This window comes from Telopea speciosissima, chromosome 10 (assembly GCF_018873765.1).
Source record: "Telopea speciosissima isolate NSW1024214 ecotype Mountain lineage chromosome 10, Tspe_v1, whole genome shotgun sequence".
Classification (NCBI taxonomy): domain Eukaryota; kingdom Viridiplantae; phylum Streptophyta; class Magnoliopsida; order Proteales; family Proteaceae; genus Telopea; species Telopea speciosissima.
Window position 1 is genome coordinate 10,002,059 of NC_057925.1, and position 72,089 is coordinate 10,074,147.

Below are 72,089 nucleotides of genomic sequence, written 5' to 3' on the forward strand. Positions count from 1 at the left end.
TCATACCGAGCTGTATTGGCCCCAGACTGGATCAAAAATCCAGTCGATCCAAATATTGTGTTGACTTATCCATAACGATCAAATATCGGTATCAATCACGACTGATTCTGATACGAATCAGACAATATGGCCGATCTAATACCAATACATAACACTATGGGACCATGGAATAGTACATACCATTGGTAGGAGTACTATAAGGGACAATGGGATACATGCACATACATAAGAGCGTATTTGATTGAATTTGCTTTGAAATTTGATAAGTGACTAACTAATTTGGATCATCTCCTAATCTCTATCCATCTGTCGAAATTGCCACGTTATCACACTATCCTTCAACATCCAAAAAGTAAAATGGGTAGATGTAAAGACAATTTTCATATCAGGATTAAGTTTTGTTTCTCTTGAATTTGAAAAGTAAAATAAAAATTACATCTATAAAGTATGTTTCGAATATGGCAAGAGATTTATGAATTTTATATAATCATGTGTTGAATAATGATTACAAAGTTTATATTTTTCTTTTCTTAAATTTTTCTTGCAACCAAACAGAGCAAATTAATAAGTTTACACAAGGTTGGAAAAGATTTCCTCTTGTTCCCGTTTCACACCAACCTTGTAACCAAAGAGAGCTATCATTTGGTAAATTACTCTTCCATCCTCACCCACTGTCACATCGAACCAAAAACAAGAAGAATGTCTTTTAGTTATGTCATTTTGCCCCCCACACTGTGTCTGGACATGACCTCCCTCAACATAGAACATTTTCCCTACTATAGTACCCAAGGATTTAGCTCATGGTATAGACACCGATATCAGTCATCAGTGATACCGTTATATATCGGCTGAATCAAGTTGATACTAGATTAAAACATCAATTTTTTTAAAACAAAAAATTAAGAGTATGATTTTGGTTTTCACAATGGGTAGGATGGTAAATTTATGTGCTCCTGTGTCATGACACAGGAACAGTAACACCAGTCAATCCATTTCAGTAGGTACTGATTTCAAGCTGATTCAATATTGATGCCTATACCCGTGATAATTTGAGTAAACTCCTGATCAGGGTTTTAGTAATTGGTATTAGTCTTGACTCTTGACTGATATCGATCCAATACTGATTCAGATCGGTCCGGATTGGATAGCTTTATCCTTGTTTTCTTTAAAAAAAAATGAAATTTTATATGTTTTTATACATGTGTCTGTACCTAACCACCGATACAGGATTGACTAAGATTCGATATTGATCTCCACCAATACCGATCTGATACATATTCATCAAACCATGTTCTTGAGGGAAAATTATTCTCTCCAATTCCTTAAAGTGTGGCAAAACGATAATGCTAGATGAATATGTCAACACCTGACAACTGCCACATCCAACGATCTATATCAATGAGTTTAGACGGTTGAATCATCCTGTATACTAGAATTGATGGACATAGGGAACCGAGACGCAATTACATCTAAAAGGCCCTTCCTATATGTCTCCCCACCTAACATTGTTATGATATTCTCACGCAATATCTCCACCTAACACTCCCCCTCTCAAGATGTCCGGATTATTTATTCATTTATGGTAGCACGTGATAAATTAAGGGTCAAACAGTCAACATTCACCAGAGATCTGGATCCCACTTTTTCCTGGTTTTTTGTATGTTCAACTTGTCCCCAACCAATCGGCATACCTTATCTCAGTGGTCTCACCACTCTTTGTTTATTAATAAATAAATTAATTAAACACCACTAAAGACCATAGTTGGAAAATCGGGTTTTCTCATTTGACTATTTTTAAGAAAAACCTAGTGAATTGGTCTTGTCAAACCCGATCAAGATGAATAGCGTTTATTATTTTTTTTAATGTAATAACTATGTATAAATTAGAAAACAATAAAAAAATACATAGAAAAACAAGAAAAAAAAAAAAATCAAGAAATCACATATCAATGCATTTTGAGTTTATACTACTGAACAAGAGAAGAAGGGAGTCGAGGAATTGAAGGTTTCTTACTGTTTTATAATACGAATTTACTATTTTACTCAACTTAATTTCTAAGTGAACCTACTTTATAGTTTTTTTAAAAACAACAAAACTTGCCAAGTTTGTCATGACTCAGGTAAAAATACCGAGTCTTATTTGACTCGGACGGTTAATGACCTAGTCTCGTCATTTTTTTTACCATGACCTTGTGTACACAACTCTTGACCAGGTTTTCCGAACTTATGACTTTACTCGGGCGACTCGTCCCAGTCAAAACCCAGTTTTTCAACTATGCTAAAGACATAAAACATGATTCTGAGCACACTCACTAAAATGTGGGTGGGACCCACCAGATGGAGCAAATATAAGGGAAAATTACATGATTAGCTACTTTGGGATTTTCATTTACAAAACTGTCCACCCTATGTTTGAGTTAACAAAAATAGACAAAAACAAGTTTTGTTTTACGAAACTAGACAAAACAGTGACTCTCCTTCCTTCCTCGGCAGTTCCCCTTTGAAAAAATCTCTTTTTTTTTCCTTTGTTACTTGGGGTAGCAAAGAATGATGGTGGTTGGGACAAGGGTAGGGCTGCAGGGAACGGAGGATGCCTAGGCGAGAAGGCAATGATAGGGGTAAAAATGTCTAAAAAAGTAAGTGTGGGAGGGAGAGACACTATTTTGTCCAGTTTTGTAAACCTTAACTTGTTTTTGTCTATTTTTGTTAACTCAAACATAGGGTGGACAGTTTTGCAAATGAAAACCCAAAAGTAACTAATCATGTAATTTTCCCCAAATATAACGTTTGGTAAACGTTCAGAACTTCAGATAAAAGCTACGGGCCAATCCCGATCGGTTTTGGTCGGACCATTTTGGGTTACATTAGTAAATGTGACTAAGTTGGGCTGCCGATAGTTTTCTTATCTATTCTCGTATTATTAGGACCGAAAGAGTTACTAATGATCTACACAAATTACGGAAATCTAAGGGTTAGCTGGGGAAAACTCGGTTCATAAATGGTTTTAAACGTGTCGGATTCTAAGGGGTCAATCTCGGCCAGGAGAGAATTGATTTGGTCCCTTGCTAGCCATATCAGGTTGGTTTCAGTTTTTCCTGCTCGGACTAAGTAGTGCGGGCCTGGCAGTGTAATCCCTAGATTAGATGTTGTTGCTCTCGAGATCTTCCTCTCGCGATCCAGTTCCGTCTTGCACACAATAGAATTAGAAGATTGAGCGGGTAAGCATCTAGGAATAGGTTCCGGGGGGGATTCTCTAATGCCTAATTTAGATCTCAGAGCAAAACTACAATTAACAGGGCCGGAGATGGAAAACTTGGTTCCAGAGCTTCAAGGTCTAAACCGATGGAACAGTCGAAGTCTTACCCTTATCTCTCCCCTCTCTTCTTATTTATATGACCTTGTCTCAAATGTCCTCCTCCTTCGAGTTGCATATTCCTCAGGTTAGGCAGGAGATTCGAACGGGAACAGTTAATCAAATTTGTTAGTATTGTCAATGATTGTGCTCTTAGTAGAACATGTGTAAAGTCCCTTACGGGGCCATAAATATTGATCCGACCGGGTTGTTGGTTCTTATTTTCTGAACCGTTCTCTGGTTCGGCCATGTTACGTGTGTCTTCATGCTATTGGAGATTAGATTCTATATATATCAAATATAACTTTAGTTAGCTTTCAAAAAACAAAAAGAAGGGGGATTGCTGCCTGGCTATGTGGTCATTGTGCCAGCATGAGGGCCAATGGGAGCCCGCAAAACAAGCATCCAACTAAGGGGCAGGGTGGTCATTTTATGGTGCCCTATGTTTGGGCACATAGGATGCTGTTGGGCACTTTTTTTTTCTTCAATAATTAGTTATACTTCACCATAATGTTTTTATATTATAGTATAGGATTGACATTCTCTGTAGGGAGCATGACCTTCGCATACGCGAAAGGTGTGGCAGTCATTACCCTGTACCCCTGCAGTCATTACCCAACGCTCCCACGCCTCTTTATCTAGGCGTGGGTGGTACATTCTCCTAGAGAGAACTTTTCTCCTACAATATAAGATCGATTTTCACATAAAATCGTGTCTGGACCACGATCAAAAATTCAATCATTTATGTGCAAGAATCGAGTATTGTTCAATCATTAAAATGTTGAACTTTGTTCAAAAGCATGGTCGTCGTAAAGTCTTTCTACTCAAAATCGTAAAAGGAAATCGTATAAGGTTTTCTGCAGGACTTTAGTCCCACGGTTTAGAGACTGTACATGTCTCCGCCAATAACAATATGTACATGTCTCTGCCAATAACAATATGATATGCATTGGATGCTTTCCCTTACGGGTGGGGACAGATCTGACCCCTCCATGGGATGTGGATCCCACACCCTAGAGGCGGGTTCCATACCCCCATGGAGAGTTCAGATCTGTCTCTACCCATCCCTATGTGGGTAGCAGATCTGGAAACCTTTCCCAACCCCCTCCCTCCACCGGCCCACCCCTAAGATTTCAATATAAATTTTTTTTGGGGGGTGAGGTGGGAGAAAGCTCTTAGGCTCTACACCCTCTTACAATTTTTTTTGAATCATTGCTACATGAGAGAAGGTGTAGATCACACCGATGATAGGGTGTGTTTGAAAGGTTTTGAAGATGAGGGCATGTACATGAAAACGGGGCCATAGTTGAGGGGGTGTCCCTATATTTTCCTCATTTTTTTTTATTATTTTACCCTCTCATTCAAATTTCAATACCAATGATTTTGCGTGGTTTTAGTGCATCTGATCAGATATCAATTACCTGCAAAACCAATAATATGGCACCAGAATAGATTAGCCGTATTCAGATAGATTTACCCTTGACTTTCCTTAAAAATGAATTTTTATTTTACCCCTTATCTGTACCATATCAAGGCTACGGTATAGGCATAGTATCAAGATTAGTTACTCGCAAAACCGAATTGATATACAATACTGACACCTCAAACCATGGTGTCGAATCGGCACGACTAGGGGTGTAAATGAATAACCGAAATCCATTTCCATATCCGTGTCCGTATCCGTTTAGCCCTATCCGAATCCGTCCAAAAGCTAAACGGATGCGGATACTGATAGGCTATAGCTACCCTAAAAACTATATTTACATGTAAACGGATAAAATATCCGATCCATATCCGTGTATGTATCCGTTTAGCACTATCCGAATCCATCCGATAGCTAATCGGATGCGGATGCGGACATAGCACTATCTGAGCTGAATCCGATCCATTTACAGCCCTAGGCACGACCAATCCAAAACTGATACCTAAAACCCTAGTTCTCTGAGACAACAATCACGGAGGGCTATTCTTTTTATCCATCTCCTTTACATGGAATGATTTCTCACCCCTATATATGAAACTGTATCATAAATCAATTTCCATTTTAATAATTTCAAAACACAAACCCTAACAATCCAATTAACTACTTTCTAATGAATGGTTATAGGATGAACATGCTATTTGTTTGACAAAAATGGTGCCTAACACACTCTGCATACCTATATAGAAATTCAATCTTGCTTTTTAAATTATGTTTCTCAATATTTCACAAGTCACTAAGACTTCATTTGCAGAAGTTAAGAACACAAAAAATCCTAACTCACCAATCAGTGGATAATATACAACCCTTGATGGACAAAAGCTCATCATCTATAACAATCCCCATCTGTAATCCCAGAATTTACTATTTCTATGCACCACTTGTGGACTCTGGCGGTGGTTTTACAATGCTAAGCTGCCCACCTTCTTTATTAGCAGCAGTGGCAGCTTTCACCTCATTACAGTGGTTTATGAACTTGGTAAGCTCCTGAAATCAGAGAAAATATTAATTCACAAAAATTGGACGGGAACGAAAAAGGATTATGGTGAATCCAATAATTTTCAGACTCATACAACTCTCAATGACAAGAAGAACAAGAAGAATCAGCAAATTAGTAGGATACTTCAACAGTACAAGCATGGGAATACTTCAATTATTGAGCTATCCATATCTATGAAAGACTTTCTAATCAGTCAAGCGTATCAAGAGCATAAACTTTTATCAATAAGTTTCCCTAGTGTTCTGAACAGCTTTTCCATTTCACAGGTCTGATAATATTTGTAGTCATAGTAAACTAAATATGAAGTAGTAAATTGTGGAAAGTATTGAGGCTCAATTACAAATAGAATCCAATCCTATAGATGCTTTAATCCAGTGTTAACAACTCTCTGGCATCAAGGAATATAGAGTCTTAAGGTTTCTGCCCTGCCAGTGTGTGCCCAGAAAGGTTGTCTTAATTTCTTTAATATGGAAATATAGTCCAGCTACTCACACTCTTAAACCAAGTACAAGAAAGTAGGCACTGCCAGCAAATTGTATCTTTTTTTAACAGAGTAGGTACAATTTCTAGTGTTGATGAGCAAAGCAAGGGAAATAGAGAACTTCTGATAGACCACTGCAAATTAATGTTGCTGAATCCAAACTGAAGTTGGATTTATAATTCAACTTGGTTTAATGTTGGCTTGTGGTAAGATTTTGACTATACTAGGAAATCTAATCAACATCATAATGACCATTTAGGGAGATGGAAACACAATTCCCCTCAAACGGGTTTTCTTCAAACGTTTTAGAAATCAACATCAAGTATCAAAAACTTACAGCAGGAATACCAACTTCTGGTATAGATCCAGTTTCACAAACCAAGAAATCTATAAGCTACGTATGAAAATTCAGCAAAATGCAACTGAGAGAGAGAGAGGTAATGGTAAACTATGCGCAAAAATTCAGACCACAGAAAAGAAGAGAGGCAAAGTAATCCAATATATGGCAAGTAGAGAGATAAATGAAAACTGAATTCTTCCTCCCCCTTCCCCAAAATAGGTGAAGCAAAAATGCTTATGGAGTTATGAACCCATATCATAAAAGGTAAATTCTCAACATAACTAAGCCTTATCACAACTAAATGGGAAAGGGCACATGGACCCTGTTTTGCCACTCAACTTCATTCAGAGACATACTTGTCATATTACTAAAGGCAAATTTTAAGTTAAATAACTTTCCCCTCCACTTCCTTCGCAACCAAAATAAAGCACTGGAAAATCCAGGACGCCCAAGAGGGTGCATGGACATACATTAGAGGGTAGTCCTACATGAGAGCGTATATGATTGAATTTGGAACTGAAATTTGTCATCTGGTCAATCCACGCCATTTCCTAGATATCCTACAGTTAGAATTGCAACATAACTTTTCCACATCGCAGAAAGGTGCACATGTCTAAGGATTCCATGTTTAGACTGCTATCCAAAAAGCTTTTTGCATAACTGAAAGAGTTAAATACACGTACCCCCCTGTAATGCACCCAATATTCCTCGTACCCCCCTAAGCTTCTGATAAGTCCACGTACCACCCCTGCTTTACCCCCCTAATGCCATTTAAGTCCACACCAGGTATTAAATGCTAGAAGATGACCAAACTACCCTTTCTTCTGTCTTTTCTAAAATTTGAAAAGACCTAATTGCCCTGACCTATTTGCTAAATTTGAAAAGACCAAAATGCCCTCATCTTCCCCAAATCATCATCTTCTTTTACACCACCACCACCACCCACCATTAACACCATCACCATCCCACCGTGAAGCTGTCTCTCATCCCAGCATGTGAAGTACATGCAGAAATTCACAAAGTAACCAAAGTTTACAAATAGTCAATGACCAACAAGACCGCTCATTGATGGGAGAATCATAACAAAACGCAACATTTCATCACAAATGGATGACAACAAATACAAGAGAAGGAAACACCGAATGAACTACATGATTTTTTTCTCTCGAAAAAAAAAAGAAAAGACCATTACTGCTGAGAAAACCCTAAACGAGTGTCGCCATCCTTATTTACCATCAAAATACTTTCGAATAAAAAATCGCAAATTTCCTCGGAACTCCTAAAACCACAGAATTATAGCCCATTACATCTAAGAAAACTTATTATCGAAACTAAAATCAGCAAAAAAAAGAAACCAGTACCTGATTAACACAGGAGGATAACGATCGGTTACGAAGATCGATAGATTTATCAATAGCCCTTCGCCGGTCGGTGGCTGAAAAAAAAGGAACGCCAGAACCCAGAAACAGCTGTAAAGAGAGGTCTCGCTTGCTCTCTCCACCAATGTATTCTCCCTCTTCACCCCTCTCTCCCTCTCTCTCTCTCTCTCTCTGGTTTTTCTTCTTAAAAGAGAGATGAAACAAAAACCATTTGAAGAAACTAAACGGATGGAAGGTGGAGTTGTCCTGTTGAGACGCTGACCAATGAAATAAGTAGAGGAGGGGAGGAGAGACAGTGAGGTGGGGCTTCACGGTGCGATGGTGATGGTGTTAATGGTGGGTGGTGGTGGTGGGTATGTAAAAGAAGATGATTTGGGGAAGATGAGGGCTTTTTGGTCTTTTCAAATTTTAGCAAATAGGTCAGGGCAATTAGGTCTTTTCAAATTTTAGAAAAGATAGAAGAAAGGGTAGTTTGGTCATTTTATAACATTTAATACCTGGTGTGGACTTAAATGGCATTAGGGGGATAAAGCAAGGGTGGTACGTGGAATATTGAGGGGTGGTACGTGGACTTATCAGAAGCTTAGGGGGGTACGAGGAATATTGGATGCATTATAGGGGGGGTACACGTATTTAACCCTAACTGAAATAAATAAATCAACTCTTAAATAAAATTATTTGCAATTAGACACTAAATAATTAAGGATCTAAACAACAAGTGAAGCAAGCAACAATCTCCAAAACCAAATTGATTTCCAACATGGTTAAGTGATGTAGGATGGGCTCAGGAAACTCCTATCCTACAAGTAGGAGGCACAGATAATAGAATTTTAGGATGAAGTAATAGGCATAACAATGGGGAGAAACAAGAAGAGGGATGGGGAGACCAAGCGAAAACATTGCAAAGGAGCCGTGGACACACAAAAAGAACTCCAAGGGGCTGAAAGTACATATGGGTAAAACCTAAAGATTCCTACTGCAAATAATATAGAGTCCCAAAAGGGTTTGGAGGAAGCAGATCAATAAACTTGAGACTATACATATTCTGTTCGACCGGTTTCTATTGTTATGTTCTCTTAGTCTTGTTTCAGATGACTCAAGAAAGCAAAAAGGCGTGGTCTTTCTAGAAATGGATTCAAATTCAACTAGTTGGGAGAACACTTGGATGCACCCAAACTAAACCATTAATTTAGGACTAATTTGTATTTTTTCACGAGAAGCATAAGAAGTGACAACATAATAATATCACTTCATAGTTCATGGGTTTTCTATTATTTGAAACACTCTATCAGCAAGGTGTTGACTTCTTTGTCTTCTTGAATGAAAAAAGAAAAGAAAAGGGCCCTCCATTCATCGAAAGAGAACCCTAAAAAAAAAGAGGAAAAAGCGGTTTATGACAGTTAAAAGAAGAAAGAAGTAACCATATGGGAGTTTTAGGTCCCAAAACGTATGCATGCACCCTTGCATGTCATCCAACTTTTGATGCTTTACATGTAATTTCTGAGATTTGCTATCAAAATTCTCTTTAAATGAATGACCAATTCTATTTATAGGTTCAACATACACATCTTCTCCAGACTACACAATCAGATATGATACGGTTCCAAAAGAAAATAACTGTGTACAGGTTAGCATCAGGATCTCAAGACCATATATATCACATATTTGGTGAATTTTAACTGGATAATTAAGAGTCTAAACGAATGAGACCCAAATAGCACACGCTATAGAAACAAGCCAATCAATTAACCAATTAAGGTTTGCACCAAGAGCTAACAAGTGCAATTACAACTATGATAATTCTGGACAGACAAGAAGGACTGCACTGTTACAGCCCGTCTAGTCAGATGACCTCATTAAACTGAAACTTGAAGGATGCTACTCAAGGAACCAGGAGAAAGGAACTCACTGTTAAGGATAAGAGTTACTAGACACTGTCTAGGGCCTGTGACACAGCCTTACCTATCATACCTTATTTGTACTTGTCATCATCTCTATAAATAAACAATGGCCTTTGTCATTCTAGACAAGCCAAATCGTTTGCTGAATATTCTTTTCTCAACTTGGTATCAAAGCCCAATACTTAGGGTACTTTTTCACTGCCACCGAGACTTTGGCCTGCCTTACTCAGTCAAGCATGGTCGACTGAACATGTTACGAAGCATGTCGCACCACACTAACCACCATTGACTACCGCCGCTGACCACCTGATGTAGTCCTAAGTAGGACAAGTCCCACTAGGAGCCAGGGTACTAGGATCACTTAACAAGGCTGGTGGTTTGGGACAGCTTAGGCTAAGTAGGGCAAACATTAGGGTTAGGGTTAACTAATGGTAATAGGGTTTATAGAGTTTTAATATGCAGGTTTTAAGGGTCTTAATAAGCTAGATTTAGTTAGGTTTGAATAAGTTTTAAAATTCCAGAAATTTAGGTTTAGGGTTTCGGGTTTTAGGTTTTAGAATTTAGGCTGAAACTAGGGTTTAGGATGGGATTTCAGGGCTGGACTTCAGGTCGAGTTTTACTGGCAGTGAGAGGGTGGTTCAACTGAAGTTTGATTGGGTTTTGATGGCTGGTTAGGTCTAGACAGGTTTTAGGGTTTTAGGTCTCAATGGTGATGGAGGGAATTAGGGTTTTTAATGGACAGTTGAGGCTGCAACTGAGATCGAGTGGGAGGGTTACTGTGATGGATCTGTGGTTAGATTTTGAGTGTAAACTGATGAGGGAATAGGGCTGTAATGATTATAGATGAAGCTAGGGTTATGGGATCGATTAGGGTTTTAATGGAAGGTTAGGAGGAGGAGGGGAAATAATAAAACAGTAAATTAACTTACTGAATTGCAGGTTCTTCAATGGCAGCTTGGAGAAACTTGATTGAAGAAGAAGAAGGACCTCCCGATCAACAAGATGCAAGGAGTCACCGGAGTCCACCAGCCCTCACCTTGATATTACTCACAAGGCAGCCTCGATATTACAAACAAGGCAGTTCTCTGAGAAGAACAGCAGCAGCAGCAACAGCTAACAGCAGGAACGAATTTTTTTTAAAACATAAACTGGTGGGGGAGCCTCTCCCAAGTTTCTATTAAATAATTGGCCAAGGGCCTTGTTCCTACTATTATTACAACTCTAATTCCCCATCCAAAATCGTGGAGGGGTGTAAATAAGTAACTTAAAACAATTTAAAAAGTATTAAAAGACCTAATTGAACCTAATGACTTAAAAACACTTTAAAACACTTAAAACAACTAAGATCTTTTATCAGCCAATAGGATATAAGATCCTACCAGCCAATCAGAATTAATCACTTAAACTAAACCAATTGAACCAATTGGATACAACCAATTTAAAACCGGTTCAATTAAAAACACAAAATGAAAACTAAGTATAGAAATAAACTACGCTAAGGCTCCTACTAAAACCCTAGGTTTAGGGTGGCTTCTTCAATTCGAGGAGGCTAAGATCTGCATCACCACCACTATCTGCTTGCACCATTACGCCCATCATGACACCCACGCATGACCCCCGTGCCTTCCGCCTAGGCCCCAACCACCCCCGCCTGGCCCCTGTCGAGGACATTGTAGCCCACCAGGCCCCTATCGCCTCACCAAAGCCATGCCTGTCCTTTGTAGACCTCCGACTGGCCTTGCCAACTTGTGCCGATCACCACCTAGCCCTGCCGCTCTCACCAGCCCCTGCTAGGGCTTCTACCACTTCCGCCTCACCCTCACTAGCCCTGCTTGGGCTTTGCTAGCCCCTAGTAGCCTTATTGTATCATCTCAGACTACCTCTTCTTGGTTTTTTGGGCAGCCTACGACTATTGTGATGCTCTACCAGTGAGGTATTTATCACCTCCCATTCTTTTGTTGTGCTTCATTTCTCGGCTGACAAAAAGTACTGGAACTTCCCTGTGAGGCCCCAAGGGTGGTGATTTAGGTCGTCTTGAAACACCTAACCACCCATCTCTCCACTCGGAACCAACCAAATTGAATGGCACTAATTACCTAGCCTGATCATGGGCTTGCCTTCTTACTATTCGAGGCAATCATTTTTTCAGGGTACCTTACTAGTGACACTCTAATGCCAATCGAGGCAACTGCGAAGAATACCTGGTTGGCCAATGACGCCCTTATTATGTCATTCCTGCTGAAGTCTATGGACCCATCTATCAGTCCCAACTTATGGGACGTTGTTCAACAAACATATACTCCGTCCAGCAATTATGCTCAAATATATGAGATTTGCCGTCAAATCCGTGAAACAACCTAGAAGGACCTATCTCTATCTGCATACTATCCTCCCCTTAATGCTTTGTGGCAACAATTAGACTTTTATCACCCTATCCCCATGGCTTACAGTGTTGATGTTGCTACCAAGTTTTAAAGTATCGATATCGGGTGTTGTACGGTCAGGCGATTTTAAGAGATGTATCGTATCGTATAGGAGATACGTATCGAACGGTGCAAAAACGCATGAAAAGATCAAAATACACATGGGAATACACTTTTGGACACAAAAAAATAGAAACAAGCAATATATGTTATATCATGCATATACACTAAAATGGAGAATAATATATAACCAGACAAGCTTCTCATGCATTTCAGCCATTGAATGATTTAATCAAACTATAAAGAGTAAAGATGAAAAATATCCTTTCTTTCTTTTTTTGACTATTTTTTAATTCCAGAAAATAGCAAAAATAAATACAGATTATTAAGTAAAAATTTAATGCTACATTCAAGGTGATAGATCTGATGTATATGTACTACATATATTATACACATAAGCATAGGACTTGATTTTTGGTAAAAAATCAAATAAAAAATACTTTATGGAAGTCATTTTCATTTTTGGGCGAAAAATGGTAGATTTAAGTTCAAATCTTTGCAAATATATACAATGCATGCATCTATCTAATAAGTAGTTGAACCTAAATGCATGGATTCATAGCAAAAAAACCAAAAAATGAACTAAAAAGCAAAATTTGAAGCAAAAGATCAAGTTTTTTGAAAAAACATACATTTTCCTTTAAGAACTCCTTCAATCTTCGATTTATGGTTGTTGGATGATGCAAATGTTGTTGTTCCATCACAGTTTGATTTGTTTTTCACTATGGAATGGAAGCCCTAACAAGATTTGGGTGAAAAATGGACTCAAAATCCAAGTTTTCAAGGTTTTCACCTTGGGTGGAACCTATTTTTTCAACCTTATGCACTCTCTGGTTTGTGTTTTGGCCAAAATTGATGTTTAAGTCAAGTGTATTGATAAATATCGATACACTTGAAATCCAAAAAAAGGGTAACTAAAAGCACGTATCAAGTATATCAATACGTATCAATCGTATCGTATCGTATCGACACGTATCGGTCGATACATATCAATACATTCGATACAATATAAATTTTTTTTTAAAAAAAGACGTATCGGTCAGTATCGCATCAACACTGACCGCTACTGATACATATCGGCCACTACGATATGATACGGACCAATACTTTAATCCTTGGTTGCTACATTCAAAACTGAGCGTGAGATGGAAAGGGTCTGTAACTTCCTTACAGGCTTGAATCTGGAGTACGATCAAATCTATGTTCAAATTCTTGGTAGAGATACATTCCACACACTGCTCCAGACTATAATATGATGCAACACAAGGAATGTCATCGCTTTGCTATGAGGCCTTATGTCCCCTCCCCCCCCCCCCCACTCAATCAGCTCTTGTTACTACTCCATAGATTCCTCAAGCATTGGACCATTCTTGTTCTGTCACTAAATATGGTCCTCCTGCACGAGACCTGGTAAAGTGAGATTATTGTGGGCATCCTCACCCCCACTAGAAAAACCTATTGGAAGCTTCATGGTCACCCTAAAGGAGGTCATGGTGGGAAACAAGGATCCTCTCGGCCTCAGGCTCATCTCTCAGAGACGACTGATACTTCATCCTCTGCTACACCCTCTCTGTTTTCTTCGGAACAGATAGTTGCTCTCCACTGCATGATGACAGCTTGGTACGGCACCCTCTTCCATATTATCTTCTACTACACCTGCTTCTCATCTAGCTCAATCAAGTATATTTCATGTTCCCTCTCATTCTTATCCATTTTGGATACATGATTATGGGGCTTCCGATCATATAATTAGCTCTTCGAACATGTTTCATACCTATCTCCTTTGTTCGAGTAAGGACAAGGTTTGAGTTGCCGACAAGGATTCGTATCGTATCGGTCGATATGTATCGATATCAGTCGGTGTCGATACGATACTGACCAATACATCTCTTTTTTTAAAATTACATTGTATCGAGTGTATTGATATGTATCGACCGATACGTGTCAATACGATATGATCGTACGTACTTTAGTTACCTTTTTTTGGATTTTAAGTGTATCGATATATATCAGTACGTATCAACCAATACATATCGATACACTTGACTTAAACATCACTTTTGGCCAAAACACAAACCAGAGAGTGCATAAGGCTGAAAAAACAGGTTCCACCCAAGGTGAAAACCTTGAAAACTTGGATTATAAGTCCATTTTTCACCCAAATCTTGTTAGGGCTTCCATTCCATAGTGAAAAACAAATCAAACTGTGATGGAACAATATCATTTGCATCATCCAACAACCAAAAATCGAAGATTGAAGGAGTTCTTAATGGGAAATGAATGTTTTTTCAAAAAAATATATCTTTTGCTTCAAATCTTGCTCTTCTTTTTTTTTTCTATGAATCCATACATTTAGGTTCAACTAACTATTAGATCCATGCATTGTATACATTTACAAAGATTTGAACTCAAATCCACCATTTTTCACCCAAAAACGAAAAATGGCTTCCATAAAGTATTTTTTATTTCTTCCAAAAATCAAGTCATATGTTTATGTGTATAATATATGTAGTACATATACATCAGATCTATCACCTTCAATGTAACATTAATTTTTACTTAATAATCTGTATTTTTTTTTGTTATTTTCTGGAATTAAAAAATAGTCAAAAAAATGAAGAAAGAAAAGAATATTTCATCTTTACTCTTTCATTATAGTTTGATTAAATCATGCAATGGCATAAATGCATGACAAGTTTGTCTGGTTATACATTATTCTTCATTTTAGTGTATATGCATGATATATGACATAAATTGCTTGTTTATATTGTTTTTTTGTGTCCAAAAGTGTATTTCCATGTGTATTTTGATCATTTTCATGCGTTTTCTGCACCGTTCGATACGATACAATACAATACGATGTCTCTTAAAATCGCCCGACTGATACAATACCCAATACTGATACTTTAAACCTTGGTTGCCGATGGGTTTTTCTTTGCTATTTCTGGTAAAGTTCTGTTTCTTACTCTCCTAGCATCTCCCTATCATCGGTTCTCCAGTGCTAACTTACTTTCCATTCATCATCTCACGGTTGACCTTAATTGTTGTGTTTATTTCTATTCTACTTATTGTGCTTTTCAAGATCTGGTACTGGGAGCAACGATTGGATATTATAGAGTTCGTGGTGCGCTGTATTATTTGGATCCGGATCTCACTATTATACCTCCTCCAATCTTGGCTCACACTCTTCGGGCAGACAGTGCCCTCACTTGGTTGCATTAGTGGCACCAACGTCTTGGTCATCCCTGCAATCGTGTTTTAAGTTATTTGTTTCCTTCATTAGTTAAGCATTGTACTAAGGACTGGGTTACTTGTGATATCTGTGAACTCGCAAAGCACACTTAGTCCCCTTATTCTCCCAGTGATAATAAAAGTAATGTTCATTTTTCTATTATTCACTCTTAACTTGTGGGGTCTTTCTCAAACTGTTGCTCAAGCTGGGTTACAATGGTTTATCACCTTTATTGATAATTCTACTTGTCTAACTTGGGGCTACCTTCTTTGGACAAAATCCAAAGCTTTTTTCTGTTTCCGATCCTTTCATACCATGATCTAAACTCAGTTCAATGCCCATGTTCAGATTTTACAAAGCGATAAGGGACTGAATATATTGATGGCCAATTCCTTCGGTATCTTGATGACCATGGCATCCTTTCCCAAAACTCGTGTGTTTGTACACGTAAACAAAATGATCTTCAAGAAAGGAAGAATCGACATCATCTTGAAGTGACTCGCTCCTTGTTTACCACCCAAGTTCCTATATTCTATTGGGCAGATGTTGTCATTATTGTTGCTTTCCTCATTAACCAGGTCCCTTTTAGTGTCCTTGACTTCAAAACCCCGTTAGTCTCTGCTTCCGGACCCCTCCTAATGCAAAAGTCCACCTTGAACCAAGAAAACCAGCGAGAGATCGATTGCAACCAGGATCAACGCATTAGGGATGAACAAATTGAATAACTGAAACTTTTATTGCTTTTTTTTCTGTTTACATATGAAAGAAGAACATGAAAAAGAGGATAAGAAGAAGAAGGGGATATAAATAGATGAATTGGGGGTAGGCTATCTCAGCCTTGGGTCTCTCACCTACAGCTATCTAAGCAGTTGAACACAAATCTTCTCAGACCAAAACACTTGCAAGCAAGCAATAGAAATTTCATTAATCAAGTCTGAATTCAAGTACAACTGATGGGGCCTATTTATAGCTTGGCCTAAGCTTCACATAATAGAAAGTCTCAAAAAGAGAAACCAAACAAAAATAGAAACTAAGAGCCCGCTTGATAACCTTATGAGAAATAGATTTTGGTGTTTTTCCATTCCGAGAAACGGGAAAACACCCAAAAACCGCTTGATAACGAAGTGTTTTCTGTGAGTGTTTTTGGAAACATAAATCAAAATTTATGCTCCTTGGAAGACTTTTGACAGAACATGTCCAACATGTTCTGTCGTTCTGTGCTGAAAATTAAAAGTTGTGCCCGATAAACTGCTCACGCCTCTAACCTCTCTCTCACCTCTCAACGTCTCTAACCTCTCTCTCACCTCTCACGCCTCTAGCCATTGAAACCTTGTACAACCTGTAACTCATCTTGGAGGTAAGATCAACCTCATACTCTATCCCTTTCTATCTTCCTCTCTCTCTCTCTCTCTCTCTCTCTCTCTCTCTCTCTCTGTTGCTAGCTCTCTGTGCGCGATTTGGTTCACAGAAACCCTAAGAACCACGGTTTCTGTGTTCATCCATTGGAGTGAACTAAAAGCCGTGGTTATTAGGGTTTCGCACTTAAGAATCTTCGCGGTGAAGTAGGAACCCAAGAAACCTTCATCGTTGCTACAAACTTCAACAAAATCACCGGTTCGATATGCTTTCGCCATTACTAGAAACAAGAAGACCTCCCTCAGTGAAAGCCCAATCGAAGGGAAATTTCAGGGTAGGTATCCGAATGGACTACCCTCTTAAGTACAGAGTACTTATTCACCCAAAAGATCAAGCCAGAAATAAAACCAAGCCACATAAATCAGAATTTTTATCTGCTGCTGTAACTGGAGCGCTGCTGTGCGCATCGTGAGGCGCAGCAGCGGCCATGTGTGCACAGCGGGCCCCACTGTGCGCACATGGCCGTTGCTGCGCCGCACGATGCGCACAGCAGCGCTCCAGTTACAGCAGCGGATAAAGGTCTCATAAATCATACCTGGTGGTAGAACAAAGATCAACTTTGATTTCAGTTTGATATATGACAGCAAGGTTGGATTTAGGGTGTACGAAACAAGGGCTAGGGTCGGACAAGAGAATCGATACAGACCCTAGAGTTTGGGATGGAAAGATGAATAATTGAGAAGGATTTGTGTCTCTCTTATGGAACCAGATCAAGCTGGGACTAAACAAAACAAAACAGGGATGCATGGGTAAGGAAAAAATAAAAAAGGGAAGAAATTGAGAGGAAGGAAATCGTACCAAGAGGAGAAGGGAAGAAATACAAGTCAGTGACTCGCCAAGCAAACACACACAGAAGGTACGATCCATTGATAAAAGATTTAAAAGCAGGTTGCAATTGCAGACAAGACCCATAACCAAGAGAAGAAGAAGAGGAAAAAGTAAAAGAAAGAAAAATGTTTTCCAGAACAGGTTTACCAAGCGGGTCAAAAACAGTTTCTCAGCACAGAAAAGAAAAAAATTGTTCTGCTGTTTCTCAGCACATAACCAGAACAAAAACAGCAGTAAGGTTATCAAGCGGGCACTAAATCTAAGTAAAAGGAAACAAAGGACTGAAATAGAATCTTAAGAAAATAGAGACTTCTAAATAAAAGCTAAGCCTACTTTGTAAAACTAAAATTAGAAACTAGTACTAACTTGCTAAAGCTGAGCTTAGAAACTATCTAATCTCCTATTACAACCAAACTAGAAAATAGAAACAAGGTAAACTAACATAGCTAAACAAAAATAAGAACAAAGCTGTCCATATGTGCCCCAAATCACTGTTCATGTGATTAATTTTGCCTTGGTCTCTCATCTTCTTCATGCTTCTCTCTACGTCAGGGCTGCCTTAGGTGATGCTCCATCGAACCAACAAAAACTTGCCACATCATCAGACCAGGCTGCCTCTCATAGCAGTCAAATCCCACAACCTTGTTGGGCTGGTTTTGGGGCTTGTTCCTACAGGTACATATAGACTTGTGATCTAAATCACCTCCCTTGCCTCTCATCTCTATCCCAGAGTTTTTGGTTATGTTTGCTTCATTCATAATTCATCTTCCCTCCTCTATCAAAATTAGATCCAAGAGCTCTCCGGTGTATCTTCCTTGGGTACTCCACCTCTCAGAAGGGTTACAAATGATATCACTTTCCTTCCCGCCACCTATTCATCACCATGGTCGTTACTTTTCATCAAACTGAATCGTATTACCAGTCATTTCTTAGGGGGAGTGTGTTGAGAAAGAGATTCCTTCTAGTGAGATTCTCCCTAGACCTTTGGTTATTGACACTGTTTGAACTTGGGGGGAGAGGACAGATATTGGTCCAATTGAGCCCTCTGATACTGCTAGTAGAGTACCGACACCATTGGAAAAAAGGGATCCACTCACTTATTCTCAACGAAAGGAAAAGTAACCCATCTCCAATCCAACATGTCCATCTGCGCTCCCTGATCTAGATCTTGCATCACAAACATCCGGTGATCCTTCATCTGATGATGATGTTCCTATTGCTATTAAGGAGTTGGAACATGCACCAAATATCCTATTTCTAACTTTGTCTCCTATAAATCAATATCTTCATCCTTTCATGCCTTTATTTCTTCTTTATCCTCTGTATCTATCCCATAAGGCTGGAAAGAAGCTATCACGGGCCCCAAGTGGAAGGATGCTATGGTAGAGGAAATGCAAGCCTTAAAGAAGAATAATACTTGGGAGCTCGTTCCTCGTCCTAGAGGGAAGAAACTAGTAGGGTGTAAATGGGTATTCACTATAAAACAGAAGGCAGATGGAACCATTGAGAGATACAAGGCAAGATTGGTTCCCAAAAGATTTACCCAGACCTATAACATCGACTATCATGACACATTCGCCCTTGTGACAAAAATGAATTTTGTTCGAGCATTGCTATCTCGTGCTACAAATCTTAGATGGAATCTCCAACAGCTAGATGTAAAAAATGCCTTCCTTAATTGTGATCTTGAAGAAGAGGTTTAGATTGACATCCCTCTAGGCTTTGCATCATCATCATCATCTACAGTTGGTAAGGTGTGCCTTTTACGAAAATTCCTCTATGGTCTTAAGCAATCACCTTGGCCTTGGTTTGGCAAGTTCCAGAAGGCTATGCAACAATTTGGGTACAAGCAAAACCATGTTGATCACACCTTGTTTGTCAGACATAAGGATGGAAAGATTACTGCCCTCGTCGTCTATGTTGACGATATAGTGATAACAGACAATGATGATGCAAAGATCTCCATATTAAAAAATCAGTAAGCTATGGAGTTCGAGATCAAGGACTTAGGACCTCTCAGATGCTTCCTAGGGATTGAAGTAGCCCAATCTAACAAGGGTATTTCCATTTCCCAAAGTATGTATGTCCTAGATCTTTTTGAGTGAAACAAGTATGCTTGGTTGTAAACCTGCTGACTTTCCTATTGAGGTTAATCATAAACTTGGTTGCAAAGAGGAGATTCAGTAGATAAGGAGAGATATCGTCTTGTAGGAATATTGATATACCTCTCTCGTACTCACCCAGATATTGCATATGTTGTAGGGGTTGTAAGCCATTTATTGCATGACCCACATACTTTGCATCTTGAGGCCGTATACCAAATTCTGAGGTATTTGAAATTAGTACCAAGAAAGACCATGTTATTTTCCAACAATAGCCATCTGTAGTTGGAATCCTTTGCCAATGCTGATTGGGCCAGTTCTATTGATGATTGACGCTCTATTTCAAGATATTGCATATTCCTCAAAGGGAATCTTGTTACCTAGGCAAAGCAAGAAGCAACCAGTGGTGTTCAGATCTAGTGCAGATGCTAAATACTGCTCTATGGCATAGGGCGTATGAGAGCTTATATGGCCCAAATGCCTCTTGGCGATCTGGGAGTAACATTTGAATAACCTATGAGGCTCTATTGTGATAACAAGGCAACCATCAGTAAAGCCCATTAACCAATAAGTACAACCGAACCAAGTATATTGAGATTGACAGACACTTCATCAAGGAAAAACTTGGACAAGGCACAATCTACATCCTGTTTGTCACGTCCGAGAACCAATTGGCTGATGTATTCACAAGGGTTTGACTTCTAAGTCATTCCATACTATTGTATTCAGGTTGGGCATGAGGGATATTTATGCAACAAATTGAGGGGGAGTATTAAGGATAAAAGTTGACTAGACACTAATGTAGTCCTAGATAGGTAGGAGACCTACTAGGAGCCAAATAACAGGATCAATAACAAAAGGGGTTGCTGGTACGAATGGACAGCACTAGGTTTTAGGTTAATTCTAGGGTTTAGGATGAGAATTTGGGAATGGGTCTTATATGACTTTAATATGCAGGTCTATGGGGTTATTATGGGATAAAAATAATTGGATTTGGGAAGGTTTTAAAATTTTGCAATTCTGAACAGAATTGAATTGCAGGTTTTGGGTTTTAAAGGAGTGGGGGAATGGAGGGGTTGTAGTGGAGACTAAGGGCTAGGTTTAAGGTTGAATGTAGGGAGAGGTGTGGGGGATATAGGCTGGAAGTAGGGTTCGAAATTGATGGCTAAATCTGGAGTTTTGAGGGAGTCCTAGTTGAGGTAGGAGTTGCAGGTTTAATGGAGATTAGGGCTTGATGGATGGAGGGGAATGTGGATTAGGTCTAAGGGAAGATAAAGACTGGTAGAAGAAGGTTTAAAAACAAATAGCAGGTTCAAACTTACTGGATTGCAGAGAACAATGGCAGCAGCTTGATAACTTGAAGAAACCTCCCGATCTTCACAATGCAAGGAGTCACAGGAGTCCACCTACCCTTCACCACCTTGAGATCCACAAGGATATACACTCACAAAGAGCAACAGCAATGGCAGCAACCATAAAGCTAATTTTTATTAATCAAATTCGTATTCAATGCTGACCTCCCTTACAAACTTATATAGAAGACGCAAAAATAGACTTAGACACTAAAAAAGAATGGCCTAACCCTATCCCTAATCTATTAGGTAACTTAAACTGACTAGGAAACTAGAATACTAAAGGAAATAGACTCAAAACATGGCTGGACTTATAGAGTCCTAATCCAGCCCAACTTACGTCACATGACCAGGTAAGTTGTCACATAACCACTTAACCAAGTCACATGATCACTTAAATTGAACCAATTGGATGCAACCAATTTGAACCGGTTCAATTAAAAAACATAAAAATAAACTAAATATTGGGCTAATCCCGTATGCAACCTATATACTCATATTTTAGGCCCCATAAAAGTGGCCTATCACATTAGAAACCCATGGGATCATAGGCCCAACATGTATGTAACCCAACCCTAGACTTATTCCCAATGAAACAAGCCCTATTTGATGATGAATCTGCATCAACTCTCCCCAACTTGAAAAAATTCGTCCTCGAATTTTGTATTGATGAGGACGAATCAACATGTGATCACCAGCTTTGACCATCCCCAAACAGAATTCCAGTGAAATAGGAACATTGGGGATAAAATCTCTAAGGCGTAGAACTTTCTCTTCGAAGAACCATCATGGCATAACAAACTCTATGTGTTCGTTTTCTGAATCAGCAGCAACTATGAATGTCCTGTCCATAGAGTCTTCAATGTTAGCAACCTTCGCATCTAATACTTGAGACACAAACTCCACCTCTTCAAAAACAGCAACTTGAATGCCAATAATTTCTTGTGGAGTACTCTCAACCACCACTTCATCTTCCATGTCCTCAGCCTTGTATACTTTGCTCTCTTCAGTATTTTCTTCTACCATTGTGTTTTGGACCTCCACATCAATTTGATGGCTGAGCTTCTCAACCATGATCTTAACTACTGGTGCAACTTGGTCTACTTGAGTTTCTTTAGCTATAGGTTCTTGAATCTCTTCAACACAAACTGCCTTAGTAGAATCTTCTGTTGGTGCATCCACCATTTGTGAAACTTCAAACACAGTCGATGCCACTTGCGTTTGAGTTGACATGTTCGGCAATCCCTGTGGCTGTACAGTCGATGTGGTCACCTTTGGTTGTAACCCTTTTAGAATAAAACAATGGTATAGACGGTGTCGATCAGGTAGGACACACGAGTTGTTTTCAGGTTCAATCCAACCTTATCACGTGTCTAACCAATCACCACCTACTACAATAAAACTCTTTGAATGTGGTACCGGCAGACACCAAGCACCATCATGGTATGAAGAACACCCAAATTCAACAAAGACTTTACCTGTAGGCATGATGCAAATCTCTCCTGATTGAGACAACATATCCACCATGGATTGTGAAATAATGTTGTTACATCGTCTTTCATCAACAACTAATATGGTTGTGCTCCCATTGGATAGACGAACTCGGGTCTTGAAAATGAATGGAGGTGGGTCTTTTGAGGCTTGGTTGGAGCTTCCCTCCGCCATAGCTTTGACACCAATTAATGTAGTCCTAGATAGGTAGGAGACCTACTAGGAGCCAGATAACAGGATCAATAACAAAAGGGGTTACTGGTTCGAATGGACAACACTAAGTTTTAGGTTAATTCTAGGGTTTAGGATGGGAATTTGGGAATAGGTCTTATATGACTTTAATATGCAGGTCTAGGGGGTTATTATGGGATAAAAATAATTGGATGTGGGAAGGCTTTAAAATTCTGCAATTCTTGACAGAATTGAATTGCAGGTTTTGGGTTTTAAAGGAGTGGAGGAATGGAGGGGTTGTAGTGGAGATTAAGGGCTAGGTTTAAGGTTGAATGTAGGGAGAGGTGTGGGGGATATAGGGTGGAAGTAGGGTTCGAAATTGATGCCTAAATCTGGAGTTATGAGAGAGTCCTAGTTGAGGTAGGAGTTGCAGGTTTAATGGAGATTAGGACTTGATGGATGGAGGGGAATGTGGATTAGGTCTAAGGGAAGATAAAGGCTGGTAGAAGAAGGTTTAAAAACAAATAGCAGGTTCAAACTTACTGGATTGCAAAGAACAATGGCAGCAGCTTGATAACTTGAAGAAACCTCCCGATCTTCACAATGCAAGGAGTCGCAGGAGTCCACCTACCCTTCACCACCTTAAGATCCACAAGGATATACACTCACAAAGAGCAGCAGCAATGGCAGCAACCATAAAGCTAATTTTTATTAATCAAATTCGTATTCAATGCTGACCTCCCTTACAAACTTATATAGAAGACTCAAAAATAGACTTAGGCACTAAAAAGGAATGGCCTAACCCTATCGCTAACCTATTAGGTAACTTAAACTGACTAAGAAACTAGAATACTAAAGGAAATAGACTCAAAACATGGTTAGACTTATAAAGTCCTAATCCAACCCACCTTACATCACATGACCTCTTAAGTTGTCACATGACCACTTAACCAAGTCACATGATCACTTAAATTGAACCAACTGGATGCAACCAATTTGAACCGGTTCAATTAAAAAACTTAAAAATAAACTAAGTATTGGGCTAATCCCATATGCAACCTATATACCTATATTTTAGGCCCTATAAAAGTGGCCTATTACATTAGAAACCCATGGGATCAAAGGCCCAACATGTATGTAACCCAACCTTAGACTTATTCCCAATGAAACAAGCCCTATTTAGTGATGAATCTGCATCAACTCTCCCCAACTAGAAAAAATTCGTCCTCGAATTTTGTAGTGATAAGGAGGAATCAACATGTGATCACCAGCTTTGACCATTCCCAAACAGAATTCCAGTGAAGCAGGAACATTGGGGATAAAATCTCCAAGGCGTGGAGCTTTCTCTTCGAAGAACCATCGCGGCATAACAAACTCTGTGTTCATTTTCTAAATCAGCAGCAACTATGAATGTCCTGTCCATAGAGTCTTCAGTGTTAGCAACCTTCGCATCTAATACTTGAGACACAAGCTCCACCTTTTCAAAAACAACATCTTGAATGCCAATAATTTCTTGTGGAGTGCTCTCAACCACCACTTCATCTTCCATTCCTCAGCCTTGTATACTTTGCTCTCTTCAGTATTTTCTTCTACCATTGTGTTTAGGACCTCCACATCAATTTGATGGATGAGCTTCTCAGTCATGATCTTAACTACTGGTACAACTTGGTCTACTTGAGTTTCTTTAGCTATAGGTTCTTGAATCTCTTCAATACAAACTGCCTTAGTAGAATCTTCTGTTGGTGCATCCACCATTGGTGAAACTTCAAACACAGTGGATGCCACTTGCGTTTGAGTTGACATGTTCGGTAGTCCCTGTGGCTGTACAGTCGATGTGGTCACCTTTGGTTGTAACCCTTTTAGAATAAAACAATGGTATAGACAGTGTCGATCAGGTAGGACACACGAGTTGTTTTCAGGTTCAATCCAACCTTGTCGCGTATCTAACCCATAGTTCGAGAACTCGAGAGATCTCGATTTTTGGAAAAGCCGAGACGAGACTGCCTACGAGTCTCAAAAGTGCAATATCTCGACGAGATCTCGGTTGGATCTCGGTTTCGACCCATTATTTTAACCCACCTACCACTTAAATACCTTACCTAATTGGACAAAACTCGATATATCTCGGCGAGATCTCGGATCTCGGGTCCAGATCTCGGGTTGACCCAAAGTTGAGGCTTCGAGTTGGGAAAAAAAAAATGCACCAACTCGGCGAGATCTCGGCTAGATCTCGGCTCGTCTCGGTTTTTCCAAGAGCCGAGTTGGTACCGAGACCCGAGTTTTAGTACCTTGGTCTAACCAATCACCACCTACTGCAATAAAACTCTTTGAATGTGATACCGGCTGACACCAAACACTATCATGGTATGAAGAACACCCAATTTCAACAATGACTTTACCTGTAGGCATGATGCAAATCCCTCCTGATTGGGACAACATATCCACCACGGATTGTGAAATAATGTTGTTACGTCGCCTTTCATCAACAACTAATATGGTTGTGCTCCCATTGGGTAGACGAACTCAGGTCTTGAAAATGAATGGAGGTGGGTCTTTTTAGGCTTTGTTGGAGCTTCCCTCCGCCATAGCTTTGATTCCAATTAATGTAGTCCTAGATAGGTAGGAGACCTACTAGGAGCCAGATAACAGGATCAATAGCAAAAGGGGCTGCTGGTTCGAATGGACAGCACTAGGTTTTAGGTTAATTTTAGGGTTTAGAATGGGAATTTGGGAATGGGTCTTATATGACTTTAATATGCAGGTCTAAGGGGTTATTATGGGATAAAAATAATTGGATTTGGGAAGGTTTTAAAATTCCGCAATTCTGGACAGAATTGAGTTGCAGGTTTTGGGTTTTAAAGGAATGGTGGAATGGAGGGGTTGTAGTGGAGACTAAGGGCTAGGTTTAAGGTTGAATGTAGGGAGAGGTGTGGGGGATATAGGCTGGAAGTAGGGTTCGAAATTGATGGCTAAATCTAGAGTTATAAGGGAGTTCTAGTTGAGGTAGGAGTTGCAAGTTTAATGGAGAATAGGGCTTGATGGATGGAGGGGAATGTGGATTAGGTCTAAGGGAAGATAAAGGCTGGTAGAAGAAGGTTTAAAAACAAATAGCAGGTTCAAACTTACTAGATTGCAAAGAACAATGGCAGCAGCTTGATAACTTGAAGAAACCTCCCGATCTTCACAATGCAAGGAGTAGCAGGAGTCTACCTACCCTTCACCGCCTTGAGATCCACAAGGATATACACTCACAAAGAGCAACAGCAATGGCAGCAAGCATAAAGCTAATTTTTATTAATCAAATTCGTATTCAATGTGACCTCCCTTACAAACCTATATAAAAAACTCAAAAATAGACTTAGACACTAAAAAGGAATGGCCTAACCCTATCCCTTACCTATTAGGTAACTTAAACTGACTAGGAAACTAGAATACTAAAGGAAATAAACTCAAAACATGGCTGGACTTATAGAGTCCTAATCCAGCCTAACTTACATCACATGCCCACTTAAGTTGACACATGACCACTTAACCAAGTCACATGATCATTTAAATTGAACCAATTGGATGCAACCAATTTGAACCGGTTCAATTAAAACACTTAAAAATAAACTAAGTATTGGGCTAATCTCGTATGCAACCTATATAACCATATTTTAGGCCCCATAAAAGTGGCCTATTACATTAGAAACCCATGGGATCAAAGGCCCAACATGTATGTATCCCAACCCTAGACTTATTCCCAATGAAACAAGCCCCATTTGGTGATGAATCTGCATCAGACACAGTCTAGGCTCGATGTACCTATGTATATTAGGATAAGGCATGTGACTCAACCTACCTAACATACCTTATTTGCATCTGTCATCCTCTCTATAAATAAACAATGGTCTTTGTCATTCTAGACAAGCCAAATCATTCTCTAAATCTTTTCTTCCCAACTCTCACTAAAAAATTAAGCTCAATAACTTACTAGTATCCAGACCCATTGCCTCTTAGTGCTGATGTGAAGGCCAATATGCCATAAGAACTACAGGGGAGATCTAAACAGCTAGTTGTACTAAACAAACATTTTCTATTGTGTCTTCGTGACTATAAGAAGGGATCTTGGAGAGTTTCCTACATCTTGAGAGAGGCTAGGACCTTTGCCTCCACTCTTGTTCAATCAGACCCGAGGGGCTGGTCAAAAACATAACGTAGAAGGGAAATAGTAAGAATAGCTAGTGCCTTAGTTCAGTTACACAATGGTAGCATGAATACCACGCCACAAGCTCTGGGAGTCTAGGGACACGATTCATATCAAACTCCAGACTCAGGAAATCCTAATCAAGTACTGGAGCACTTGTCAAAATATACAAGACATCCGTTAACGAAGACGAAAGACAAGCCATAGAAAACTTACACGGTCAGCATTCATGTCCTTGGTGACTTTCGTTGGTTTCATATTTCTCTTGCCTGAAAATCAAAATTCAGAAGATGTTAGAGAGAGAGAGAGAGAGAGAGTTGATCAATGAATAAATAAACCTTTGCGAGCTTGAGGGGGTTTGCCATGACGACTGGGAGGGATGGACTTCTGCTTCTTCTGCCCTTTAAAGAGATTGGACTTTTGTGTCATTTCTGCAGATTTTTAGGGTTCGATTTACTCCTAAAATTCCAACGCCCAAGCTTTCCTTTCTCTTTGCCGAGGGATTCAAGGAAGTGAGGTTTTTATATTTGTTGACAAGTATCGGATCCAATTCAAGTGTTCAACCCATACCCATGGATAGAGAGGTGAGGTGAGGTCGGTGGGAAACAGGGTTTAAAAACAGAATCGAATCGGGCGAATCCATTGAGCCCGATCCCAATTCCAAACCTAGTCCGATCGATTCAAAATCGGCTGGGGATCAAACGATGAAGGGGTTAGCAAAAATGGAATCTTATGGTACGGATTGTAAACGATAAAAAATTGTAAACAGACGATCAAATAAAATGGTCAAAAAAATAGAGAACGAAAAAAAATTGCAAACAAATGATCAAATAAAATGGTCCAAAAAACAGCGAACGACAAAAAACAGAAAACGGATGATATGGGTTTTAAACGTTTGTATTTCAAAAAAAAGAACAAAAAAATGGCACTATTCTCAAATAAAATGAGGAATTTTTATTTGAAATACATGTTTCTATTTTCAATATACGTGCATTGACCTTGAGTTGAAGGTGATATCATGAAAAATGTAGCACTTCGAGTCATCTTTACGTCGGAGAAAGAATCAGGTCGATCAGAGTTCAGGAGAAAGAGATACGGTCATTTAAGTCCAAGGTCTTAAAAAACGCCAAAAAAAGAGAAACATGTTTTAAATGTGTTTTAAACGCGTTTTAAACGGGAATGTTTGCTGTTTGCCACTTTTACCGAATGTTTGGGTAACATACGGCAAAACATGTTTAAAACGGTAAAAAACGAAAACATGTTTAAAACAAAGTTTTAAACACGTTTTTGCTAACAATAAAGAGATCAATAAATAAAAGGGGGTTTGATCAATTTGTAAGCGGGGTACAACGGGGATCAATTTTGGGCTTTTAAAACCCTGATGAGAACTGAGAATGAAGAATGAATATATTTTAAAAAAGGGAAAAAGGTTCCCTGAGCTGCTGGGGGTAGGGTACACTAGCACTTTGGTATCTATATCTCTCCTTCTCATGTGAAATAACCTTGCTACCCTCTAATGTGAGACATTGTTTTCCTACACCTTATTGGTTCATTCTTCTATACCGCTTGCTCAAAGAACCCTCCCCCTAAAAATTCAAAAAGAAACAAACAAAACAAAAACTGGTCTCTTTCTCAGGATCTTTATCACCTCCAGTTTGCTGACCGGCCCAGTTCCCCAGTTCCTCTAACAAAGGGGGGCTGAAATGACCTCTCTACCCATGCCCAAACACCCTGCCCGGGTGGGGTCCACCATCCCCCTATTAGAGGAACTGGGGAACTAGGCCGGTCAGCAAACTGGAGGTGATAATTTTCCCTCTTTCTCATGTAATATGTCTTTTTGCTTTCATCTTCTTTGTTGTTCTCTTTTTCTCAGTGTTTTAAAATGCGCAATCGATGATGGAAGCTGTCAGTGTTGATTCTGATTCGATTAGGATCGGAATCAGTCTAGAATTTTCCAACGATTCTGGTGTTTTTATCCAGGAATTGGCTGTATAGAATCATAAGAAATTGGGAATGGCGATCGTCAATTCCAATCTGAATTGGGCGAATCCCGATCAGATTTGCCGATTCTTGAAACCATGTTTTTTCTTTTTCGGCTGCCATGTTTGGGTGCCATGTTTTCATTTTTACTCTCCCTCCATTGTTTCTATGCCCCTTATCCCTCTTTAGGGATCTTGACTCATTGTTTGCATTTCCCTAGTAGTACTTGCGTGCCGGTGAATCCTCCTCCCTCTTATCCAAAAGATCTGTCTCTAATTGCCAAGGACATTTTAGGGGTAAGTTCAGTTGAGGCTGTGTCCACCTCCCCATGGAGTGCTGGAGCTCAAAGAGAAAAAATGGCTGGTGACCTAGAGTCTTCAAAAACTCTCTTAATAGGGGGGGGTGAGAAACAAAACAAAAAAAGGAAAGTGATTTGGTGTTCCTATGGATGATGACACAATAAAGCTTTAGGTGTTTCGAAGGTTCTCTTTAGATCTTATCACTTAGTCCAAGGATCCAAAGCTTTTACTCCTGAGAAGAGGAGATTGTTGATGTATGAGATGGTATCAGAGTCCGATGATCGTTATACTTTAATGAAAAAGAGGACCATCAAGACATCTGATGATGTTGGCTACAAATTGAAGGAAAAGAAGATCCCTATGATTTCTTCTCTGGGAACTTGTTAGCACCGAAGGCCAAAAACATCTTGCAAGGTTTGCAATATGCAATGGGCAAAGGATTCTATAGAACAGAAATTTGGTTTGATGACAAAGAGATGGTGGAATGGTTAAGTCAAGGATCCCATGATGGATGGTAGTGGGATATTTATCATTTTCCATTAAACATTACTTCCAGTGTTAAGGTGTTAGATGAATCTTTTAAGTGTGTGGATTCTATGTGTCTTTAGCTACTATGATTGTACATAGAGATGCAATTGTTGTTGTGGATGACATTATTAATTTTTTGTTTTATTAATGTTATTTTCCTTGTTTTATAGCTATGGGAGTGTGACACCTCTATAGGAGTATTTAGAACTTGACATCTTCTGTTAATTGCTCATTGTTTTATCCTCAAAAGTTCTTTTAAGTTAGGGGTGTAAAGGGGTTTTCAAAAATAATTTGAAAGTGATGTATCACTATGTCATTATCAAAATGTATCATTGTCATGCACATTTTTCAAGTACACATACGAAATGACAATATTTATTAGTTGCAAAAATGTAAGATTACAAATTATTTGACACTCCGTATTGATGCAGAGGCATCAACATGAATGAGACTTTTTATTTCATGGGGGTAGGGCAATAATTTCATGTGCTCCTGTGTCTGAGCATAGGGCCATGTGAGCAGATAACATTCTTTTGCCATATATATGTATGTATTATGTATGTATATATGCATTAATTTAGGTATAATTCCTCAATTTATAAGAGTGTAGGGTCGTTTTTTCCACTTTTTTTTTATGTCTACATGTTTAAAATGCTTATTGTTTGTTTCTGTTTTTTTGCCACTCTCTATTTTTTTGACTTTTTCTTTATCATATCAGTTTTGCGACATTAAAAACCTATACTGTCCATTTCCGTTTTTGGTAACTATGGTCTGAATAACATAGTTTTGGCAAGGAAGATCCCAACCAAAGTTATGGTTCAACTCAGATTGAAGTATGAAATACTTGACCAAACCATTTCCCTACCATCAAACTGAGTTTTGGCAGCTGCATTAGGCTCCCTTTTTTGTTTTTTAATGCATAGTAAAAGGGAAGGAAAAGAAGGAAAATTGGGTTAACTTTTTTAAAGAAAATAAAATTTCGTAATCCATAACTTAATATGATTGTATAACCTACTCAATTTCTTATCACATATTCATATTTAGTATTTAAAATTTGGGAAAAAGAATAATGCTTGGTCACTTGGATCTGGCACCCAGACACAAAGCGTGTGCGATATTACTGCCCCCCTGAAATAAAGACCTCATCCATGTTGATGCCCCATGTGGCGCTCTCATTGAACCCTCGCTAGTGCAAGAGCTACACGGCAAGGCAACGATCTCTTGCCTTAAAATTTTCTGATGTAGTTTTATTTAACTCTTAAATACAAAGGATTTGGATGCAAAGTAATTTTTAAGGGAGGAAGATTGCTACGATGCCACAGCACAATTTCCGACCAATGTGGAGGTGAGAAATCAAATCTTCCAGTAGGTAGTTTAATGAGGACCAAGAGTATGGTCACAACAGGTGGAACGTGTTTATCTACACACTATCATCGTCGCAATCTTTTTCCCAAATTTTAATACAATAACAACAACAACAACAACAACATCATCATCATAGCCTTATCCCAACTTAATGGGGTCAGCTACATAGATCCTAAAAGAGTCAACAAAATAATAATAAAGAAGTAAATGGGGTGGGGGGGTCATACAACATCGGCACAAATTCTAAGGCATCGTCCCTTCTTAGCTATGTACCGCTTCTTCACTACCTACCATTCCGCTCTAGGTCTTTAAATGGAGTGCAATACAACAACATCAATACATCATCATTGTCCATCTAAATGGGGTCAACCACATGGATCTTGACTTTCCAATCAACTCTATTTGAAGACATACCAGAAACAAGGCCTAAGCTAAACATGTCCTTCTTCAACACTTCTTCTATGATAATCTTCTTTTGGTTTTTTTCTCAAGTTTTAATAACTAATTTTAAAATGATTTGTAATGAACACATCATGTTAGGTAATGATTACAAAAATTTATTTTTAATTTGAAAACATTTCACTTACCTTCGTTTTTTTTCCTTTGCAACAAGAGGAGCATTAAGAAAAACTGTTTTCAAAATTTCACTTACCAACATCTAAGCAACCTCTTCTACCCAAAAAAAAAAAAAAAACACATCTAAGCAACCTCAATGGTTTGTTGTGCCTGTAGCTCACATTGAGGCCAAAGGTTCCAGGCTTGTTAAAGAAGAGAGGATTACTAGGCTGTTCTAAAATCCATACCAAATGCAATAACAGATTTCTAGACCACATTCATTATATTATATAGACATGTTTTAGTGACCATTGCCCTGGTGGGTTTTTTAAATCATTCATTAATAAGTAAATAAAAAAAAAAACCTTCCATTATTGCTTAATTGGTTTTGCAAACTAGGTTCATTTCTCCTTCTAATGAATCTCTTTTTCTAACAAAAACAACACCAGCCCCCCCCCCCCCCCTCTTTTTTCCTATGGTGCTCAACATGCCCAATAGAGGGCTCCTTTTATGCATCACAATATAATCAGTCTTTGGAGACAAAGCTAAATTGAGTTTAAGACCACCTTTTGATTAGATGCAGTTCAACTAAGCATCAGATTTAGCTGAGTTCATTAATCAAGATAAAAAGTTCGCAACTATTATAAATTTTCATCATCCAATGGACCTAATTTTGATAGCAAAACCTCAAACAAAAGAGACCCACAATTAAAACTGATAATTTTATGCACCGCATTAAAATACAATATTTTGATCTTAGTAAAGTTTAGGAAACCTTGAACACGCAGCTTCTAAATCCGATGGGTGTCTAAGGCAGGCATAGTATGAGCTGAGCGATCCTTGCTTGCGAGCTTTCCAAACAGTGATGAGTATCCTCCTCGCCCCTCTCCCCCAGGGGGTTCTCATGTACTCTTTATGAGCAATTAGGTTCCTTTCAAGCAGTTCCTAGTTCCCTGTTCAAGTAATCAACAAACATCCTTTTGGCACTGTTAACGTCCGATGGCGGTGGTGGTCCACTCAAGCTGGTTTGCCCTGTCAATTTTACAAATGTTCGTCGCAGGCTTCGGAGCTCTGGGAGTCCAACAGATCTTTGAATGTTGATGGTTGGAAATTCTGTTCCAAGAGAGATCCCATTTACAGGTCCTCCAAGTGCCTGTGATTGCGCTTCCATAATTACATTGATCACTTCCTGTGTTGCACGGTCGGTCTCATAGAGTGAATTTGTCTGAGACAACCGTGCACTTTGAGTAGCAATGGTGGGTTGGAGGACCTTAATATCTCTTGTTTTGGAGTCCACTTTTTTTGTCACATATGCCACAGTATCCAGAATAGCAGTAGAAGACTGCTCTATTCCATCTTTGGATGGCCATAATTCAAAAAGCGGAGAATCCCATCGATTGCGTCGATCTGGTTTCTCAAATCTCCTTACTAAATCTTCAAATATTTTGTCCTCATAAGAGCCATCCCCACTCTCCCGACGCTCCTTGTTCCATTCCCTACAGTGATTGTCTTCTGCATCACAAAATAACACACAATATCTGATTCCTGCAGCACGAGCCAGACACCATAACTCGTATCTGTAACCCTTGATGCTGTTCAAAGAGTCTACAACAACAATATTGTCTTTCAACAAGGATCTGTCAACTTCGGACCTGAGAACTCCCCGTAGGTTCTTCTCTGCTGTCATATTAGCATAGCTTTCATTTCGATTAAGATGAAAGGAAGATTCATCAATAATCTTGACTGTAGGTTTTGATTCCAGGGCATTAAGAGCGTCCACTAGGCACCGTGCAGCTGTTGACTTTCCACTGCATGGTTGACCACAGATTACAACCAGTGCCATTTAAAGAAAATTTGTCCAGCAAGTCTAACCGTGAAACTCTTCCAATACCAAGAAAAACACTACTTCCAAAATGTCTTGTGTGAAGTCTTGTTTCCAATTTCCACCTGCACAACATTGAAAAGATAGTTAATTTCCCGTTATTCAGTCATGCTACACTTTTCACATTTTTAACCACAAGAAATGGCATATCTAGTTACTTTTTTTTCTTTTCCTTTTGGGGAGGGAGGGGGGGGGGGACCATGTTTGCTTTAAAATCCTTAATGAATTTTCCAGTGATGTGCAATCATGCTATGCTTCTCACAATTTTTAACCAAAGAAATGGCTTAACTAGTTACACTTCTTTTTTTTTTTTTTTTTTGGTTGGGGAGGGGGGGGGCAATGATTACTTTAAAATCTCCAATGGAGGAAGCATGATGACCCTCACTCCCCTCCCTGGTACGGTCCAAATTCTAGAATTAGGTGTTTGGCCATTGGCCTCAGATTATAAATAAATAAAATCGTGGGAGGCTCCCCCACAATTCAGATTTCAGAAAATAACTTGTCTTATGCTTGCTGCCATTACTGCTGCTGCCTCTGCTCATTGTGAGTGTGCCTTGTGAGTAATATCAAGGTGAGGGACTGGTGGATCTCCAGTTGACACCTTGCGTCTTGTAGACCGGGAGGATCTTCTACTTATCTCCTTGCATCTTGTAGATCGGGAGAACCTCAATTCTGTCTTCAAAGGTTGCTGCCATTGAAGATCTGCTACACAAGTAATTTACTATTTTAGCAATCCCCTTTTTTTCTAATCCTATATCCTAAGCCAATCAATCCTCAATATCACCCCACCCATAATCCCCATCGATCCACCTAACCGTAGGGTATCTACATTATGTCCAGCCCAATTCCACCAGCCAAATCCAATCAAACTTCAACCACAGCTCCTTCTTAGCAACTCTTCCACTCGATCTTAACCCTAAGTCCATCCTCCCATCACAATCCTAATCCCCCTCAACTCCAGTAAAAAAGGTCGTACCAAGTGCACAAGGCTCCCGCATTTAGCAGGGTCTGGGGAGGGTCTAATGTACGCAGCCTTACCCCTATTTCCAGAGAGGCTGTTTCCAGGACTTGAACCCATGACCAAGCATTCAGCAAGTGAGCACTTGACCAACGCGCCAAGCACGAAGTGCTGAAAATTCACCTAGGCTAATCTAACCATCAAAACCTTCTCAAATTACAGCCGAACTGCCCCCTCACTGTCCTTAGCACTCGACCCAAGGCTCATCCTAAAATTCCTAACCTAAACCCCTAAACTCTTCACTCTAATCTTCCCCAAAACCCAAAACCCTAATTTTCTGATTTTTAATTTCTTATTCAGACTTCACTAAACCTAGTTCATTAAACTTCTGAAAACCTGCCTAGCTTTACCAAATAAGATCCAACCCCATTACCCTAAGCCTAACCCTAGTTTTGACCTAATTCCTCAAATCTGCCCAATAGGCCAGCTGTTTGGAAGGTCCTGGTTACTTGGCTCCTAGTAGATCCTTTGTCTATCTAGGACTACATTAAGACACCTAGAATAGAACAATTTAAATGAAGATTTAGGCATGCACACAACAGTTATCTTCTGTTAATACTTTAAGCGGCAACTGATGGCCAGCACTTATTCTTCTGTTCACCCTTTATCAAAGATGGTTTAAGGAGATCTCAAGCTTGAAACCTTGCCATTTAGGTCTTTCAAATGTGTATAAGGAACTACTTATACTCAGGAAAACACATTTTAAGCTAGATATATGTAGGGAAAATGGGGTTTGCCGTAGAATATCAAGATTTCTAAAATTAAAGCAGAACTATTAAACTAGGAACCAGAAAATCCGTCATAGAAAGGGCACGGCATAAGAACACATGTTCACGGATGGAGTATCAGTCTCCTCGAAATTTAAACTATATAGCTTTAACATTAGGGTCAACAACTAAATTGGGTTCCACATGACCCAACTTACATGTCCACGGGGTTTACTTAACATAAGTGCCACTAGTAGGCATCATAGCCCTGTTGCCATTTGATTGTTTTCTGAGATTGGACTAACTTGACTTGAACCCAACTATTAGTAATTACCTGAACACACCCACCCCCAAAAAAAAAAAAACCTAAGCAGTCAATTCTGACAATTAATTTTGTTGGTTAATAGAGCATAAAAGTTACTTTTTGTTTTTGAGAAAGGTAAGGAATTGTTTTTGAAACCCGCCTGAGACAAGAAACAATTATTCAGAGAACCAATTTGGTTATGCACTTATGCCGGGAAGATCCACAACAAATGCAATTTACTTAAGAGACTCATGGAAACATTTAGAGATTGCAAGAAGGATCTCCATATGGTTTTTACTGACCTAGAAAAAGCCTAGAACAGAGTCCCTAGAGAGTTACTCTGGCATAAACTAGAGAAGAGAAAGGTGTCATGTAAATATATGACATTATTAACGATATGCATGATGGTGTGGTGACTAGTGTAAGAACTGTGAGGGGTCAAGGTAGTGAATTCCCAATTACAATTGGGTTACATCAAGGATCGGCTCTAAGCCCTTATTTGTTTGCGCTTATCATGGATGATTTAACCAGAGACATTCAAGATGAGAATTCTTGGTGTATGTTTTTTGCTGATGATATTATTGTGATGGATGAGACGAAAGAAGGGATTAACACCAAGTTGGAATTATGGAGATCAACCTTGGAATCAAAAGATTTTAAGATAAGTAGAAAGAAGACAGAGTATATTTTGGGTAACTTTGGTTACACTAGGACGGATAATGAGGTGGTGAAAATTGATGAGAGGGAGATTCTGCAATGTAATTATTTTAGGTATTTGCACTCTTATCATAAATAAAGACGATGATATAGAGGATGAAGTTTTATAGAGAACTAAAATAGGATTGGTGAAGTGGAGACCGGAAAGGTACGTCTGGAGTGTTGTGTGATCGATGTATTCCTTTAAAACTTAAAAGCAAATGTTATAAGACAATCATACGATTGGCTATGATGTACGGTGCGGAATGTTGGGCAATTAAGAAGCATCATATAAATAACTTGTGCAGTGGAGATGAGGATGTTATGAGTGGCAAAACTAGGAAGGATAAAGTAAGGAATGGTCATATTAGAGCTGATTTGGGAGTAGCTCCGATATATGAGAAGCTACTAGAAAGTTGTTTGAGGTGGCACGTCCATGTTCAACGAAGGCCTTTGGATGCCCCACTACAGGAGGAGTAATTTGATTCAGATTGAAGGAACTAAAAAATCCAGGGGCAGACCAAAATTAACTTAGGAGAAGTGGTGATGAAAGACATGCATAGCTTAGGCCTTGTGTCAAGTATGACCTCAAAATAAAGCTGATTGGAGGGCAAGGATCCATGTAGGTGACCCCAATTAACTGGGATAAGGCTGAGTTGGTGGTGTTGTAAAAGGTAAGGAATTGTTTTAATGGGGTCTCAAATTGGTAACCACAAGACAAGTAATAAATATAAACCCACAAATTTGAAACTTGTTGAAGCAGCAACCAATCGAATCAGTGGTGTTGAATGACTCTTGGATCTCAAAACCTTGATGCAAACTTCAAAATACACCCCGATGGCTTGGTTTAGGTTTTAAAACAAAACAGAAATTAGAAGAATGGGGATTAAGTAGGGAAGAAGGAGGAGGAAAGGAAGGGTTGGCTATCTCACCTTGGGCATCTCACCCATCCTATCTTAGGATTTTCAAAAAGGCTTCAGCCAATATTTCATTAATCAATTCGTGTACAATGCTGACCTCCCATACAAACTTATATAGAAGACTCAAAAATAGACTTAGACACTAAAAAGGAAAGGCCTAACCCTATCCTTTAACTAATAAGGTAACCTAAATTGACTAAGAAAGTGAAATAATAAAGAAAACAGACTCAAAACATGACTCAAACTAAACTAATGAAGTAAATCCTGTTTTCCTACTTTCTACCCGTATTTTAAGCTTATTAAATTAGCCAATTACAAAATAAACCCATGGGATGAAAGTCCCAATACATATATGACCCAACCCAAAGCTTATTTTCAATAAAATAAACCCTTTAGGTGACTTATCTACATCAATAAAACCCAAGAAAGAAAAAAAAAAACAAAGCAACTTCTTCACTCAGGATGCTGTAAATTGCAGTGCAACACCCATATGCACTACGGGAAAAAAAAAACATCCCTTTACCAAAAATGATGCCCATAAAATGCCTAACCAATTAACAAAGTAACAAACCCATTCCAGTTATCCCAAATCCCACAAGTAATAACATCTGTGAATCTGGTACGACAGACACCAAAGATACTAGCCACTAAGCTTTCCTAGTAACCCAGTGGCCTAAAATATACATGAGTTTGTTCCCCCCACAAGCTCCAGTAGACTGCAAAAGGGATCAACTTTGATAAGACTGCCATCCCCATGAAGCATCTTGAAGAAGATTTTAACTGAGAATTACTAATTTGGATGTCACTCATTAACAGTCCTTCAACTACATTGAATTCAATACAGCCTACAAGCAAGGTCCCTTGTGGAGAAGATATGATGCACAAGCAAATAAAGCTACTTTGAAGCATAAGACATCCAAGTAATCTTATTTTTGCTAGATCCTTCCACAATTTCTAACATAGCCTCTGCAGAGAACAGAGTCCAAACCATATTTTAATTACACTACACCAGTAGAAATCCACCTCCGTGATAGGACCTGACTATGCAGAAACTTGAACCACAAGACAATCTGATAGGGCCACCCAACCCCAGAAGGACCAGTGTTTCCTAGAGGACAACCGCATGGATGAATTCAAGGGCAGTTACCTGTGTGGAATTGCATAGGAAATTTTCTTTTGACTTTTGAGTCGCTTTTTTTTTTTCCATCACTTACCGTTGGCACTATTTTTGAAAGGTTTCAGGTTATTCATTTAGGATGGCTTTGGTTCCGTTTGAAAGTTCATTCACTTATTGCAATTTGAGTTGTCTTGAGAAAGGTATGACCAAATCACTAAATATGGTAATCAATTTGCAATGAGATTCCTTTTTAGGAAGTTTAATTTGATTAGGAACTTTATTTAAAGATTAAATTGATACTTTATTTGTTCGGGAAAAGGGGCAGCATCACTCAACGAGGTTGCTAAACTGCAATTACCAGTCATGTTAGGAACTGTTAATGGTAAGGTATTACTTGTAATTAAGAGAATGGTTCTCCCCTAACAGTGGTTTGCTATTTTTTTTTTTCCAGCTCCATTTACAGCTTCTACAATTCCAAAATCCATCATTTTTAAACTTGCTCTTTGCAGTACAAAATACTTAGCTGACATCAGGCAGCATAGCAGCATGAACAGAAAATTCCAGGTATGTTTCTATATTCAAGGTAGCTTAATTTCTTCTTCATGGACCGGGCATCTCGATACATGAGGCAACTGCTCACTTCAGCATCGGCCCACCTTGTCACCTAGGCAACACCTTGACAACTTTCTTTCATCTTCTCCAAAGTATTTTCATTTATTTAGTTGCTCATAGGAAAATTTTAACATTTTGTTTGGGCCTTGGGGCTTGCTAAACTGACACAGGAAAATAAGTTTCTGTTTCATTATTGCTGTTCTGTTCCTTTTCTGTTTTGGCTTTGCTTATGCTTTTCAAGCTATGAATAGAATGTGAGCCAAAAGGGAAGTCTTATGGAAGGTCATTGATAGTTTGAAATGGCTAGCAGCGAAGCTTGGGATTGATTGTACCACTCCCTTAATAAGAGTATCCCTTCCTGTGTGGCTGAGAAATGACTTAGACCACCCAAACATCCTCTTTGTTGCTCGGTCATTTATCCCATTGAATAGTTCAGCTTTGTTTGCACCCAGAATTGTAGGCAAACCCAAGCACTTGATAGGTCAATCACCATAAGGGATTTTAAAAATCCTAGATAACCATCTCTTGCTATCCACTCCAAACTATCAATGACCTTCCATAACCGGTCAAAGAGGGAGATAGCTCAATTTTTATGGGGAGGAAAAGAAGGATCCCCAAAGATTAACTGGTTGTCATGGGATAAAATTACCCAATCCAAGAAGAATGGGGGACTGGGTTTGAGGGACCCAGCAACACAAAACAGGGCTTTACTTTCAAAAGCAGCTTGGGATTGATTGTACCACTGCCTTCATAAGAGTTTCCCTTCCTACGTAGCTGAGAAATGACTTAGACCACCCAAACATCCTCTTTGTTGCTCGGTCACTTATCCCATGGAATAGTCTAGCTTTGTTTGCACCCAGAATTGTAGGCAAACCCAAGTACTTGGTAGGTCAATTACTATAAGGGATGCAGGGGAAGAGCTCAAACCCATGCTGGATTTCTGTGTGTTTATAAGCTGACAACTATAGTTCTTTACCAATGTTCAACAGATAAGGGAAGAGCTCAAACTGAGGGAAGAATAGAACTGAGTTGCAAACTGCCTCAGTTTTATTTGATGTGGCAAATAAGGTGGCAGGGCCTGATGCAGCATGTGATGGATGATACAGTATTTTAATCATTTAATTAATATGCATGGAATCTTGATTCAAGATTTAGTTCTACAATCCTCAAGTAGATCTAATGCCCTTCTCTTACTAAGGGAATTATTATACTGAATTGAGATGGCTTGGTTGGTAGATAACGGAAGATCAAGCCATAGTGGTATCAGGATTCAATGGGTATTTAATTCAACCTTGGGTTCCAAAACCTTAATTTTGGGTTGCCACCCACAAGTGGCAAGGTAAGGGACAATTGCAAAATTTGCAAAAATAATCAAATTCATGACTCTTTTAAAGAAGGTAAATAGAATTCAGGAGCATAAAAGTAAATATGATTTGAAAGGGAGGACGTTTCTGGAATTTGGGAAAGGCAGGGGTAACAAACACAACAACAACTCAGCCTTATCCCAACTAAATGGGGCCGGCTACATGGATTCATTCAAAAGACAGTAGGGGAAACTGAGGGAAAGAGAAGTAAGAGGAATGAGGATGTCAATCTTCACAAATTCACCTATGGTCATTTTAGGCCTACCCATAACTCTTTTAGCTCCTTTAACAGGAAAAAAAAAACTTATGAAAGACGGGATTTTAATAAATAACCAGAGAATCTGGACTTGATTGTGAATAAGTAAAGATGGTTGTCTTAAACCTCTCAACAGAAACAAACATATAGAAGACCAACTAGCTTGTGGGTAAATGGAACTCTCCCAGGTTAAACCAAATGAACCTGAAATTTCAAGACAATATTCCCCACTCAAAACTCTCTGGAATCCAGCAAATGACCATCCACAACACCAGGTGAAAGAATATTTAGCTACTAAACTGAACCTGGTGGAAGACAAGGAACCATATCAGAGTTTCAGTCCAAAACCCAGCACAACACAAAGAAAATAGAAGGAAAATAGAGAACAGGTAAAAAGAACAAGGAATGAGATTAAGGAAGAGGTTAGACCTGAGGAGAAAAAGATCGGAAGAAGGAAATCTGACCAGGGATGAAAGAAGAATCAAGCAATCGACTAGTCTGTCAACTCTCATGGCAAAGCAGCATATAAACTCAAATGCAATCTCATCCAATCAGATCTATTCGATAAAAAGGGTGGTTTCATATATAACACAGAAGGAAAAATACCCCCTAATCATACTCTAAACAGAAAAAGGAGTGATTACCTCAAATGCAATCTCACTCAACCTGATCTCCAAATACCCCTATTGGACTGAAATCCAAGCTTGAACCCGATTTTCCATGATTTGGGCTTTTAGATTGGATCATGTTCGTCCAACCATGAAAGTGCAACTGCATCAGTATTCTCTCTCTCTCTCCCCCCCCCCCTTATTTCTTGATAGATAGTGGGTACACCATTGTCAGCTTTTCAGTACGTGTACAGAGGATCACATATTTACTGTGGAATTACTTGCTATCTCGAAGGGACTGGAATTGATCATGGAGAATTGTTTGCAGCCTATCAATTCCCATTGATCTAAGCCGATGCTCGGGGGTATCATGAAGAGGAGGGTAGGCTATTGGTGAGCGCAGTTGATCCTACTTCCCACTATCAGCTTTGATGGGTTACTATCTTGCTTCTCATTGTAATCAGGATTAGGAACATTGCTATGCACTTCCTTTCTTCTTGAGCTCAACTCAATTGTACAAAAAGATGCCTCTCAATGTATATTTATGCATTTAGATGATGATGTTAACGCAAACACCAAGAACCACGAAGAAAACAAAACATAGCAAAGATGACACAGAGATTTAACGTTGTTCACACACCAATATGATGTGCTACATCCACAGGTGAAGCTGAAGATGATTCACTATGTGATGGAAGAAAATACAACGAAGATCTCTCAAGAACACCCAAAGGTCACAGCTAGAACTCTCCCCAGAAGTCCTAACTCGAAGAAAAAAAAAATCTTACACTTCTCTCTTACTTACACAACAAGACTATAAACAAACAAATACACATCCAAGTCAGGTCAATCCATCGGGATATGTCCAGGTACATTTAACTAATCTAAACCATATGTCCTTTTTCTTTTGCTTCTTCCATACTTCCTTTTTCAAAATAACTTCCCTCCCCCCCCCCCCCCAATTGTTGAAATCACACCCAAGGAGTACACTTGTAAAGAAAGGAAACCATTGGCAAAGGCACACCTTCTTTGCGAAGGTATACATGGAAGGCGCTCCAATTCGCAGAAAGTTGGACCTGTTTTCCTACTGTTTTCTGATGCCGTTGCTCACCACTGTCACTACCATTGTTCACTTCTCGACGTTGCCTCTTGCTGCAAGTGGCTACAATGAGAAAGGCGGTGGCTTCAATGAATAAAGGCCAGGAACTTACATGGGAGACTTCAAGAGGGAGAAGAGGGCAAGGTGGTGGCAATAGGTTAGGTGCAGAGACTGGAGACCAAGGCATAGAGATGGAAGACAAAAGCAATGGAGGCTCACAACAAAGGGAAGGTAGTAGCTGGAGAGGAGAGGGCAAAGGGTAGAGATGGGGGCAAGGGTGGAGTTAGGGCAGGGGACGGGTGTTGCAGAGAGTGGGGGGAGACAGAGGAGTGGAGGGGTGTTGCAAGGTTCACAACGGAGGAAGGGAGAGAGAGAGAGAGAGAGAACAAGGGAGGGGTACTGCGGGAGCTTAGTTTGTAACTTCAAGAATGGCAATCAAACGGGTACAGATACATACGGAAATTAAACGGATCAGGCGGCAATAATACTTTTCAAAATCCGGTACAATAAAACGTGTACGGCAATGATACAGTACATGTTTAATACGGCAGCTCTATAAGCAAAAATACGGGCATATATTCACTATGTAATAGACATTCACCATCTAATAAAAAGAATAATACCATGTTCTCTGTTGGGTTGGTATTTGCTTATACTTGTTATTTCTTGTGATAATGTGAGAATGGGCTGCTTCATTTGAAATCGATGGGGTCCCCTGATCTCACCATACCCTTATTATATGATACAAATTAAGAGTTGGGATCCAGATTTCAAGCACTGATTTATATGATACAAATTAAGATCTGAGATCCATATTAGACACACTGTTTACATCTCTACCCTCACCACTGAACTCAACTTCAATATGAATGAAACCTACTTCAATTACCAAATACCAACCCGTCTCCCCCCCCCCCCAAAAAAAAAAAATTCCCTCCCGGCAACAACCCCACCAAAGAAAAGCTCTTTGAAACATTTCACAGGTTTTGTCAACCATAGTTCAAAAAAATCTCAACCCCCTCGAATAAAAAAAATACAAAATTTCGATCGAAATTCTCCAGATTTTTTGAGATTTTGAATCTCGCGAGATTTCAAAAATCTCAAGATATTGCTTTATATAAAATACCATGTTTCGTCAGTCTCGGTCGAAATTACAAAGAGCATTTTTCCTCCTTTGGCACTTTTGCTTGGTTTTTTAAGGTTCTTACTCATTTCTTCTTCAATCTTCCACTTCCCACTTGAATCCTTGCCGCAACTACGCCGAAATCACTTGGAGAACAAACTTCTTAGCACATCTGTGAAGCCTTTCCACTATTCCAGGTAAAACCATATTCTCAAAATTGATTTTTTTTAGGGAAATGCATGATCAACATGTTTGTTTGTGATGAAATAAATATATGTTAGACACTGGAAGCCGATCTACGACTTCACAGTGTCGAAATTTTTTTTTGGTATATATATTATTTATTTATTTTTTTGCTTCAAAAATTGGATTTATTTACAACAAAAATAAAAAAATAATAGGGGTTATGTATATTGTATGGTGATGAATTAAATATATGTTAGACACCATTGGCCGATCTATGGCCTCATGGTGTCAAAAATATTTTTCTGCCAATAATTAATTTTTTAATTTTCAAAAATTATAAAAAATTCAAAAAAATAGCAAAAAATATGAGGTTTTTGTTTTAAAATGACTGAAAAATATAAAAGTAAATTGTACATACTTCTTATTTGCTGCCCATTTACATATCTTTTCGATTTTGTTGTGCTAGGCCAATATTTATTTGAAAAATATTTTTAAAAATTGTTTTTAAATATGAAAAAAATATGAGGGTTAGGGGAAAAATACTAAATAGTTATATACTTATATACTTGTGTTAGTACTCTTAAATGTTAATTCTTAAACATTTAAACTAAAAGAACTGATGTGCTTCAGTGATTAATGAATTGTCTTTTATTCATGCAACAGTAAACTAGTCCGATTATGGCGAACCGTGGTAAACGACAGAGCCAGAAGCAAGAGGGGCAGAGGCAGCCGGCCCAGACCCAGGGGGAGGGGAGCACACCCAGACGCACTAGGGGTGACATTGCATGGTTGCATGGCACTCCAATTGATGGGGATAAAAGAAAATCCCAATGCAACTATTGTCACAAGCATTTTTTGGGAGGTGGTGCCACTAGTCTCAAACAACATCTAGCTGGGAATTCTCCTAAAGTGGTCGCATGTCATATGGTCCCTATGGAGGTATCTAAGGCTGTCATTGATTACATGAAGGGAGGGAGTAAGAGGAAGGCTCAGAGGGAGAAGGCAAAAGTAGATCTTGAGGAAGCAGTAAGGTGTACAGTGGGAGGCCAATCAGGCCATCGTGATGATGATGATGATGATGATGACAGTGATGATGTCTATGTTCCTAATGATATAGAGACTGAGCGAGAGGCTAGGGATTGGAGACTAGCACAGATGATGAGTAGAGCCAGTTATCATGAATCACAGGAGAGACAGAGGAGTAGGTGGTAGTGGAGGAGTTGGTACCTCTAGAGCTGGTGCTAGCGGTAGTGGAGGAGCAGGTACAAGTGAATGCATCAACAAAATAGCAACTCACATGAGAAAAAAAAAAAGACTTACAGAAGAACATGGAGAAGAAAGACTCAGATAAACAGAGCAGTCGGTGTTGTTCCCAATTCCCACGACTGCAATGATCGCTACAACCGGAGATGGAGAAGAAGAAGAGGAACAGAGGAGTCCGCGCTACAACCGCTTGTCCGCCTCTGCAGTCTGCAATCAGCCCCGCTGCAATTAATATGAAGGGGGCAGGGGTATCACGCTGGCCACCGTTGAGCTAAAATAGCAACGGAGATGAAGAAGATGAATGGAGCAAGGGTCTCTCGGCTAGGGTTCGAACTTCGAAGGCATAGAAGACGGAGAATAGGAAGAAGAGGCAAAGGTTTTTTGCGTGTTTTTTAGACTTTTTAGTTTCGGTTTTTAATTACATGGTATTATTCTTTTCTTTTTATTAGATAGTGAATGTGTGTTACATAGTGAATATGGGTGTTGTTAATATCAATTGAATGATTGTTGATACTTTTACGTTCTTATTCACCACCCACCTGTAGTAAATATGGGTATTGTTAATATCAGTTGAATGATTGTTGATACTTTTAACCGCGTTTGGTTGCGTATATCTTTGGGAGCATGTATTGATTTTGAATGGGGATCTCTAGATGGACTATTTGTGGATTCGTATTTCGAAAAAAATAAACTGTTTGGTTATCCTGATTCTGTGACGTGAATCTTTCTGAAAAACTGTTTGGTTACCCTAATTCTGTGACATTATTCTTCCTGAAAAACTGTTTGGTTACCCTAAGTTTGTCAGGTGGATTCATCCTGAATCTATTTGAAAAATTGTTTGGTTACCCTGTTCTGTGAGTTGCCAAATCTTAAATTCAGAAGTACAAGACACTTTAATTAATAATTAAAAAATAATGTCATTACCATATTAATGTACCCAAATAATTAATCATACTTAATTACCATCCAACTTAATATAACCTAAAATCACAAATGTCATTATTTACAAAAATCTCACATGTAGCCACAATATCCATCTGAAAAATGAAATTCCACAAAAAATGATCATTCCTAATCTAAATCTTTCTCCTAGTTAGATTTGGAGTTTTGCTGTATGAGCCAAACTCCATAGGATTTGATCCATTATTTTTCCTGTTAGTAAGGTGGAGAAATGAACCAAGAATTCTCTTTCTTCATCATCGGATCACAATTTGCGACCAATAATTCTATTTCATCATCAATCCAATCACCATTCCTTTTTGTTTGATCCCTGGGTATAGTAAAAATTTCATACGTTTGATCATTTGCACCCGCTTCAAGCCCTAATATGAAACACAGAAATTTAAAGTTTTACCCTTCCTAGCTATCTTAACCCCCTTCTTCTTCACTCTTTCATCTTTTCCCTTATATCTCTATAAATTATAAATTACCTTCTCTATCTTCTAGCTTCTATAACCCAAATCTCCCTTCTTTCTTTGAACTCTAACCCATCAAGGACTTCAACTCTTTCTCACTTTATCTCTTTCACAGTTTCACTTTAAAAGTCAGTGATGAGAGTGAAGAGTTTCATTTGATTATGTTATGGTTTGAGCACCAGGGTACATTATTCTTAATGGGACAATATTGTTTTCCGTAGACACAAGGAAGATCATTACACCATTCCACCAGACAATGAGTAACCAGATCTCTTATTGATGTACAACTCACCTCAACTTGAAACTCTTGACCCATTTCATTACACCATTCCATAAAAAGAAATTGAAATATGTATTAAAAATGAAGAAAGACCATTTAATAGTACACCAATGTCAAAAAGTGTCACCATGGACAATTAATAGGGATTTCCCATTCAAGCATGTTTACATATGTTTGAAGCATCAGATTGCAAAAAAGAACATCCAAAGTGATTATTTGGCTTTGGACCCTATGACTTATGGCAACCAGGTCATCCTAATGGGGACAACAGTCACTAAACAGCAAGCTAACAATCTAACCCAACGATAGGATCAATAGGACTAGTAAACAGCAAGGTAGGCTCTTTGTAATAGTAATAGATAGTAAACAGGCCTACCAGCAAGGATAATAGTTACGACTCTCACCACTAGGGTATCCCAAATAACAAGATCAATATGTTGTTCATAAAGGTTAAACAGCAAGGTGAGACCTCACAGCCAGCAGTAACAGATAAATCAGAAACTTGATGAACAAGTTACTCCCAAAACAGAAACTTAAGACAACAGTAATATCAACCCTAAAACAAACTATTGCAACCTTCAATCCAGCAGTCTGATGGATTCCAAACCTGGATCGAAGGTAATAACAAGGGAGGGGAATAACATGCTTAAACTTGGATTGATCTGATGGCTTGATCTGGAATCAAAGACTAAAATTTAAGCGATGACACTGTCAAAACAGGCCTATTGCAAACACTATTTGAACTGTTAAGGTTAGTTAACCAAAACTCCAAGATCAAGTTAACCAACTCCAATTTTGTACAGAAGATCTCCCAGTTGGAAACCAATGAAACATGGTTGGATCTCGAGCTTGTTAAAGATGCTTGGATTTATTTAAGTGTACCAATCAACAAGTTTGCATACGAAAGTTGGGCAGTTGTTATAGACTGGGAATGCAAAAAATCATCACATTTTGTTTAGTCCAAATTTTAGTCATCCAATTAAAGATACAAGGAGAAGTTAGATGATATTTTTCCCCTCTAGTTTCCATGTTTAAAACATTCAAGGCCAAAACAAAGGCTTAAAAAGCCAATCCAAAGGGGGGGGGTTAAATCAGTCCCCACTGAAGCAAGGATTTCACACAAATTTCCCATTTAAAGAAGCAAGACAAAACAGAGTACTCACTAACAACAGAGTTGGTTATTTCCCTTTAAAATAAAGTAATTTCACCTGCATTGACTCAATCCAAGACAATACTAATTTATCATAGATAACAACTTAAAAATACTGCTCTAGAAGGTCACCTCCATACTCATTTATAGGGGGAAAATGGAAATGGAAATGGAAATGGCAATATAATCTGATGCTATGGCTGAGTTGAGTTTGAGGGGGGGGGGGGTTTACCTGAGATTTAGGGCAAGAACAAAACCGTAGATTTATGGTACACAAGAACAAAATCTAATGCTTTAGGGCAAAAAGAAATTCACAAGCTTGATTAGAAGGCCGCAAGCTCAATTTGAAGGCCACGAACTCGATTTGCAGGGCTGTTCTTGAGCTTCAGTTTGAAGTCGCGAACTCCGTTTATCATGGGGACGTAACGCTAGTTATAGGACAAAGATCCTGCAAAAAATGAAAAGATTTGTTTGCAAATCTTAGAGGGATAGAGAGAGACAGAGCGCAGAGAGATAGAGAGACGGACAGAGAGAGTTAGAGAGCAGAGAGATACAGACATAGAGAGAGAGAGAGAGAGAGAGAGAGAGAGAGAGAGCTAGCGAGAGAGCGAGAGAGCGAGAGAGAGGAAGGAAGTACCTGCAGAAGATCTTCGAACGCAGCTCTTCAGGTCATGCTTGCAGCAGTTCTTCGAACGCAGTTCTTCAGGTCTTGCTTGCAGAAGATGAAGAACGCAGCTTTCAGGTCTCAAGAACCCTCACAAATTTTCCCAATATTTTGTAAATCTTGAGATTTATGCCCTTTTATACCCTGCCCTAGATTTGTGTTTCAATTTTGATTTCACCTCATGAGTTGAACTCTCAAGATTTCACTTTTTACACTAAATTGATGATTCTCGGGAATTTTAAAATCTGTGGAAGGTCATTTGCTTTTTTCATCCAAACGATTTTTTTAAATGAGATTCATGTATCCGGAAAATTAAATCCCAAAGATTTATCCAACCAAACGCGGTGACAGGTTCTTATTCACCACCCACCTATAGAATGATGGCACCCACATCTCTCTCTCTCTCTCTCTCTCTCTCTCTCTCTAAGCAGATGTAGTGGGTTAGGAGGTAGGAGGGCAGTGGGGGAGGATACGGATTGACATGGGAGTGGTGTTGGAGACGGAGAAGGAGGAGGAGGGGGAGTGGCAGAGGTTACGGATGGTAATGGATGTGGTGGAGGAGGTGGAAGTGGTTGGGGTTGGGGAGGAGGTAGGAATGGTGATGGTAGTTGTGGAGGAGGAGAAGGAGGTGATGGAGGTGGAGGTACTGGGGTGGAGGAGGAAGTGGCAAAGATTACGGATGGAAATGGGATTAGATTAGTGGTGGAGGAGACGGTGATTTTTATCATCTCCAATTCGCTACCCGTTTCAATTCCCTCCAATCCGTTACATAGGAACAGAAATGATCACCCTCCTTCACCTTGGGCAGTGTGTTGGAGCAGGGGATAAGATAATCATTTTCGCTGGAATTGGAGGGAATTGAAACGGACAAGAATTGGAGGTGATAGCGATTCGTCAAAATGAAGGGCTGTTCAAAATTTTGTTGCGGCAACCAAATCACACGGGGATCGAAACCAGGCGGCAACCAATCACCTGTGAGTTTTTTGAATTTTTTTTTTGGATTTGCTTTTGTTGATTATGTTTTTGTTTATTTTTCACTTGAGCTCGTTGAAATTTCAGGGCGGAAAAATGGTTCGGGCTGTGGATGTGTCATCTGAGTTCGTCCCGTTCACCTTCAAATTCGTTCATACATGAGGATAATATGGGTATTGTTAATATTTTTTGTTAAATATGGGTATTGTTAATATCAGTTGAATGATTGTTGATACTTTTAGGTTCTTATTCACCACCCACCTGTAGTAAATATGGGTATTGTTAATATCAGTGGAGGGGGAGTGGCAGAGGTTACAGATGGAAATGGATGCAGTGGAGGAGGTGGAAGTGGTTGGGGTTGGGAAGGGGGCAGGAATGGTGATGGTGGTTGTGGAGGAGGAGAAGGAGATGATGGAGGTGGAGGTAGTGGGGGTAGAGGAGGAAGTGGCAAAGATTATGGATGGAAATCGGATAGGTTAGTGGTGGATGGGACGGTGGAAGCAGTTGGGGTTGGGGAAGTGGATGGTGGTGGATGAGGCAGCGGAGGATAATGTTGAGGAAGTGGAGAAAAGACATACTCCAAATGCACCATGAATGCATATCAATCTCTTTTTTTTTTTTTTTTTGCCATTTCTCCTTCTTTTAGTCACAAAAAGTTAAGAATGTCAACAGATATTCGAAAATCCATATTTGATCCCTGTTCGTATCAGTTCGAAAACTAATTGGATACAAATACGATAATCTCTCTATCCGATCGATTATTATCCGTTTCGTTTAGCAATCCACGGTAATAAAATGTCTAACATATATCTTTGTGTCCGTCTTTCCGATAAAGTTTTTTCATTTTTATAATTTTATAAGTTAGGATAGTGTGATTCTTTTTCTAGATTTTCTTTTGGTTTATATATATTGTTTTAGGCATTGTGATACATGGATTCACATATCTATTAGAATAAATACAAGATAAAATCAAAAGTAGAAAACATAAGAAAATCAGAGACTAAGAAGAATAGAAGAAAAGGTAGTCGTTGAACTCTCAAGTCTCAACCCTTACCCTCATAAACAAAACAGTAAGGATGCCAACAGAAAGGATATTATCTGAATCTGTTCGAAAACTAATCGGTTACGAATATGATAACGCCACTTAGGGGTGTCAATTCCAATCCCAAACCGGCAGAACCGACCGAACCCGTTCAGTTAAGGCCCGACCTGCCCCCGCCCGTTTAGTAATCGGACGATCCCGGTGTGGGTTTCTAGCCCATTAGGCGCTTGACCGGACCGACTGAATGCTACCCTAACCTAGCCCGACCCATTTGCTGGTTTTGAAACCTTGTGATTAGGGGTGTCAACCGAATGCATGGCTTGGGATTGACTAGTAGAGTATGACTTTGAATGGGGTTTAATGGAGAAACAAGGATTTGTGAAGCCGACTCATTTAATTGGAATTGATATTATTTGAGAGGGGTTGCAAAATTTTATTTTATTTAATTAGGATTTTTTATGGTGTTAATCAATTGTCACTAATTATTACTTCTTAATAAATATTTTTCTGGGTGTGCAGGTGATTATGAGTACATAGATATTATGATAGAGTTTGATGAGAATGGAGGTGTAGGAAGATTGATAGTAAACAAAGATTTCCAAGTCTTGATTTGAATTGGCAAGGCCTACTATTTCCTACGCACAACTCATAGACACGTTTCCCTATATCTTTGTTGGGTGTGAAGCTAAGCTTAACATTTACCCACAAAAAAAAAAACCAAGCTTAACAAGATTAAACACGCCCACAGCCCACTAAAGCCCATTTAGAGTTAAACATGCCCATAGCCCGGTTAAGGCCTGATTATAGCCCGAAGCCCAATCAAGTCCAGCCCGAATACTTAAATGGGCGGTCACGGTGTAGGCTTTAAGCACCGTGAGCCCTGACTAGACCCGACCGAGCCCGATCGGTTAACACCCCATTACCACTATCTGACCAAATTCGATCTATTTACATCCTCACAAAAAATGTACACAATCAATAAAACATACCTCTTTAAATCAGAACCTCAAAAAATCCCAAAGAGCTTTGAAAATCTATGTCACTTCCTCAGGATTCCATTGTCTAGCTAGGTTCCCTAAATATTCTGACACTTAAGTTTCCTACTTTGTAATGCATTTCTTTCCTATCCCATTCCAAATCCCTCCCAAAAAATTAATAATAATAATAATAGTAAATAAATAAATAGAAGAAAGTTTCTTATCTGGTAATGTGGCTCCTGTGCCTGCACCCTTATGTCCATCTCTTTCTTTCTCTTTGTAAAATGGTCTTCTTGCTCTCCATAGATTGAGGCGTAGAAGCCATGCTCTCCGACAGAGAACACTTCCCCCTAAAAAAATCTCTCTCCCATACACTCAATTTAAACTAGAGGCTATCAGAGTTAATAATCATCGGCTCTTGCTCACATGCCAAGTTTCTACCATATCAGAGTTTTCTATGCGGCAAAATAAAGCTTAAAAAATATATCCAAGGTTAGGGGAGTGTGCAAATAATTTTTGGAGTAGCATACGCTTGCATAGAGATGCACAAGGATGCATACCAATAAATGAGAGGGTATTATATATTTTGAATCATGCTCTTAAATTTAAGATGTGGCTTTTCTAAGCTGGATCCTTTTTATCCAATAGTCGAAACAGCCACATTGGCAGTCCACATGGCAAAAGAATAATGAGATCGAGAGTAAGAAAGGCTCTTACCACAAGCGCAAATTATTTTCTCTTTAACACCTAATCTCTTTTTTATGTTAAAAAAATGTGATATATATTCAGCCATTACGATAAGGTTTAGTACAATGATCAGTCATACCCAAAAAAATATATATATAAAAAAAGTTCTATAAAAAGAAAAGGACGACTGAAAATATAAGGAATCTCTCAATAGAAGAGAGGAGGGCACGTGGATGGATCTTATTCCAAAAAATTTCATGTGGTCAATCTAGATCATTTCTAGATAACCATACATTGCTACATCGAATCGTTCTCCTCTCAAGTTTCCTACCCGGTCAGGTGCTCAGGTTCCTCTCAGGGGGGCGAAAAATGAAGACCACACCCCCTCCAAACACATTGCCCGGGTGGGGTTAGGTCGTCATTTCCATCTCTCTGTGAGAGGAATCTGAGCACCTGACCGGGCAAGGAACTTGAGAGGATAAAAATTATGCTACATCACCATTCCAAGTCGTAAAGCTTGGTGCCGTACTAGAGATACCATCTAGTCTTGTTGGACTAGAAAACAAAAGTTTTGCATATAAAATTCCCAAACCCCTTGAAATTTTTGAAATGTCCTCCATATAGGATTTTTGTAATTCTCATTTTACCCCAAGTGTCAATCCAATAAAATTTAGGGTTACAACAAAATAAGAAACACAAAGTTAGTCACCAAGACATAATCTAAGAGAAAAATTATAAGCATTTTTTGCTTGTTAAAAGCATCCTAGAAAGTATTTTCGAATCCAATCGATGGAATAAAATCTCTTTCAGCAACAAAATTTAAATTGATAGGGTTTCCTACAACGCCAATGTTGGAGGGGGCGATAGATCATATGCCATACTAATGATGGCGGAAAAAACGATATCATCCACATGGAACCACATGAATAAGATCAATACTAAAGAATCCCATGTAAAAGGAAATAGTACCCTAACATTGTGGGAAACTTTTTCCCAAAATTTTGATGCGTATCATTATTTATTGCTCTATTCCCTAATCGAAAAGAAAAGATTTGCTTTTTTATTTTTGGGGTAGAAGAAATGCTTTATTTAGGATAATATTCGAATGTAAAAGTCAAGCTCCTTGACAACAAAAGCTCTCTCTCTCTCTCACACTCAATTCTCATGCTTGGTGAAGGAGACAAGCTTCTTAGTATTTGTCAAATCTGCATATACCTTAGCATTGTAATCACTTTCAATATTATGATCTTTTGCAGTGACAAGGAGTCTGTAATTCCTTCCATTAACAAGCTGAAATTCACCTTTCTTCACTGCACCAAATTGGAGATCAACCTTTGCCTCTTTGTTATGTTCAGTGACTGCAAATTTTCCAATCTCTTGAACTTCTGGATCATTCACATCTTTGAGGGGTTGCCATCCGCCGTATGATCTACCAATAGCAGAAGTCTTCTGCAAAAGAAGCAAACATGAAACAAGAAGAACAACAAAGAAATACTGGGATGCCATACTTTTGATTCTTGGTCTTGAAACAAGTGAGGTTTTGAATTCTTTTGATGGGTCTTTGCTGCATTTATATGGTTGTGGTGTTTAATGTCTTTAAATGCAATATGCCATTTCTATGTTAAAACGGGAAGAATTTCAGATTTGATATCACAGGTGTCAGTTGTAAATAAATGTTTCCTATATAAGGCTAGATTTGCTATTATTTCTATTTTAATTTTGGATTAATTTCATGAAATAGTCAACCAATAGATTTTTTTTGTCAAAAATTGAAATTGTTTTGATTAAATCAATATGAATAAAAAAATTCAGTTGGTAGTTCAATTTTTTAAAATAGTTTCTTTATATTTCATTGGGAAGGGTGGTGGCGGCAATGGTGGCAGTGGGGCGGTGGATGGTGGTGAGACCATTATGAGAAGAAGGGTAGTTTTTTATTTTTAACATGAAATTACTACTTTGTCCATCAGATTAACCATGTATTCATTAAAGAGCTTGAGTGAAATCAAATGAAATAGAAATCCTAGAAAAGCTGCTCAGTTATTTCAGAATTTTTATTTCATTGAAATAAAGTATAAAAATCAAACCAAACAATTTCTGCAATAGAAATCACGTCCTGAAATTGAAATAGGAATCATACCAAATCAGGCCTAAATAATACTCTTCCATAAGTGATAGAATCTTTTGAGATCCTAAGGCATCGTTTGACAACGTTTTGTTTCTGCTGTTTCTGTGCTAGTAATGTTCCCAGCACACAAATGACACAAAAAAACTGTTTGATAAATCCGTTTTACTTCAGGTGTTTCTGCTACCATAAATTAAAATTTATAACAGTTTATGCCCAAAAAAACGTTATTGTAAAAACAACAATTTCTTGTTTTTACCATTTTGTATACAAATTCATAAAAGTGTTTCAACTTACAAAAACTTGTTGCCCGATAATTGTTGGTGAAAAAAGGACAAACCAAGAGTCGTCTTCTCGTCTCTGCGATTGAAACCTCCTATCTCATCTGAATCAACCTCACCCCACTCCTGCAATTCGTCTCCATCGCCATTGTTGAAGGTATTAACTAGAAGAATTCCTCAAGAGACTCGTCTTCTCCTCTCTGCGATTGAAAGTTCCTCTCTCACTTAGAAGAAATCCTCAAGAGACCCGTCTTCTCCTCTTTGCGATTGAAAGCTTTTCTCTCACCCGAAGCAACCTCAACTCCTGCAACTCGCCTCCATCGCCATTGTTGAAGGTACGAACTCCTCTCCATGTGTGTGTGTGCGCTTGAGAAACCCTTGCTTGCTACTCCCGATTTTAGGCTCTTCAATTACCTCTCAATCCATCTATCTCAACTGCCACAGACTCCAATAGAAGAGAAATTGTGATTTTGTTGTGAAGAACAGAGAACATCTCCTCTTTGTCTTCCTCTCTTCTCCTCCCTTAAATCGATTTCTCCTTGCGACATGTGTCTTTTACTAAATCAAGAATCCGGTATGCGCTTGTTGCTTTCTTTTGCTGTTCTTTTGCTAAGTAGGTAAGCAATACAAGATGAACCTGAGTGGAAAAGAATGTTGTAGTGGAACACTTCACATACACATTGTTCTTATGATTTAATGAAAATCTGACACTAGATAAGGTGCTAGACAGGGTTAGATTAGCTAAGTTTTGGATGGTGTTCTTGTTGCTCATCAGTGACTAGTTATCTAATGAAGAAACAATTGATTTTGATCTTCCTCTTCAATAATTTTTTTCTTGTTTTGTTACATGATCTCTTATTTTGTTCAATACATGTGAGAACATTAGGAAGGGTTGTGGCAAGGCCCCCATTGGGTATTATCATTGAAGCATGGTTTGTGGCATGGTCTCATGGTTACTTGTAAATTTCAAACTTTACTTGTTGGGTCTTTAGCTCAAATTGGTAGAGCACTTGGAACATGAGGATGTTTCAAGCATGTTCCAAGGGGATGGTGGTTCGAATCCATCAAGACTCTTTTTATTCAACTGGTCACAGAAGGCAATCATGAGCATCATACAATGTCTGCTTCTCTGTGTGTTTTTTTTTTTTTTTTTTTTGCCTTTCTTTTTTTGTTGATAGTTTGAATGAATTTTGTTGTTTCTCTGGTTTTGAAGATGCAAAAATAAATGAGACATTTTCAATTCGTATTCTTTAAAACTTTTGTAATTTATAGTGTTAATGGCATTTCTGTAATTTATAGTAACCTATTAGTGCATCTCTGTCTCTTTTTTTTTTTAATATACACTTTATATGGATTTTTAATACTTTTTTATGTCCTAACATCATTAACTTTATATGGAGTAACCATTACAAAACTGTTGCAGAAATAGGTTTTATCAAATACCTTTCAGTATTAATAGTGTTCTGTATACGTTTCTGGAATAGGTTTATCAAACACCTTTCAAGAAGCCAATAACGTTATTCTGGTAACAGTAGCACCAAAATATGTTTTTTATCAGAAACGACATAGAAACACTAGTAACGTTATCAAATTGTGCCTAAGTTTCTTTCACCTAAAATCTCTCCACCCCTGTGAGATCCTAAGTTTAATGTCTTTAAATGCTTCTAATTATGGGAATATGAGTATTGCTCTGTAGTAAGAATCATCAGATTTCCATATCATATGTGCCATTGATAAATAAAATTTTCTATATACATAATGTTCTTCCATAAGTGGAGAATCTTCAGATTTACATAAGTTATCTTTAAATGCCGGAAATCTCTTTTCTCTTTAAAAAATCGAATGGTGGAATTGACAAGACCGATTAAAACTGATTATGAGAACCATTTTTTTGGAATCCACCATACATGAATGCACATTAATCTCCTTTTTTTTTTTTTAGCCAGTTTTCTCCTCTTTTTAGTCACAAAAAGTGTACACAATCAATAAAACATTTTTCTTTAAATCATAACCTCAAAAAATCTCAAAGATCTTTGGAAATCTATGCCACTTCCTCAGGATTCCAATGTCTAGCTAGGTTCCCTAAATATTCTGACACTTAAGATCCCTACTTAGTTATGCATCCCTTTCCTATCCCAATCCAAAATTTCAAACCTCTCCCCCCAAAAAATAATAATAACTAATTGTGCTGTTCTCTGTGCCGCAGAGCAGCCTGTGCCCAAGCACATGGGGGTGGGCGCAATGACCACCCTGCCCCACTACACAGGCTGCCCATGTGCCTGGGTGTAGACTGCATTGCGGCACAGAGAACATTCTCCCTATAATAAATAAGGAAAAAAGAGGAAAGTTTCTTATCCGGTATCGTTGCTCCTGTGTTTGCACCCTTGTGTCTATCTCTTTCCCCCTCTTTGTAAAATGACCTTCTTGCTCTCTATATAGATTGAACCAAAAGGGGGAGGGGGGCTTATTGCATCTCACGCAGGCATAGAAACCATGCTCTCCATTAGAGAACACTTTCCAAAAACAATATAGGGCTTTTTATAAATGCCCCCTTAAAAATATCTATTTGTCCAAATGCTCTTTACAATTTTTTTAATTGCAAACTCCCCCTACTTTCAAAACAGTATAGCACTTTGGTCTAGTCTGTTAATTTGGAAAATTAGACGTTAGTTTTAAGGAATCTAATGATCAAAATGTCCTTATGATAAAAATCCATCAAAATTAAAGAATAAAATGACCAAATTACCCTCATCTTCCCCAAATAATTTAGGGTTTGAAACTCTCCTATTTGGAGAAGATGAACCCTAAATTCAAACATCCAAAATTGAAATTACAGTGAATTGAAAATTTCACATGAATCAAGAGGAGGGATAAGGGAATTTGTTGCTGAGATCGTTTATGCGCCAAGACAACGCCTGTTGCTAGATCTATTGTTAGGGAGAAAGGCTCACCTGTTAGCTCACTTTGTATCCTTTTCCTCCATTTCTCATTTTTAGTGGACTAATCCACCCTTGTTTTTTTGCTTTTATACCTGTCCCAGGTCTGAGATTTGCGGTGCCTGGTTTATCCTAATAAAATTTCAAGTTTTTGTGAGAAAAAAATAACTAAAAAATTATAATATCCGTATACACGGGTCTGGATTCTGTCTACGTGGATACAAGAGATAGATTTCACACCTTCCATGGAGTTTGAGACCCACCTTTGGCACGTAGAACCCACATCCCATAAAGGGTCCAAATCCATCCTGGATTGAGTGAATGGATATGGATAATGAAATGGAAATGCTGCATTAAGTATTGTTTTTATTAAAGAAATTTTGTAATGATGAAATTATTTATTAATTTTCCTCTGGTTGATCGAGAGGGGATTGAAGGGGAAAAGGACATGGGAGAAGTCTCCATCAAGAATCCTTATATGGAGAACCCAACAAAGAGAGTGATGCATCTACAGTTATTGTCCTGACCACAGTCAGCAGATTCAACATTCAAATTTCAAACTTTATTTAGAGAGAGAGAGAGAGAGAGAGAGAGAGAGGTTGGTAATATTCAATAGATAGTAAACTGAACCACATGAACCCACATGGGCTAGACTGGAATCTGCCCATTATTGAAATCTTTGGGATGATCATAAAATCGAATTTAGCTCGTTTCTAGGGAGGCATACACCCAGGGTGCTGTCAGGTGGCATCCAGCGGTTGAGTTGTGCCGCACACATCTCGGCGCATGCCTAAAGATATGTGCGGCACAGCCCAACGGCTAGCAATGCCCTGAGCGTTCCCTGCTCCCTGGAGATATCTGCCAAGTTTCAGTGGATATGTCAGGGAGACCTATTGGTTCTGATCAGGTAATCAGATTTATTTTCATCATTTGGACCTTTAGAATAGGGGAGATTGGTGGGGGGGGGGGGGGGAGTCCTATGCTCCTCTCTCCTTGCATCTTAGATTTAGCCTTAGAAATAAATGGCAGCTTAGGCTTGTGCATGAAATTGCAATCCATGTTGTAACTTGGGTGAATATAAACCATATTTAAAGTCATCAAACTCTGTGGAAGCATTGTGTATTGAATAGCCTTATGATTGGGTTGCAATTTTATTGAAAATTTGAATTTGCATGTATATGTATGGAAGCATTGTGTATCTAAAGTTAAATATCCAGTTTGTGACACCCAATAAAAAATGGGTTTTGGCTCCTCTGCTGTTAACTTTACTGCTATCTCCAGTTAGGAGCTCTAGGACATGGCTTCTTGACCTATCCTCTTTAAATGGCTGAGAGTCTGAGATTGAAAAACCCAATTCCTTTGATTTTGTTGGGAAGAGAAGCATTTGGGGATGGGGTTAAGTTGGCTGTGAAAATAAGAATGAATGTTTTGTCTTTTTGAATGGGTGGAGTATGGGAAGAGAATGGGAAGAGGTAAGAAGGGGTTTTGTGGCTGTTTTTTTAATTTTTTTTTATCACTGTCATGTAGTTCTGTCTCTTTCCCTCTTTTACCTTCTGAATAATGCTTCTTCATTTCCTTGCCAAAATTGGATTGCAAGGAAAGTAGATAAAACTATGTTGTATGATTGTTTCTTTTCCCAAATTTTGCACTTGAATCCTCCAATATGACCAATCTTTTTAATTTCAGATTCTTTGATTTTTATTCGTGAGCTGCTGAAAAAATAAAGATGGTCACTCTCTATATTTTGTGACTCTGTGACTCTGTATGATATACGAATATAATCTTGGATTCAACATTGGGCTCGTGAGATGAATACATTTTTTTTTTATTTCTTTCTTTGAGTTATGGATATATCTACTGTCCGGATATCTCTGTATGATACTACTTCTTTGGATTATCTTTATAGGTGGTAAGAAATAGTGCAGAACAGACAATTCCAATTTAATCCTTTTTTTTTTTTTTTTTTTTTTATAACAAATGAATAATGAACTTTTGTGCTTTTCCTGGGTTTAGGGTAGTATTTCTGTTATTTTATTACAGCTTTGAATCTTAACTGCAATTTAGAAACCCCTTCGGGTTTTCTCTTCGAAGCAAGGTTTGTGGCAATGTCTCGTGGTTACTTGTAAATTCCAAACTCTACTTGATGGGTCTTTAGCTCATATTGGTAGAGCACTTGGAACATGAGCATGTCTCAATTAAGCATGTTCCAAGGGATGGTGGTTTAAATCCACCAAGATCTTTTTTATTCAACTGGAACATAAGCATGTCTCAACTATAGTTGGCTTCAAATGGATGCTTAATCATGTTAGATGTAATGATATTTTAATAATTATTTTAGGAAAGAGGAATTTTAATGATATTTTTATAAGTTTTTATTATGGTGTCTTGGATGGTAATGACATTTACAAAATTATTTGAGTAATTTAAGTTGAGAAATAATTAATGTATAGATGGATAATGTGGCAAGTTGTGACGACTGTGATTGTGAATTTATAATATTAAAGGGCAAAGGTTGTATGGAAGGCAGTGAGCACACATAATTAAATTATTAATTAAAAATACTAACTTTTTAAATACTTATATTCTAATTGTGAGTATATTTTATTATTATTAAATAATAAAATAATTAGTATAATTAATTTTATTTCATATTGCATTTTATCACATTTTGGGTAGATTCAGGTTTCAGAATCAAGGTAACCAAACATTTATTCTGGTAGATTCAGGTTTCAGAATCAGGGTAACCAAACAGTTATTCTTTCAGAATTACAAATCCACAGATACTCTGATCTATGGATGTTACATCTAAATCAATGCAGACATCCAGAAATTTACGCAACCAAACACAATGTTAAATGCCAAAAATCTCTTTCTCTTTGAAAAATATAATGGTGGAATTGACAAGACCCTGAATTTGATTAAAACTGATTGTGAGAGCCTTGTTTGGAATCCATCATGAATGCACCCTAATCTCTCCTTTTGTGGCCATTTTTTCTGAGTTCAGGAAAGCTTCACTTACGTGAAGTGGTTTTTCATTCACCTACACTATTTACATGACAAAACCTTAAGAAATCTCAAAGATCTTTGGAAATATATCTCGTCTTTAGGATTTGTGTTGTCTAGGTTCCTTAAATATTCCTTTAAGCCAGATCTACAAAATTCTATGAATGGGAAGGAAATGGGCATGGGGTGTTATTGGTGAAGCGTGATCTCAGTCCATAAAGTGTTGTGGTGATTCTTTGGCGGGCCTTTCACCTTTGAAACACGCCAGAATGGCCAAAAAGTGCTCGTCAAAAGCTTCAATTTTATATTTATTTCGACCTATTTTGGTTTAGGTCCGAACCGGGTGGATTTTAGGGGGAGGGGTAGTTTTGTACTTTTCGAGGTTAGGGTTTTCTTATATAATGTTGTTATCTCTTTAAGAGATGAGTGAGAGGCTTTTGTATTTTGCTTCATAGATTAATGGATTCGTACTATTGCTCGGCCGTGGACGTAGCCTTCCTTCTTGGGGTGAACCATGGAAATCTTGTCTTGTGCGTGTATGTCCTCTTTCACTTTGTAATTTCTTCTGCAAAATCGTCATTATGGACGTTGTTTTTTTAACATGGCGGTGGAGGAAAAGGAAGAGGTCTTGATGGTGATGGTGAGGGTGGGGGTGGGGTGGAGGTGGAGGTAGAGGAGATTGTGCATTCATGCACGCCCAACGCCAAACAAGGGAAAATGAAATACATAACACCAATAAAGAGCATGATAAGCACAAGGTATGGATATATAGTATCCAAAACCAAGGAGTAGAATTTGACCTGGTCGCACATGCTATTGACTGGGTCATCCAACGTAGGGGTTGGGTCACTACCACATCCCTAGATAACAAGTTGCAGCCATTGCTACGATTCAGTGCATGCACATACGTGCCAATAGAAGGGGCCCCAAAAGTGCCAAACAGTCCAAAATGACTGATGGCTGGAGCATCAGAGCCGACGTTTACCTCGGTGCCACAAGCACCTGGGTCGGCAACACCCGCAAACACACAAAAAAAGAAAAAAGAATACCCGCTCTTAACAAAGGACCCAAACACTGAAACAAATCCTTGGAGCACAAAAGCCTTACTCACCCAGATAGTGGGCCCACCACTCATCAACAGAGACTCCTCCATTTCGTGCAGGTCGAAAGCCCCACCGGAGCTAACGACGGAGACGAAGGTGGAGGCGTCGACGCCGCCCCAGGTGATGTCGTAAAACTCCCTGGCCTTGCGGTCGAAGATCCCAAGAGTGTAGGTAATATCGCTGCCGGAGGTGCCGATATGCTGGAGCTGTGCTTCAATCCAGGTGTCCGAGATGAGGAGCCCCATCACCAGAACCATCTCCCCCTTATCGCGCAGGGCGAGATCTATACCAGTGCAATGGCAGAGCCGAAAAGATTATTAAAAAGAATAAGTTAGAACTTTCAGCTTCCCATCATCCTCTGTCCTGTTTGGAGTCTTTGGACAGCTAGCGCTATAAAATTAGAGTCCACTTAGAGGCAAAGGTAGTTAGATTGGAGGTGGGGGGAGTGGCGAAGGGTACGGATGGACATGGGAGTGGGGTTGGAAACGGAGAAGGGGGAGGGGGGGAGGTAGTGGAGTGGAGGTGGAGGGGGAGTGGCGGAGGTTACAGATGGGAATGGATGTGGTGGAGGAGGTGGAAGTGGTTGGGGTTGGGGAGGGGGCAGGAATGGTGATGGTGGTTGTGGAGGAGGAGAAGGAGGTGATAGAGGTGGAGGTAGTGGGGGGGGGGGGGGGTGTGTGGACGAGGAAGTGGCAAAGATTATGGATGGAAATAGGATAGGTTAGTGGTGGAGGAGACGGTGGAAGCGGTTGGGGTTTGGGAAGTGGATGGTGGTGGAGGAGGCAGAGGAGGATGTTGTTGGGGAACTGGAGAAAAGACATACACCAAACGCACCATGAATGCATACTAATCTCCTTTTTTTTGGCCATTTTCTCCTTCTTTTAGTCACAAAAAGTTAAGGATGTCAACAGATATTCAAAAATCTATATTCGATCCCTGTTCGTATCAGTCCGAAAACTAATAGGATACAAATACGATAATCCCTCTATCCGATCGATTATTATCCGATTCGTTTAGCAATCCACGGTAATTAAATGTCTGAAATATATCTTTGTGTCCGTCTATCCGATAAAGTTCTTTTTAGTTTTATAATTTTATAAGTTAAGATAACGTGATTCTTTTTCTAAATTTTCTATTGGTTTATATATTGTTTTAGGTATTGTGATACATGGAATCACATATCTATTAAAATAAATACAACGTAAAATCAAAAGTAGAAAACATAAGAAAATCAAAGACTGAGAAGAGTAGAAGAAAAGGTACTTGTTGAACTCTCAAGTCTCAACCCTAACCGTCATCAACAAAACAATTAAGATGCCAACAGATAGAATATTATCCGAATCCATCTGAAAACTAATCAGATACGAATGTGATAATGCCAGTTAGGGGTGTCAATTCCAGGTCCAGACCGGAAGAATCGACCAAAGCTGTCTGGTTAAAGCCCTGCCCAGCCCGGCCCATTTAGTAACCGGGCGGTCCCGGTGTGGGGTTCTAGCCCATTGGGCTCCCGACCGGACCGACCAAATGCTACCCCGACCTAGCCCGACCTATTTATTGGTTTTGAAACCTTGTGATTAGGGGTATCAACCGAATGCATGGCTTGGGATTGACTAGTAGAGTATGACTTTGAATGGGGTTTAATGGAAAACAAGGATTTGTGAAGCCGACCCATTTAGTTGGGATTGATATTACTTGAGTTAACAGGGGTTGCAAAATTATATTTTATTTAATTAGGATTTGTTATGGTGTTAATCAATTGTCACTAATCAAATGGGGGTTCTACCTTCTTAATAAATATTTTTCTGGGTGTGGAGGTGATCATGAGTACATAGATATTATGATGGAGGATGATGAGAATGGAGGTGTAGGAAGATTGATAATAGACATAGATTTCAATTCTCAGTTTGAATTGGCAAGGCCTACTACTTCCTATGCACAACTCACAGACACGCTTCCCTATATCTTTGTTGGGTGTGAATCTAAGCTTAACATTTACCCTAAAAAAAAACCCAAGCTTAACAAGATTAAACATGCCCACAGCGCGGTAAAGCCCGTATAGAGTTAAACATGCCCACAGCCTGGTAAAGGCTCGATTATAGCCCGAAGCTCGATCAGGCCCAGCCCAAATGCTTAAATGGGTGGTCACCATGCAATCTTTAAGCACCATGAGCCCTGGCTAGACTTGACTGAGCCCAACCAGTTAACACCCCAATGCTACTATCCGATGGAATCCGATCTGTTTACATCCATACAAAAAATGTACACAGTCAATAAAACATACCACTTAAAATCAGAACCTCAAAAAATCCCAAAGATCCCTGGAAATCTATGTCACTTCCTAAGGATTCCATTGTCTAGCTAGGTTCCCTAAATATTCTGACACTTAAGTTCCCTACTTTGTAATGCATTTCTTTCCTATCCCATTCCAAACCCCTCCCAAAAAATTAATAATAATAATAATAAATAAATGGAAGAAAGTTTCTTATCCTGTAATGTGGCTCCTGTGCCTGCACCATTTATGTAGGCGTTGAAGCCATGCTCTCCGACAAAGAACACTTCCCCAAATCTCTCCCCATACACTTAATTTAAACTAGAGGCTATCAGAGTTAATAATCCTCGGTTCTTGCTCACATGTCAAGTTTCTACCATATCAGAGTTTTCTATGTGGCAAAATAAAGCTTAAAAAATATATCCAAGGTTAGGGGAGTGTGCAAATAATTTTTGGAGTAGCATAGGCTTGTATAGAGATGCACATCTTAAATTTAGGGAACTGTGCAAATAATTTAAGATGTGGCTTTTCTAAGCTGTATCCTTTTCATCCAATAGTCGAAATAGCCACATTCACAGTTCACATGGCAAAAGAATAATGAGAGAGTAAGAAAGGCTCCTACCACAAGCGTAAATTATTTTCTCTTTAACACATAATCTCTTTTTTATGTTAAAAAAATGTGATATATAATCAGCCATTAGGATAAGGTTTTGAACAATGACCAGTCACACCCAAAAAATATATATATAAAAAAAGTTCTATAAAAAGAAAAGGACGATTGAAAATATAAGGAATCTGTCAATAGAAAAGAGGAGGGCATGTGGATGGATCTTATTCCAAAATTTTTCATGTGGCCAATCTAGACCATTTCTAGATAAACATACATTGCTACATCGAATCGTTCTCCTCTCAGGTTTCCTGCCCGGTTAGGTGCTCAGGTTTCTCTCATTGGGGGGGGGGGGGAAATGACGACCTCACCCCTGCCCGAACACACTGCCCGGGTGGGGTTAGGTCGTCATTTCCACCTTTCTGTGAGAGGAACCTAAGCACCTGACCGGGCAGGGAACTTGAGAGGATAAAAATTATGCTACATCACCATTCCATGTCGTAAAGCTTGGTACTGTACTAGAGATACCATCTAGTCTGTTGGACTAGAAAACAAAAGTTTTGCACATAAAATTCCCAAAACCCTTGAAATTTTTGAAATGTCCTCCATATAGGATTTTTGTAATTCTCATTTTACCCCTAGTTTCAATCCAATAAAATTTAGGGTTACAACAAAATAAGAAACACAAAGTTAGTCACCAAGATATAATCTAAGAGAAAAATTATAAGCATTTTTTGCTTGTTAAAAGCATCCTAGAAAGTATTTCCGAATCCAATCAATGGAATAAAATCTCTTTCAGCAACAAAATTTAAATTGATAGGGTTTCCTACAATGCCAATGTTGGAGGGGGCGATAGATCATATGCCAGACTAATGATGGCGCAAAAAACGATATCATCCACATGGAACCACATGAATAAGAGCAATAATAAAGAACCCCATGTAAGAAGGAAATAGTACCCTAACATTGTGGGAAACTTTTTCCCAAAATTTTGATGCGTATCATTATTTATTGCTCTATTCCCTAATTGAAAAGAAAAGATTTGCTTTTTTTTTTTGGGTAGAAGAAATGCTTTATTCAGGATAATATTCGAATGTAAAAGTCAAGCTCCTTGACAAAAAAAGCTCTCTCTCTCTCTCACTCAATTCTCATGCTTGGTGAAGGAGACAAGCTTCTTAGTATTTGTCAAATCTACATATACCTTAGCATTGTAATCACTTTCAATATTATGATCTTTTGCAGTGACAAGGAGTCTGTAATTCCTTCCATTAACAAGCTGAAATTCACCTTTCTTCACTGCACCAAATTGGAGATCAACCTTTGCCTCTTTGTTATGTTCAGTGACTGCAAATTTTCCAATCTCTTGAACTTCTGGATCATTCACATCTTTGAGGGGTTGCCATCCGCCGTATGATCTACCAATAGCAGAAGTCTTCTGCAAAAGAAGCAAACATGAAACAAGAAGAACAACAAAGAAATACTGGGATGCCATACTTTTGATTCTTGGTCTTGAAACAAGTGAGGTTTTGAATTCTTTTGATGGGCCTTTGCTGGATTTATATGGTTGTGGTGTTTAATGTCTTTAAATGCAATATGCCATTTCTATGTTAAAACGGGAAGAATTTCAGATTTGATATCTCATGTGTCAGTTGTAAATAAATGTTTCCTATATAAGATTAGATTTGCTATTATTTCTATTTTAATTTTGGATTAATTTCATGAAATAGTCTATTGGTCAACTGGGTCAACTGAGGTTTGCTGGAGTGGTGTTGTCATTGTTGGCAACCTTATTATCCATATTGGTGATGCAGCAGTGGTATTTGATGAGCTGGAAGAGCTGAAATGGTAAAATAGTCACCTACACGGCTCTAAGGGTATTTTGGTCATTTGGTAGGATTACAGAGGTACTCGCACTTGAAGAACACCATTTAACAGCTTATTAAGTCCTTATATAGTGTTTGGCAAAGGGGCGAAGTAGCAGGTGAAGGTTTCATATTGTTAAAGTTGTGATTTCATAGATTTGTGCAATGGCAGTGACTTTAAGGTCATTTTTGAAAGATTTAATGGAATTTTTGGGTGAAGTGGTCTTCATAAAAAATGAAGTTCGTCGAGTCACGGTTCCAACGCAACTGATCTTGCATCATTTCAATGTCGGATGAGAAAGTTACAGATTTTTCCGTGTCTATGAGCAAAAATAGAGCAAATCTAGCATAGGCAAACAGTTTTATACTTAGCCAATTTTTTGGTCGTTTTTTTTGAAGTGCTACTATCAACAGAGGTGTCCCATTGTTTTATAAAATTATGGAATCTTGGTGACCGTTGGATTTTTCTCATCACGTCGCTCTCTGATTGGCTTGCCCTTGATGGTGCACGGTGCTATGCGATACACCATAACATTGTTCCTTAAGAGAGTAGTACGGTTGTTAAAGTTCTGATTTGAGTAAGTGTTGTACAGCTGTCACCTCTTTTGGAATGTGATCTCTTGGCAAATCTTATCGTGCCTTGCCGATCGTCACGAATATCTTTGAATATTATAAATTCGTCCTCCACTTGCCATTTTTGTATCGTTCAACTTTGGAAGGCAATATCTCTCTCATTCGAAGTCCAAATCAGTCGTTGTTTTTTTTTTAAGTGCATATTTTTTCAAGGAGAACACAGTGGAAACGTGAGAAAGAGCAGAAAAATTAATGAAACATAAAAAACGAAGAAAAATCTTGCTTGAACAATCGAAGATACTGCTTTGAACATTGGAGATCGTGCACAACATCAGGCAGGCTTCGAGCAGTGGGTTAGTCACGGGATTACTCAGGGAGAGATAATCTTTTGTTTCACAAGTCCTATTTGATATTTATGGTTTGATTCATGTTGAAAGAATCCTAATTTTTGTTCATGTTATTGGGAGGGACTTGTAATTGAATTTTTATATTCATATTGTAATTCCATTCAAGTTGGGGCTTGATTGGATTGGGGTTGTAGCCCTAGATTTCGTTGTTACGGAGTCAGAAGCAGGTGTTGTAGCACCTGGGCTATTGTAATAGTCAAACTCGAGTTGAGTATTTGAGGAAATACGAAACCCTTACGGGTATTCCTCCGTGGATGTAGTCAGCTTGGCCGAACCACGTATATTTGGTGTACTGTGTGCTTGTTATTTTATTTTCGTATTCTTGGAGTGTGTTTGCTGCAGAGTAGTGGTGCATTGTCTGGTAGACCAGACCACACAGTGGTTGCGAGGTGGACGTGCATGTGTGATTGGTAATTACGAGACTGTCCCGGCCAATCTTTGTGTGTGATTGTTATTGCTACGGGATTGAGTTTGGAAGAATTTTTCAAGGCACTGATTCACCCCCCCTCTCAGTGCACTTGGGATTATTATAGTCAACCAATAGTTTTTTTTGTCAAAAATTGAAATTGTTTTGGTTATATCAATATGAATAAAAAAATTCATTTGGTAGTTCAATTTTTGAAAATAGATTCTTTATATTTCATTGGGAAGGGTGGTGGCGGCAATGGTGGTAGTGGGGCAGTGGATGGTGGTGAGACCATTATGAGAAGAAGGGTAGTGTTTTATTTTTAACATGAAAGTAGTACTTTGTCCATCAAATTAACCATGTGTTTATTAAAGAGCTTGAGTGAAATCAAATGAAATAGAAATCCTAGAAAAGCTCCTCTGTTATTCCAGAATTTCTATTCCACTTGATTTCTATTTTAGTGAAATAAAATGTAAAAATCAAACCAAGCAATTTCTGGAATAGAAATCACGTCCTGAAATTGAAATAGAAATCGTACCAAATCAGGCCTAAATAATGCTCTTCCATAAGTGATAAAATCTTTTGAGATCCTAAGTTTCTCTCACCTAAAATCTCTCCAACCCTCTTAGTGTTTACACCTTATTTTCGGTCTATTTCAGTCAACAGAGAAATAGATCGAAATCTATTTCAATCAAGACTGACCTATGAGTCAGTGACCAAAAATGATCGGTGATTGAAAACGGTCAGAAAACGGTCAATGATTGAAAACGGTTAGAAAATGGTCAGTGACCGAAAATGGTCAGTGACAAAAAACAATCAATGATCGAAAACGGTCAATGACCAAAAACAGTTAGAAAATGGTCAGTGACCGAAAACAGTCAGTGATCGAAAACGGTCAATGACCGATAAACGATCAGCGACTTAAGAACGATCAATAAGGTGGTTACAACAAGCTCTCAAAGAAGTGGGTATTTGTGAAACTACCTCTCAAAGAAGTGGGTAGTTATAAAACTACCTGGTAACTACAGAAACCACCTGAGGATGCCTATAAAAGGAAAATTTTAAAACAAAGGAAAGGATCCAACAAATCAAATCAAACAGGTCTTTACATTTATCTTTTATTGTCTTTTTCTTTTTCTTTTTCTTAGTTGTAAATGGTTTATGTTCTATTCCTTAAAAGAACTTGTTGGGATTACTCTCCAACAATACTATCAGAGTATCAGATGCAATGATGCATCCTTCCAAATCAAATTGAAGATCTTTATAGTCCTTCATTTTTCCAAAGATGTATCTGGAGAGAAAATTAATTTGATTGCTTCTTTTTCTTGTTCTTGGCATTGCAATCTTTGCATTTATTTTTGAAAAGTCCTTGGATTACCAAGGCACTGGTAGAACCCACTCTTTGATTCAATTTATTTTGTGGCATCTTCAATTCACGCCATCGATGCCGAATTTAGTGGAAACACTTAGATCCTAAGTTTAATGTCATTAAATGCTTAGTATTGCTCTGTAGTAAGAATTGTCAGATTTCCATATCATGTGTCATTGACAAATAAATTTTCCTATATACATAATGTTCTTCCATAAGTGGAGAATCTTGAGAATTACATAAGTTATCTTTAAATGCTGGAAATGTCTTTTCTCTTTAAAAAATCAAATGGTGGAATTGGCAAGACCGATTAAAACTGATTATGAGAACCATTTTTTTGAAATCCACCATAAATGAATGCACATTAATCTTCTATTTTTTTGGTGAGGTTTGACGAAAGGATAATTTTACCCCTCAGTTTTGAAAAAATTCTGCGTATCCCTGATGTTTGCAAATGGTAACAAATAAACCCATTCCGTTAGTTCTTGACTAACAATGTTAAAATCAAAGGATAAAATTATAAAAATGTCCCTTCAAGAAAAAACAACCCCTGCAACTCATCTTCCCCAAATCGTATAAGGCTTGAAAAAAATGAAGATGAGTTGCAAGCTCTCATATCCATATATCATTGATGAACCAAGTACCTAAATGCACATATTTATTTCTTGTCTAATTGAAATTATTTTGTTTTAAATTTGTAAAATCCTTAATTCAAGAACTGGGTTTTGTTTGAATGTGGCTTCTTACTGTATGATGAAATCAAACAAACCCATTCTCTGCAGCGGTGTGCGAGCACAGGATTGCAGTGGTGATGATGTACATGGGCGAGATGGAGCAGGAGTGGGATGGCACTGAGGCAAAGGAGAAAGATTAGTTGCAGGGGAGTAGGGCGTTGTGCGGTGAGAAACCACAATCCAGAAAACACTGATTTACAGGCTCTGTCATAGGGAAACATCACACCGAAACCCTAAATTTTGAAGATTTAATTAACAATTTCTCTTACTGAAACACTTCAATTTAATCCTTCAGTCAATCCACATTTATCAAAACATGCAGATGCAAGTAAAAGACAAAGAAACGAACCGAAGCAAACAGATTCCCAAAATAATTTCACATCAAACCTCACAACCACATGGTTTTCCTCCCAAAGTTGTTGCCTAGACTCCTCATCTATATCTCAAATAACAAGATGGATCAAGCAGAGACCAAATCAGAATGGGTTTTTAGCAAACAAAGACCCAACTCATCTTCCCTTTTTTCAAACCCTAAACGATTTAGGGAAGATGAGTTGCAGGGATTTTTTTCGGAACAGGGGAAGAGAAGAACCAAGCCGCTTATGAGATCCGTTTGCTTGCAAAATCCAGTATTTTCAACAGGTCTTGTTTCTCCGAAGTTGATACAATCCCTCCTTCTTTCTTTTGTGAACATTAGATGCAGCAGTCAATTGAATGTGTAGCTGGTTTTGCGAAGGGTAGGGTTTCGTCTTTCAGATTAGCCGAATTTCTAGGTTTCCATTTATTTTCAAAAGTTTCCCCTTTATAACCAGCGTCTTAGCTGTGAATCCTGATTCTAAATCATCCCATAACGGTTTGTTATGGTGTCAGTTTTGATTCCATCTGATTCATATCCATGGTGTTGTACTTGTACCTGCAATTCATCTTCCCAATCGATTTGGGGAAGATGAGTTGCAGTCTTTTTTTTTTTTTTTTTTTAATTCTTGCAAAGATAATTTTGTCAGTTCACCTTTTATTTTTTATATTGTTAGTCATAAACTGGCAGAATAAGCTTATTTGTTACTGTTTGCAAACCTCAGGGGGAACATAGAATTTTTCAAAACTAGGGGGTAATATTATCCTTTCATCAAATCTCAAGGGTGGTATGTGTAAATTACCCCCTTTTTTTTTAGCCATTTTTCTCAGATAAAAATCCTCTCCAATTCTTTAATCTGGCAATACCCAACAGTACCATTTTTCCTGTGTGACATGTGGCATAACAAGACCCTGTGGTGGAGATTAGTTTCCACCATTTCAGGAGCCACAACCCGATTTGATAGCTGATTCTTTCCAACCCGACCCGATTAGAATGTAAACTCAAAATTTGAGAGAAAAAAACGCAGAAAGGAGAGGCTTTCAAATCGTTCCGATTTCCCTTTCTCGTTTATCTTCTTCCTTTCCCAACATTGGAAAGCTGTAGGTTTGACACTAGATTTGAGAATGTAAACCCAAAATCTGAGAAGAAGAAAAACGCAAAAAAGAGAGGCTTTCAAATCATTCCGATTTCTCTTTCTCGTTCATCTTCCATCCCTCCCACCATTGGAGAGCTGCAGGTTTGACACTAGACCTACTTTCTGCGTTTTTTATTTTACATTTGAATACTTATTAGGCCTTCGTAAGCCCAAATCAGAGAAAGAAAAAAACACAGAAAGAAAAAGAGGCCTTCAAATCGCAGACCATCCTGCTACACAAAAAAATGATAATCGAAATATCTGAGCTTTCCAATTCTATTCTGCATCCTTGTTTTGTCGAATAATTACCAAAAGATTACTGAATCCAGTAAAAAAGGTTTAGAAAGAAAAGGCAGATCAAATCTAGATCGAAGGGATTGAAAATTCAAAAAGCAATCACAGACTTCTGAATTCGAGGAAATAAAACTTATGAATCTAAGGTAGGAAAAAGGAGGGATTTGGCAGAAAGAAAGAAAAAAACATGATCCTGAGAAGCTCGAGAGTACCTGAGGGGATCTGGAATAACACGGGATGAAGAGTTCTCCCCAAACCTCACACAAACCACATGACAGTTCCCCAAACCGGATCTTGACGGTAAAATCGTTTCTTCCACTCCGAACCCAAAATAAATAGCAGTGAGAAAACCACCGGAGAAGATAGCCGG

At 38.6% G+C, this 72,089-nt stretch overlaps 4 protein-coding genes across 4 annotated transcripts in view; 1 reads left to right on the forward strand and 3 right to left on the reverse strand.

Moving 5' to 3' along the window:
- Window positions 1–5,579: 5,579 nt before the first annotated feature.
- On the reverse strand, window positions 5,580–47,491 carry LOC122642963. Its single transcript, XM_043836584.1, has 5 exons — window positions 47,479–47,491; window positions 46,430–46,435; window positions 27,533–27,659; window positions 27,411–27,463; window positions 5,580–5,819 (listed from the first exon to the last, which is right to left on the reverse strand). The coding sequence occupies exons 3-5, from the start codon at window positions 27,621–27,623 to the stop codon at window positions 5,703–5,705; spliced, it is 261 nt and encodes an 86-aa protein (XP_043692519.1). The 5' UTR covers window positions 27,624–27,659; window positions 46,430–46,435; window positions 47,479–47,491; the 3' UTR covers window positions 5,580–5,702.
- On the reverse strand, window positions 32,600–33,813 carry LOC122642962 (protein KTI12 homolog). The gene is made up of 2 exons (XM_043836583.1): window positions 32,832–33,813; window positions 32,600–32,798 (listed from the first exon to the last, which is right to left on the reverse strand). The coding sequence occupies exon 1, from the start codon at window positions 33,762–33,764 to the stop codon at window positions 32,856–32,858; it is 909 nt and encodes a 302-aa protein (XP_043692518.1). The 5' UTR covers window positions 33,765–33,813; the 3' UTR covers window positions 32,600–32,798; window positions 32,832–32,855.
- Window positions 47,492–49,066: 1,575 nt separating the features above from the next.
- On the forward strand, window positions 49,067–50,093 carry LOC122643192 (ubiquitin-binding protein Rv1468c-like). The gene is made up of 3 exons (XM_043836840.1): window positions 49,067–49,228; window positions 49,645–49,707; window positions 49,800–50,093. The coding sequence occupies exons 1-3, from the start codon at window positions 49,067–49,069 to the stop codon at window positions 50,091–50,093; spliced, it is 519 nt and encodes a 172-aa protein (XP_043692775.1).
- Window positions 50,094–65,725: 15,632 nt separating this feature from the next.
- The window catches only part of LOC122643193, a 12,581-nt gene continuing 6,217 nt past the window's right edge, over window positions 65,726–72,089 (reverse strand). The window contains exon 4 of the mRNA XM_043836841.1: window positions 65,726–66,019. Within this exon, the coding sequence (XP_043692776.1) occupies window positions 65,726–66,019 (294 nt within the window). The remainder of the gene's footprint in view (window positions 66,020–72,089) is intronic.

Bases quoted from the DNA above. Each gene is read 5' to 3' on its own strand.
- LOC122643192 (XM_043836840.1), top strand. From the start codon at position 49,067: ATGGGAGTGGTGTTGGAGACGGAGAAGGAGGAGGAGGGGGAGTGGCAG. The intron at 49,229-49,644 runs GTACTGGGGTGG...TTGAAATTTCAG, and splicing joins AGGAGGTGATGGAGGTGGAG to GGCGGAAAAATGGTTCGGGC. The intron at 49,708-49,799 runs GTTCATACATGA...TGATACTTTTAG, and splicing joins TCCCGTTCACCTTCAAATTC to GTTCTTATTCACCACCCACC.
- LOC122642962 (XM_043836583.1), bottom strand. From the start codon at position 33,764: ATGGCACTGGTTGTAATCTGTGGTCAACCATGCAGTGGAAAGTCAACA.
- LOC122642963 (XM_043836584.1), bottom strand. From the start codon at position 27,623: ATGACACAAAAGTCCAATCTCTTTAAAGGGCAGAAGAAGCAGAAGTCC. The intron at 27,464-27,532 runs GTTTATTTATTC...TTTGATTTTCAG, and splicing joins ACCCCCTCAAGCTCGCAAAG to GCAAGAGAAATATGAAACCA. The intron at 5,820-27,410 runs GTAAGTTTTCTA...CTCTGATTTCAG, and splicing joins AGGACATGAATGCTGACCGT to GAGCTTACCAAGTTCATAAA.